This window comes from Prosopis cineraria, unplaced genomic scaffold (genome assembly GCF_029017545.1).
Source record: "Prosopis cineraria cultivar Desert tree isolate PC_DT_omini unplaced genomic scaffold, ASM2901754v1 PC7, whole genome shotgun sequence".
In the NCBI taxonomy this organism is placed as follows: Eukaryota; Viridiplantae; Streptophyta; class Magnoliopsida; order Fabales; family Fabaceae; genus Prosopis; species Prosopis cineraria.
Window position 1 is genome coordinate 36,206,386 of NW_026555338.1, and position 71,082 is coordinate 36,277,467.

A 71,082-nucleotide genomic window follows, 5' to 3' on the forward strand; every position below is an offset into this window, starting at 1 on the left:
AAGAGTATTACCTGTAGTCCTATAAATTATTTTTAATATATTTTATTAAAATCAAGAAAAATTTTAAGCCTCATTAACTTTATTTTAAAATTTAATAAGTTTTTACTTTTATTTTTAATAAATATTCTTAAATCTTATTATTAGTATTTTTATTTAAAGTATTTAACAAGGACAAAAATATAAAGATAAATATTGAGAATTGATAAGTGTTCTATAAAATTAAATTTTTTATCTCTCTTTATCTCATGAATAGGATCAACAAAATATATTGAAGGATTAGTTATTGGTATGCACTTTAATTTTTGATAAGTATTAAAAAAAAAGCTCTGCACTTTAATTTAAATTTATTTTGCATTTTAATCTTGTGTGAAAGTAAACACATTCAAGTCTTCAGATATAAAAAAAAAAAAATACACTCAAGTCTCATGAATCATGATTATATATTGCCAGGCCTAAACCATTCCAGTATCTTTAAGTATATCCTTTATTGTTGAGCTAGATTAGAAAGAAATGAGGGTTAAAAAAAATAGGGGAATGAGTCAAATTAGTGGGATAACTGGCCAAGTATTTTTTTTATCATATTTATCAAGGATATTTTTATAATAAACACATTAACTACTCTTAACATTTTACAAAACTTCTCGTAAAAATATACATGGAACTTTTAAAAAGATGCTATTCTAATAGTAAATGAAAGGAAATGAGATACCATCTCTATCTCTAGTTCTATATGTGAAGGATAATTTTAACCACTTTACAAAAATTTAAAAACTTTAGTTAAATTAGATGATGGGGTTAAATTTGTTTGTCAATAATTTTTTTTAATTCTATCTTATTGGGTATTTTTTTCAACATAACCAATATATCTCAGTTTTCTTAAAATAATTAAAATGTTTTGAAAATTTATTAAAATATTCAAAAACTAAGGTGTAATCAATTTTGCTTGAAAATATCACATCACATATACACCTCTAGTCTTGTTTATTGGTCATCTTCTAAAAATATAATATGATTCACTTTATAAGTCATTAGTTGATGGGATTAATTTGTTTAAAATTAAAATTTTTAAATTATTCTTAAAAAGTAAGAGAGGGAAAGACAACAAAAAAATAATATTATACTGTTTGTTTGCTTTTTGTTTTTTATTTGAAGGTTATATTTAAAATTTAACTTACTTTTATTTTTTATATTTTTATTGAATTGGTATTGATAATGTTAATAGAAATGATTTATGTCTCTTCTCCATGACTCACTATAGTCTGCAACCCCATCAACAGGACACTTGTTGATGTTGACCTGTCAAGGAAAAAATTAAACATTTTATGTGTGTGTGTTTTTTTTAAAATACCAATACTTTAATATTTATAAGTAAAATATTATATAAAATTATAAAATTTATAAGTAATTTTATTTAAAAAGTATTTTAATATTTACAAGTCTATTTCTTAGATTTATAACTCAATTTAACAAATTTACATGTGGCATTTGTAAATTTTACATGTCTATTTACAAGTCTTTTTTTTTTTTTGCACAAGTTTGCCTACACAAATAAAATACTCTTACTCTTTCTCTCTCTTCATCTAGGAATAGCGATTTGAAAAGATGAAAAAAATGTCTCTCTACCTTCAACCTCAACCCTCCACCCAAAACTTTTGCCATCAAAGGAGATGGAGTACATTAAATCTTAGGTGGGCTAGATTTGACATTAATGATATAACTGCGTGTAAAGGACTTATAAAAAACAACAAGAATAACTAGATTAAAGAATTTTTGGAAAACATTAGTTATCAACTCGGCATAGTAATTGAGCTTATAAAAATTTTGAAAAAACTAAACATTTATTTAAATGTTAAGAATTCCAGAATTAATGTCTACTTTGATTTTATGAAGATTTTATCCCTTACTAAATGTAACTTCACCCATAGGCACCCTCTTTCAACAATCATTAAAAACATCATAAATATTATTATGATAAACTGAAAAATTACTTTTGATTATATTTATAAAAAAACTAACCATTGCACAGATTTTATAACTTATAAAACTTCAAGCGAACATTTTAATATTACTTTATTTAACTGTAGGAGGCTCATGCTTTTAACATGACTTGATCTCGGTCTTTTTATATTATTTTTATCGTGGTCTTGTATTAAAAAAAACAAATAAATAAATAAAGATGAAGAAGATGACCCAGTAGCTCAGGCTCGAGTTGCCATGACACGGGCGAACTGGAGCCAAGTGACAGTGCTTGCAAAGTAGACGGATGTAGAGCATAGATCCGCATAGGTGAAGTTGATTTGGAACAGCGATCTGCAATTTTGGTGCGGCGGCTTCAACGAAGTAACGGCGAAGAAGCAACTTCATGAGCGGAGTTTGGATCTAGTGAGGGATGGTGGCTTCGGGAATTTTGTGATGTTCCAGATCCGAGTTTGTGTTCAAGTTGCCATGCTCTTTTTTTTTTTTTTTTGGTTTTATTGATTTTGATTGTTGCTGATAAAAGTTTGGACTTTGAAAATTTGTTGCTATGATTTTTGAAAGTTTGATAGATATTAATCAACTAGGGACTTTTTAGGTCACATGAGAATTGTTAGAGGAATGCAAAGATCATTTTGCGAGGAGCTGAACGCACTGGACTGGAAGAAATCATTCGGCTGAGGGATTGGTTTCACTGTGCCCAAGGTTTGTAAATGCATATAATAGAGAAGATTGGTTCAAAGTGAAAGCTTATTAAAAGCAGCATCAAATTTATTTATGCATTTATTTATTTTGGGAAAGGATTGGTTCTCCATGGAAGATTATGTGATGTGACACTACTAATCGGATTATGCATTCAAAGTGGAAAATTGTTGGCGGAAAGCACTGAGCTAGAAGAAATTGATGGTGTTTATGCAGATAAGGCTTGAAGCTAGGCACGGCCTCATGCAGATAATTAATTGGGCTGGATTATATTTTTTTTTCATTTTTTTGTTTTAAAAAATGCCAAGTGGCAAGAAGCGAAGGTAACGATTAAATAAAGGGTCACACTAATGATAAAGCAAAATTGTTCCCTTTTTTAAAATTTTGAGGCAAAATTACTTTAAACAAAAAAAAAAGGATGCTAGATACTATTTACAAAAAAGTTTCAGAGCATTGTTATCTTTTAATTTTAAAAATTTTATATTATATTTTTATAATATTATTTTGTCGTATTTTTTATTTATGATATCATATTAGCAAATTAGCATATTTTATATTATATTTTTATAATATCACAGTAACATATTTTTTATTTATGCTGTTTCCAAATGACCTTTTAATTTTTCCATGAATAATAAGTTCATAAATAAAATAAGATGTTTATATTTTTAGTATGACCAAAAGCACGGTAAAATTTAACAAGTTTTTGTTAAAAATAATTTATTATACATTTAGCGCATGAGCAATAAATCTTGCAAGTGGTTTTTTTATTTAAATGCAACAAATTTTTAGAAAGGCCTTTTTTAATGACTCATGAATAACTAAAGCCACATGATTTTTGGCAAAGCTATGTGAAAAGTATGCCCATGTTTTAGATGAGGGAGAGACTATGTATTGTAATATTTTTTATAAAATTCATTAGATTATAAGCTCTTTAAATCAATACAAACTGTATTTATATTTTTTTTGTCTTGATTTTGTGTTTGCAAAAATACGTTGGCACAGTGAATAAGTGTTTAATCTCACTTTCTACTTTATTTCTCATGAGTTTCATTGATCTATTTCTAATTAGTTTCATATAAAGCGCTACATTTTATGCAATTATTAATTGTACACTAGGTAACCGATCCCCTTTCATACAAATCTCATCGCCTTTCTTGTCCTTTGTGCAGTATTGGAGTAGTTGAACTTGACTTAGATAGATTCAGGAACTAATTATTATGTTAATGGCAATCTACTTAAACATCTTGTTTAATTATTATTATTTGGAATATTAATACAATATGCGTGTCAATTTTATTTTTAGGGAGATGACTAATTGTGACTTTGCTTTGCCTTGTAAAGGCACTGTGGCTATGTTGGGGTTGGATAATAAACAAGGCAATGATGGAGCAATGAGATAAGGGAAGGTATGTTTAATGATAATCAACAACTTAACTAGTCTTGCTTTTTTTTTTTTTTGAACTCACAAAATGGTTTAATATAATAAGTTTTCTGTTTTTTTTATAAGAATAACTAAGACGGTTTAAATTATATTTCATTAGAATTAAAAAAAAGAGAGACCCAATAATGAAATTTATTATTTTGTAAGTTTTACATGTATGGCTTTTATTTCTTTTTTCCTTCAATTACTTCATCCTATGTTACATTAAGGCCTTCTAGATTTCATGTTTTAATGCATATACTCTTATTCTATAAAAGATCCGATGAGACACAAGCAACAAATACCAGAATCTATTCTATTATTTTTATTCAACTATTGTAAATATATTTTATTTAATCTAAGACGTGAAGTTTGCTAAAATAAAAAAATTAAAACAATTATAATATGTAATGACCTATTAAAATTAGATTATATATTGAATTTAACGTGAGAGTCGCGTTCTATAAAGCCATAACCAAACATAATTAAACATATATTTGCGCCCACATAATGACCGGAGACAAACAAGGAAGAAGAGGGGGAAAAAAAGAAGAAGGGTCTGTTTGGATTTCAGTTGGGTATAATAGATTATGAAAATAATTGATTAAGTGGTAGATTTTAATCATAATTAATTATGTTATAACGTAATCTGTTTGGATATTGTTTTTTTAAAATTGATTTTAACAGAATTGAATATATTTAGATAATTTAATCAAAATTAATTTTTAAATATATAATTTAATTTTTAAATATTAAATATTAATTTTTTAAATATATAAAGTTTAAATTTTATTAAGAAAAAAAAAGAAAAAGAAGAGAGTTTTAATTTTATTTTTATTAAATTATGTGCTTTCTTTGTAATTTTTTCCTGGGCCTGTTTTTGTAATTTTTCCCAACGTTTTTGACAAACTTTTGGCAAAGCGGACGAAGGGAGCTTCGGGAAAAATGCGCGTTTTGGCCTAGAATTGATTTTTAATCATTTTCGACTGTTTGGATAGATTGACAAAAAAAAATCGATTTTGGGTCCAAAACGCCCGTTTTTTCCTTATCCAAACAGGCACGAAAATTTCTCCTAATTTTTTATGCATGCATGTGGCATCTTTTAGTCCATAAGTAAATTTAAAAAGATAGTATTTTAATATTTACAAATCTATCCCTTAGATTTACAACACAATTTTATAAATATACAAATAAATTTACATAATCTTTCCATTAACTTTATGTTCAAGGAATTGGAAACCGTGCAATTGATGGCAAAACTTCTGCCAATTGCATGGTTCAATCGTTGACAAATTATCATTTAATTGCAAGGCAGCTTAAATTTGCCAAATCGCCGTCATCAGGCTCATTGTGCAGCACTGCAGCTGCAAGCCTGCAACCAAAATCATCACGAACTGACCTCGCCCGTAAACGACAACGCCGTTTTATTGTAAGCCATAAAAATGCCTTTTATTCTTGCTCCTTTTGTAACTAGCTCTGTCAAGTTTATCAACTGAACGTCTTCACCGTCAACGAAATGGAACCTATAGAGTGACGTTGGTAGTTTTTTTACCGACTAATCCGTTACTGACCCACCTTCGGTCCTTCATCATTCTTTGTCTCTCTCTCACCACGAAGGTGAAAAGATTCTGCAGATTTGTTCTATAAAAGTAGTCTTTATAATAAGGAATGGAATTTCACGGTGTTATCTTCATGCTCACTGCTGTTAACCTTCCTTTTTCATGCCAATGGATCCCTTGATCCGCAAGCTGCGCCGCCGCCTTCTTGAATGGCTTCGCCGATCTCGCTCTGGTAACCGAATCTTCCTTCAATTTCTTCCTTTATTTCCATCTTTAATTTCCGCCCTCTCTTAACTTTATCAACTTGTACGAACTCAGGCACTATCACCTTGTGCTAGTTCGATCATATTTTTGGCTGATCTGAAGATGGTATGCTTTAATTGCTCTAAAAGTTTTGTTTTGCAGGGTGAAATGGAGTCTGGAAGTTGCAGTATTTAGTAATTCTGAAAATATCTATATTAATTTACTCCAATGGTTTGGCCAAAAGTAAAAAATGAAAATTTACTCCGATGGTTGATTAAAACAGGGGGCTTTCTGGTTTTATTAGATATTAGAGGTATAGAAGTTCAGACTTTCTAGGCGTTAGCATTGAACTTGTTTAAGCCCTGAATTCAGATCAGATATACTTTATGAGGCGACTTTCGTACAAGGATGTTAAAAGAGCAACGGATGGTTTTCACAGAATCATCTATAGCAATTCTCAAGTTGCTGCATACATGGCCAAATTTGAGGACGGTAGCGTTTCTTTGGTGAAAGAAATAAAGGATTTTGATCAAGCAGATGACATTTTCTACAGCGAAGTGCAATTCTTGGGCCGCTTGCATCATCGACACCTTTTGTCACTCAAAGGATTTTCCATGAGACATAAGAGGTTTGTGCCTGTAAGACTATCTTCCGCTTCACATAATCACCTGTTTAGTTATATACATGGCATTGTTTTTATTCCACTTTCGCCATGCTCATGATCAGAACAGAAGTGGTAATTGTCAGTAACTAAAGTTTTCTTCCAAGTATGCCGAGGCTTATGTTTAATATTTTCTAGTGAGGTGGACCAAATTGTTCTTAGCAGCATATTTCTTAAACCGAGTCTCCAATCCTTCCCTCTTGAAGCATACTTTCACGTTCAATCGCTGTTCATAATGGATTATGCATCCACGAATTATGAATTGCTAGCCAGTTGAGCCACAACCATAGCCGTGGCATTTGAGGTTGCCATTAGGATTCTTACCTGACACGAGTCTTGCCACTACTTAGTGGCAAGTGAGGTGCTTATAGATACTTGCAGTCACATGTTGACGAATGAATGGGAATCCTTTCGTTGCTTTCTGTGTTCTAAACACCATCTTAATCATGTACGGACCACCGTTAATGTAAAATATAAATAAGTCTGACGATTTTTAACATGGGTATATCAGCAGGTTGCTTATTTTTGACAGCATAGAGAATGGAAGCTTGAAGGAACATCTAAATGGTAACGTCAGAAAAGTGGAAATTTGGGGAGCATCATAATGATGTTTGCACTATTTTGATATTGTTTTGTTGATTGAATGATGGCAGATCCCCTGAAAACACCCTTAAACTGGAGGACAAGGTTGCAGATAGCTCTTGATGTTGTGGCTGCCCTGGTAAGCTCTACAATCGCGATCAATCACTCCATATTATACAAGCATGTCCATAAGTTCCAAGCTTTTTAGCTTGCCATATTACTGCACTGCATACATGACACCTTTATTCTTCCTCAGATTTTAAGGCGACTTAATTGGAGAACCAAGAATTTTATTGTCTTCCGAGGTTTCCAAAAATAAACATGATATGCTCACCAAACACGTAGATGCAAGCCAAATAGACCATAGCTTCTTAATTTTAACATTGGTAATTATTTTTTAGTTGAATTCTAAGAATTTGTTGTGATACTCTTCGAAATGGAGAGAGTTTAAGATCATTGACAGATTATTGAACTAATTCTTTGGATGGAGATTCAACATGTCAGTTACATTCGTTCATTAGTTTTAACTAGGATAATAATAATAATATTAAAGACCTGGAAGGTAAAAGCTACAATTATCTTCCAGCAATTATCTCATTTTGACACGTGCCACTGCTACTTATATGACTATTGTGATGCAGGAATACTTGTTTCTCTTCATTGAACAACCATTATGCCATGTCTCCATCAGCTCTGGCAATATCATGTTAGACGATAATTTTACAGCTAAAGTAAGGAAAACTTTTTTATCTTGCGGCAAACTCTCTCCTTTTCGCGGATACTAATTCGGTCTTGCAGACATGCCAAAAGGGCAAATTAAAAAATATACTCAAACTAAGAAATGTTGTTCACCATCAAATGACATTTCCTTCGGTGTTCACAGCTATCTGATTTCGGCCTTCTTACTTGTGTTGGAAATCCCGTTATGATGCCGAATTCAAGAGGTAAATTCTCTGTAGAATACTCTAGCTGACATGCTCACATACCATTAGCGGTCTCATTACCGACCTAATTCATTTCAGATGACAGCGCGAGGCAGAAAAGTGGTAGCATAATATTCCAATTGGGAGTTTTCATCCTGGAGCTTGTCACTGGCCAGTCATCAGAGATGGAAGGTTCCGATCTAATAGAATGGATCCAGGAATCACGTTTCTACAGTACCATTCATAAGATGGTAGACCCTGATCTTGGCGACAACTACAATTCTGGGGAGTTAAAAACCCTTCTAGCTGTTGCGAAGTTATGTATCAAATCAAGGGACAAGCCTGTATTTACAATCCCCCAATTATTACGATATCTTCAACAGAAGGTGGATATCCCACGTGACTAAGGTTGGACTTCCCTCTGTTTGAAAACCTTAATGGTTCTTGGGAGTTTGGGAGAATATTTCGAACTCCCCTCCCGGTTGTGAATAACAATATAAATTCGCCTTTTCTTGCCTCTTGGAGAATCGATTTCGTTGCCTTGTGGGGGTACAGATACTCATTTGGAGTTAAATGGAGAATATGGACAGAAACTCGCGAGATGTAAATAGATACGAAGGGGGAAGTGTCCAGTGACAGTGATGGGAAGTGAAAGTAAACAGTGGAAAGAAGGGAACCTTTTTTTACCCCCTTTCCTTTTCTAAGTGCGTTTCATATGCAACAGTAGCTATCTAAACGAAAACGAAGTAGTCACGAGTGCCCAGAGGAAACGATCCTGCTTCCTGGTTGAGTTGGCTGGGCCTGGTCGACCAAGATATCATTCATCTAATACCCCTCCCCCTTTTCTTGCCCCAGGGTACTCGTCAATTTCAAAGCAAATATAAAGAAGCTTACATTACATGATGTCAAGTGTTGGCTACAAGTTATAACACTGGCAGCATCGCTCTTCATGGTAGGCCCTTAAAGAGTCTGAGGTCCCAAGTTCAAATGCTAGTCTGATGCCTAAGAAGATAAATTTTTTTTTTTTTTTAAAAAGGTGTTGGTTATCAATTAGCTATTTCTTTTTGACACATACAAATATATCCCGTAAGTAATTAATCAAAGGCAAGTCAAATTTCTTTCATTGCATTACATAAGCTTTTCTTGAGGAAAACCTTGCAGTAACACTTTCACAGGTAGAGAGATCTTCAAACATGAACCGCCGATATTCAACCAAAAGTAGCCAAGGGGCTTCTTGCTAGAAGAGTGCTTCAGATGCATGCAGACACCAGAGTTTATGATCAGTCGGTCTCCCCAAATGGTTTGCAGATGCTTAAAATAATCATGGGTAGATGTTTCAATAGATCTAGACAAATCATGGAAAATATATACTTTGCAGTTGGCGAGGCAGAAGCCAGGAGGCAAAGGAATCGCATCCGAAGACAATTAACAATAATGTGAACCTAAGTATCGATTTTCTCTCTGCCTGGATCCGACAATTGCCAACTGCTCTAGCGGCTACAAGATTCAATTTCGCAGCGCTTGTCTTGCATGTTCAAGAACAACAGGGGCCATGACAGACAGATTCATCTTCGACATGCTCCAGCAATTGTGAGATATTGAACAACGGCTCTAGTCGCTACATCAATCCGCAAATATCTTCTAATGGGTTATAGCAAATCTTGTATTGGGATGTAAATGCTCAACAGAAGACAGATTTTTAATAAAAGATATCCTGAATCCTTATGATCCCATATGCCAGGTCGTACTGATTCCCTTGGCTCACAGAAAAAGGCAAAGATGCATTATAGATCAGCATTTTGTTCTTTCTTCACCAGTTTTAATTGATGCTGCCAAGAAAAGGATTTGAAAACATAAAACAAGCACGACATTAACAATGCTATGCTAGGATATTCTTTTGACCCAAAAGGGGGGGGACAATGCTGGGGCATACAACAGTAATTACAACCAACATCCACACGAAACCCTCTATAATGTTGTAAATTGACATGCGAAAATAGAATATAAACTAATGCTCTGGCTTTAGTGAATGGAAATGTTAGCGGAAGCTGGTAAAGACATGCAATTCACCCATGGTACAACCATCAGCAAAGGCCCATAACTTTTGGAGGCCTAAGAGAGAAAGATGATATCTAGGCTATCCAAGAAAAAGGGTATATTAAGAATGTTAAAATGGAAATATTGCCCAAGGGTGGAAAAAACTTCCAGGTACTTACTCTTCAATTTCCTTAGACAATTCGCTTCGCATTATGACCAAAAGTTATTGGCATCATTCATATCTTTGACTCTACTCCCGCAAATTCATCACTGCTGGGCACATTGCACTCTCTGAGCACCACCATGCATATCCTCACCCTCATCATATGCCTCCTGCTGTGCTTGTTGCTTCCTCCCCATCTCCTCCTCCAAATTGACATCATGGAGTGTAGTCTCCTCACATTCGTCCAGCTCCATGTCCGTCAATCGTGTTGAAGGCCTAAGTGGCAGAACGGCCTCCAAAACTTTTACTTGATCATTCGTCCAGCTGTGCTTGTTGCTTGGACCTATTTCAGATTATAAGAGAGAAAGGGAAGAGGAGTAGAAAAAAAAAACCAAAGAAAACGAGTTTTAAATGTCTTCAAAACTCCAATCTCTTGCTCCAAGCTCTTTTAATGCCCAAACCCTAATACAATCAAACTCAAAACGTATCTTAAAGTGAGAAAAATGTGTTATGGGTTGAGCTCTTAGCATATATCCATCCCACCCAAGCATTTTTAAATAAATAAAATGAAATATTTTATTGACAGCAATAAAAGTTGCGATTTTAAGATAACTTTGCATTATTTTCACTATTAATGAAACTTAACCTTTTATGCATTTGATTTACCATCCAAAAGCCTTTCGAAAACATCAACAAAGGTCCATAAATGTAACTAATCAAATCTTAAACTAAAATAACATAATTTAGCCCAAAATATCAAACTAATGTGAATATGCAAAACCAAAATAAAATACACATTTTGGACAGTTAAAATATACATAATTAAACCAAATATATTAAAATCTAAGAAAAATATGATAAAATGATATAAAATTTTAGATGCTAACACTGCTAAAGTGAGTAAATTAGGTTTCAGCCCATCAAGAACCACTTTGAGATTTCTGAGAAGCCCTTTGCCACAGGCGCCCCTTACATTCTTGTAAATTAGATTAATCATTAAAATAATTTAATAATTGAAAAAAACTAGAAGCCCATTAAAGGAAATTCAATTTTAGGAACTATAGAATCAAGGGATTTATTGCATAATGTTGGGCTTGGTTGAATAGAATCTAGGGGCTCGGCCCATGGCTTTCAGTTGGATTCAAATTTTATTTGAGCTCCTCCTCAGGATTAGCTAGAGTAAGGGAAGCTTCCATGTCCTTCTGTATCAGGCTGAGAGGAGACTTTTTATGGGAATGGGCATTATTAATGCGTCCATCTTTCACTACTATCCACGCACGCATAAGAACCTTTTTACTTTTGTTTTGCTTAATCATATCCCTTATCCTTTCTCTGTGCGTTTAGTAAAACCACCTTTTTGTTATACCTTCTCAATCTACTCTTCTAGTTAGCTCGCCATTTGTAGAATGATCTCATTGTGCGCAGCAATAACACCCCATTTTATGTTTTCTTTAATTTGCTAATGTTCGGTGGCCCCCCAATTACATTTTCATGCATGGCTATAAAATGTACAACTCCTTAATCCTTGAGTACAAGCATCTGCTCCTCTTCTACAAGCACACCAAAACAGGAGCCGAAAGGATCCCGACAAGAAGACTCGACCATTTTTCTTTTCTTTTTCGTTGCTTTCATGGTTTCTACAATAGACCATTACTTATGAATAACAGAGGCCAATTGGGTATTCTCTTTTCCTTGACTTTCACCATTGATGGAATGCTCTGTCTCGTCCCTTGAGGAATGTGTGATTTTTTTATAGGCAACATCTTATCTGTGCCCGTAAATACAAAGTTAGTGCAAAGCATATGTAATCCTTTGTATTCTAAATGGTAACCTTTCCGTCCAAAAAAACCTAACTCATTTATTCAGATCCCCTTGAGGAATGTGTGATTTTTTTAATAGGCAAACATCTTATCTGTGCCCGTAAATACAAAGTTAGTGCAAAGCATATGTAATCCTTTGTATTCTAAATGTAACCTTTCCCGTCCAAAAAAAACCTAACTCATTTATTCAGATCAACTAGGAGTCTAGGATGCATATTCTTCTTGCAAAGTAGCCTGTGAGTTGACATGCCATGTGTAGATCAACTTTGATTGTTGAGCCAATTCTATTACCGATAAGAGTAAGAGCCTCATTGTCATAATACTCAAGGAAAACTCTTGGCACCTGGACCCAACATCTTACCTTATCAGTAGTTGCATGTTAGGGATTGATTCTTAGTTCCCAAGGCATAACCATCAAATAGTAGTCATAAATCATTAAAGTTTCACCCGTGAGTGCTTGAAATTAGTCTTCCTTTTTCGATAAATTGAACCACAAAATAACCAAACCAATGTTAATCAATCTAATGACTCCTTTTTTAGCCTCCATTACTTGTAGACGAGTGTCAAACGCCTTGAAAACAATGCTTCTATCTAAAAGCTTGATTATCAAGGCTTTCTTCTTCCAAGACTGTAAAGCCTTTTCTTAAATTTTGATAAAAACACAAAGGTAGGAAAGATCTTGTTTGTATCCCTAATAATTTGATTATTTGGCTCCTTAGGGCTCTGAAGGTGCGATGTTGTCATTCATCTCCTCATCAGAGTTATTGCCTTCCTCTTCTTCTAATTCTTCATTCAAGGTATCTTTATCCCTATTAATACCTTTAAGTTTTTCTATAAAGGTACATTTCCCAGTTGGAATGATAAGTTCCTTAGAGCCCAAACTTTGGCTAGTGGCCTTAAAGGAGATTCTCTTCATTGTCATAACCTTCTCTATTTTTTTTTATTCTTTCTTTGAGCTTCTAGCAAGTTGATCTTCTTCTTCTGTCATTTGTGCATAGGTTTGGAAGAACAAAGAGTTTCTTGGAAGGTGCCATCCGTTATGGTTTTTAACTGGCTAGCTCAAAGTTAGGTGTTAAGTAGGACGTTGGTAATGGGAAGGTTGGTTGAATTATGAGCCCCATGCATGCAAGGGTTTGGTGATTTAGGTCCTTTCAAGTCATTGGTTTTTTGCAACTTCACTAAAGAAGAGCTCTCTCATGTGGTAGAGATAGGGTGGACTCAGGGGCCATAATTTTTTATTTTTTAAAATAAAATATAAGAGTCATATATTCTCAGTCCCTAAAAATATCATTATAAATAGCTATTTTTGTTGCTTGTAAAGAAGTAGTTGATGTACATTCATTTTTTTTTAAACTTAATATAATTTTTAATGTTGTGTATTCTTCTTATAAACATAATGAATTACAAGATATTTTTACATTTCAAATTGCCAATTTGGTTGAAAATGAAGAGATTAGATAGGAAGAGGCTAAGTTAACACCATTACAATGAGACACGAGACGATGTTTTCATTTTAATTCTAGCTTAATTTATAGTGCAACTCTTTTAGATTTTGAAAATATGTTGTGGATTGTGTAAATGTATCAAAAGGAAAGTCTGATATTGCTCGCATGAGAAGAGCTTTTGATGCATATATGTTAAGAAATGAAAGTGGGCTAGTAAATAGGCTTGAAAAAAAAGTGGGCTCGCATGCACAAGACAAAACTAATATTCAATGATTGTTTTTATTGTCGTAACCTCCACAGCTCCTCAACATTCAAAAAACATGAACATAATGTGCCTTTATGAGTTATTATTTCCTTAAAATTGGTACTTAATTGCTATTTTAAAGTCATCCATGTGGCTACACTTATATATAGTCTGAGGTGTCAAATAGTACGAGACTCTTGAATTTTCAAGTCAAATCTCTCCTCTGACTCTGTGTTGTATTGCACTTACTAAGTATTATTCTGCTAGTCTCAATTATTTTGTGCCCTTATTAAGTTTTGCAAAACAAATCTGTTTAATCTTGGAGAGTCATTGTGTGATCGATATATAGTAGAATAGCTCTGAATACTAGTATTATTTGCATGACTCAAATTTAAAATATACCCATTAGTCGCAACAAAATATAGCTATCACGTGACCTACTTATTTCAATAAGGTCATGTTATACATACTTGTAAAATATGGATATCATTTGATTTTTTTTCATTTTACATTAATGAGAGAAATTATGAAAATTACTAATAAATTTTGTCAATATTGTAATAAAAATCTTAAAATACCTTGAACGTTATGTATTTGATATCTTTTACAAAATTACTTATCAAAAGTTAAAAGATTAAGATTGAAAGGTTTTTTAAAAAAAGTTATTTCTTTTTGTAATAGCCAATTATTGAAAATTTTTTATATGAATGTTTTTTATTATGTAATCTTAGCTCCCCTTGATAAAAATTTCTGGCTGTGCTCCAGCTCTCACTCAGTTTCAAACTTGGTTGAATTTGATGGAACATGGAATTGGGATATCTTCAAAAGAGATCTCTTCTTTTTGTAGGTATAAGACAATCTGAGATGGGTGATGATAGCGCGGATGGATGCTAAGGAACCTCACTCGAGATAGATTTAGGACGCACAGAACGTCCCATGGGTTAACAATGCTTGTTGGAAGCTATGGGAAGCAAGGGATAAAACTATCTTTTCACAAGAAACCATAAAAGCTAACCAAATTTGACGAGAGATCAAAGTTCTCAGTGCGTTTAGCGACAAGTCCCTGAGAAAGCAGTGGAGCAAGCTAGAGGATGTTGTGTGTGCATGAGGAGGAAAGAGTTATTGTCTATAAGAAACCGGATTGACTAATTGGGTTTCTCTAAACGGTGATGGGGTGATGAAAGGTGAAATTGGTAGATGTCAATAAAGTCTCTTTAGCGATGGTAAATGTTCTTTTAAGTCAACATATAGAATGACTATGCCATCTAATTGGGAATATAGCAATCCAAAATGGGACTCGGCTTTGGTAATGGCTCGAGGCTCAGTGTGAGATAGCGTTTTTGTGGCTGGCTCAAGATTCCACTTGTTCTTTTTGTGTGGGAGCTACTGAAGATCTTAATCATGTCTCAAGGAAATGTCCATTCCACGGGCCCATGACACTGTAAAATCGAGGCAGATCACCTACAACTAACAAACTTTCTTCTTTGATCCTTTTAACAATTAGATGGAAACCAACCTAACTCCTACCAAGCGGAGTTCTACTTGGAAGTTGGAATATCACCTCTGGTCTCGTGTGCTGGAAATTATGGAACTCCAAAAATAGAAGACTGTTTTGTAATAAATCTAGTCTTATCAACGAGGTCAAGGCTCTAGCCAGTCACACAGTTAAAGTCAATGACATGCGCCACCTAATTTCTAGAAGTAGCACTTGGTCTCTTAATGACCGAATCATTCTTTTTTAGAATCTGGTTTCTATTTTGTGTACACTGAATTCCTTGATGTACGGTCTTCGTTTTGAAGGAAATTCGTTTTTCACTCAAAAACAAGGTGAAACTAATAGAGCCTGAGTTGTTAACTTTTATGAGATGTGGAGGGGACTTGCTCACTGGTTTTCTGCGGAAATATCAGTGCCTGTACAGCAAGGAAAGATTTGGAAAATTGTTGATGGGCTTTGAGTTGGCATGGGACCTAGGGTACAGGCAAGTGAAGCTTGATGTGGATTGCCTTCTAGCAGTGAGTTTGATAAATCATGACTATTCTCATCAAAATGCAAATGCTGATTACTGAGAAAGATCCACAAACTTCTACAGAGACTAGATATAGTTGAGATCACATACGTTTTTAGAGAGAATCATCATGACAGAGTCTTTTTTTAAGCAAATTGTGCTTGGACGAAGAACCATCCTTGAAGTTCCTCTAGTTGAGTTTCAACAGATCCTCACTGAAGATGCTTTAGACAAACTGACAAAGGCATAGAACGAGATTTGCTCAATTAGATTTTTCTTTTCTTCTAAAAAAACTCCAATTAAAAAGGATAAATCATATTATTATATTTTTTTTGTTTTTATATAATTGATGACTTTGAGGATTGTATTGATGTTCAGATTAAAAAAAAAAGGATTGTATTGATGTTAAAATCATTTAATGTCAACAATAATTAAATAATGTCTATTTTTTGGGTACATAACCAAAATCTTTATTTATATGATAAATTTTCATTCATACGATTAATTAATACTCCTTATTCAAACTGCTAAAAACATGATTTATAAAAAATATTAAAGTCAGGTTAAAATATAAGAGTTAAAAGAGTCTCTGCATTTTAGTTTTAGAGTGATTTTTTTAAATTTTTGGCAAAGTTTTAGAGTTCTTTAAAAAGCATGCATTCCCATTAGTTTTTGTGTATGAAATTTCTATTATCACTTTCTCATGAATCAAAAAAATAGTTAAATTATTAATATTACTTGAAAAAAAATAATTATATCATTATTAATATAACATTTTCAAAAAAAAATTTATCATATATAATAGTTTATTTTATTTTAAAAATGTAAAAATATAAAAATTGAAACTTAAAGTCAAGCTATTCATTAAACAATCTGACACTTTTCTGTTTGTTAATGTTACTTTTATTAATTTGTTGTGGTTGTATTCAAAATTTTTATTAAATTAATTTTAATTATAATATAATATTAAATTAATATAAAAAATTATGTTAATATTAATTATGTAAAGCAAGTTAATTCAACAAATTTTTTTTTTTTTTTAAACATGTTTTGAAATAATTTATAAATTTTTGTTTTAAAACATGTTTTATAGGTATCAGTTTTAAAAAATTAATTTTACACTGGCCCAACAGTATCACCTCAAGTGGAATTTTTTTTTTTTTTTAAGGGTGGGGAAAAAAACCTAGACCTCACGGCCCTACCCCCTTGCACCGATGAGATTTGGGTGATGGTGTCCCATCATCATCTCCTTCTCCCTCCTTGCCTATTTCACAGAACGAGAAGCTGCCTCCAACTTTCAATTCCCTCCTGCGCTCCCCCAGGGCCGTCCCGAGAAGCAGATCCAGTCTTTCGATTTTCTTTCGCTGAATTTTCTACAATTCCAGACCCCTTCTGGTCACATACATTCCCCACTTTTTCCCGCCTTTCCTCTCACACTTGCAGACCATTCATCCCAAGACCCACAATCCGTCCCCCGCGAATTTCGCATCCTTTCCTTCCACTTCCCCCATCGATTCCTTTCCCTAGCATTGCTTCTAGCTGGTTCAAATGTACTCTAACCCATTTGTTCTCACTTGCGCTCTTCTCCTTTCTCTGCCATCGTCTACTTACTCGCCCCTCGTGTCCTTCCCCCTCGCCGCACTTCCGTCCCCATTTCCCTCGACGACGAACTTGATGATCTCTCTCTCTTCAATCGCGCAGCTTCACAATCTTCCTCCAGCGCCAACAAATCCCTCCAAAGTTTTCCGTCTTTCTTCCTCAAAAATCCAAAGCTCAAGCTTGCCTTTCTCTTCCTCACAAATTCTGACCTAAAGTTTTCCATTTCTTCCTCAAAAAATCCAAAGCTCAAGCTTGCCTTCTCTTCCTCCACAATTCTGACCTACATTTGGCCCCTCTTTGGGATCGCTCTTCGACGGCGCCCCACCAATCTTTACAACATCTACGTCCATGCAGATCCCGCTGTGAACGTCACGCGCCCCACCAGTGGTGTTTTCCGGGGCGATCCGTTCCAGCGAAGCGAAACCTATCGTGCGTCACCCATCTCATCTCTGCAACGCGCCGACTTCTGGCAACTGCCCTCATCGACGACCCCGCAAATGCCTACTTTGTTGTCCTCTCCCAATACTGTATACCTCTTCACTCTTTCAGATACGTGTACCGCTCCCTTTTGTGTCCTCTACATTCGATCTGACCTCCCCTGAATCTGATCCTCCCCTGAATCTGATTCCGCCCTTGTCTCGTCTGGGTGTTCGGAAGAGGTACAGGAGTTTCATAGAAATAATCTCCAGTGAGCCCCGTCTTTGGAAGCGATACATTGCCAGAGGTCGATTTGCGATGATGCCGGAGGTGTCCTTCGAACAATTTCGTGTGGGATCTCAGTTTTTTGCGCTCACCCGACGACACGCGTTGGTGGTGATCAAAGATCGTACCCTATGGAGGAAATTCAAATTGTCCTGTTACAACGACTGCTACCCTGAGGAAACATTATTTTCCTACCTTGTTATCGATGGCGGATGCCGATGGATGCACCAAATACACGCTTACGCGAGTTAATTGGACTGGTACAGTGAATGGCCACCCTTACACGTACCGGCCTTCCGAAGTGTCTAAGGAGCTCATTCATCGATTAAGGGAATCAAACAGTCAGATTCTTTTTTTATTTGCCCGAAATTTGCCCCTGATAGCTTGCAGCCATTGATGCGTCTAGCTAAATCAGTCATTTTCAAGGACTGAAATATGCTTTTGGTAAGTGATGTATTATCTTCTGTTGTTTCATTAATTTGGTTGGCGATATTTTCGGTGTTTGGGCATTACAGAGTGGGGGGCTCAATGAGTTGGAAACTTTTTCTGTTTGAAAAGTCTATCAATCTTGCCTTGCTGTTGAAAAGTCTATCAATCTTGCCCTTCTTTTAATATCCATTGTATATTAGAATCGGGTGGTGGAAGTTTTGTGCTCTTCTATCCTCCACTTACTGTCTATTATTCTTTGGTAGCTCCATTTTTGTTCGTATTGTCAAAAGTCGTCTTGTTCGGAGGCTGGAATTAAAAGCAGTTGAGGGTTGAGAGGCTGTTGAAAATTGGAGTGATCAGGTTGCTGGTTTTAGAATATCAAGTGTGACATATTTTACTGGGAATGGGATTCTCTCTTTGTGTGAAAACTGTATGCTGAACTGCTTTTTGGCATGAGTGCTATGCAAAACTTTCTGATGGGGTTAAGAGACATTGTAGAATATGAATGTCAAAATAGCATGCATCCATTATTCTGGTTATTTTCTTTATCGAAATCAGAGCTGATGCTCAATAGTTCTAAAAACCAACAACCAAGTTCAATGCATGCGAATATAACTAGAAGCATTCACATGGCATTATCTGTCGGTTTTTTCCTGGCTGTTTTTCTATTTCTTCTGCTCCGTGTACAAAACTATTCGCACATCAAGCACTCGCCAACCATATTAGGATGTTTAGAGGACCGTGAAATTTCTATATCATATACCGTGATTCAACTAAATTTATGATTTCTAATTTCGCAGGTGTTAAGATCGGTGAAGAAAATTTCGCAGGTGTTAAGATCGGTGAAGAAACTTACGTATGGCGAATTAGTTTTGCGTGCTGTTGCTTGCAGTAGCTTGATATGGCGTATATAGTTTGAAGAGGCATGAATAGCCCACAACCTATATATAGCCCACAATAGTCCAACCGAGAAAGTGAGACACGGAATGAGGAATCGAAGGAGGAAAAAAAAAAGAACGGATATTACTCCTTGTGTTCAAAGGAAAAGCGGTACTTTAGACTAGTGTAGGATAGTTGATATAAGGAAAAATAGTAGTGAGCAAGAGCAGCCAGAGAAGACGATGCAAGTCATGAATGAGATGTTTTATAGAGTGGTGCTGCTCTCACTTTTTTTCTTTTTTGGGGTAAAGTGCTCTCGCACCCTTTTATTCCAAACTTACGCGCCAGCATTGTTTATATCCAAAATTAATTAACACTTGCGTTCTATAGTCATTGCGTGAGTTCGATCATTGGTGCTGTAACCGAGTTTATGAAAGGAATGGTAAGAAATCAATGCGGGAGAGTAAATGTGTGTTTGGATTTCATGCGAGTATAATTGATTATGAAAAAATTGACCAATATAATTGATTTTGAATATAATTAATTATGTTATGAGGTATTGATTTATAAAATTAATTAATGAGATTGATTTTAATTAAAATTAAAATTAATTGAAAAGTAAAATTAAAAATAAGTAAATTATAATTTTGTGAAAATATATTCAAATATCTTTGTTGCATATTAAAATTAACTATAAATTTAAAACTATATTTTCAAAAGATATCCAAACGCATATTATATATGTCAAAATAAATTATTAACTTAAAATTATTATTTTCTAAAAATTATCTAAACACTTCCATATATATCAAAATTAATAATGAACTTGAAATTATAGTTGTTCATTAGTTATTATTACTTCTTTTTTAATTTATATTTCAATTATATTTTTTTAAAAAAATTGTCCAAAAATCATATAAATTATTTTACTAATCATATTTTTAAATTTATAATTGATTTTTATATATACAGAGGTGTTTGAATATTTAAAAAAAACATAGTTTTAGATTCAAAATTATTTTTGGCATGCATGATGAGAGTTTTAATATATTTTTTTTAAATATGATTTTAAGTTTATAATTGATTTTAAGATGCAATAGGATGGTTGATCATATTCTCACGAAATCATAATTTTAGCGTCTAAAATTCACCATATACATCATTCAAACAGGCACTAATATTTTGTGTTGTATATATTGTGGAGTACCTTGGAAAGAGCTCAACATGCAACAATGCTTTATTGTTATCAATTTTTTTGGGTTACAAATCTTGTGACAATAAAGGCAAGTGGGTCAAACAATGCTTTTATTAGGAGGGAGGGGAGAAAAAATAGAACCGGAAAAGGAGACTTATTTATTTAGTTTTATACATTAATATATTTTAATTATTTTTTGTCTTATTTATAAGACAAAAAGAGAATAATTTTTTTCATATTTATAAGTCATCTCATTAAATTTTTATTATAAATTTTTTTATTTGACCTCTATTAAATGTTATGAAGAGAAAATGCATTATTAAATATGTATATTTAATAGAATTTAAAGTTATGAAATTATTAAATTTTTAGATAGAATTAATAAATTTTAATATTTTTCTTTACTACGATAAAACATATGAGAAGTGTCTTATAAATAAGATCAGAAAATATATAAATTTTAATGTATTAATAATATTAATAGTAATAATTTATTATACAATAAATAATTCATAAAAATATATCCATTTGACTTAATTAAAAAAATATTTTAAATATATAAAATTAACTACATAAGTCTTTCTTCTAAAAAATAAAAAGTTAAAGATTTGCCGACATCTGGACATCTTTCCTCTCTTGTAACTTGCATCGGATTGCTTCTATAGCTCTACAGTCTGTCATCTTTTTATATATATATATATATATATTATAATAATTTTTAAATTTTGTATATAATAAATAAAATAAAAGATTATAAGGCTTTATAATAAGGTGGACATAGGACCTATAGTGAAAAAATGAAATGGTAAATATAAAACTAATACTAAAAATTATTCTTTCCGATTTATAATATAAAATATTTTTTAAAAGTTTTATTTAATTTAAAATATAGGATGTTGAATAGTTTTTATAATTATATAGATAAGTATAGTTTAAAATTTGTAAATAATTTTATTTACTTATTTCATTTGCATTTCATCTATATTAAAAGATTTTATCTTTTACTCATTTTAAAAATTAAACTCATTAAAATCTTCTTTCCTCTTTATTTTTTTATATTACAATTGAAACTTAATTTTTTCATGCATTGCATGGATATAAAACCTAGTTTGGCAAAATGATTTGTCCATGCTCCTGTCCTTTTAATTTCATTCCCGGGATCTGGCCGAAGGAGAGAGGAAGAGAGGTGAGTGAAGAGGATTCAGATTCCCCCTCCATTCCTCCTACACTTTATCTTTGTTTTTGTTCTTTTTGGAATTTTCTATTTCACAATAAAGCAATGATCTTGCGGTTTTGGAGGACTGGCTAATTAAAGGACTTGGGGTTCAATCTGCAACGTAAGGATGAACCGTGTAGAAAACGAATCAGCCTGAGGAACTCTTGCGTCCACGGTCGCTATTGAATTATTAGTATTTAAAAATAAAGAAAGGAAACAATAAAAAGCGAGAGTAGATTCCTTTCTTTTCCCATGGGAGAGAGAAAATTGAGTCCCAGACAAGTTAGATCAATGGACTATGCACCAAGCTATGCCGAACCCTTTCATCATCGCGTGTTTCAGATTGGATTACTTAATGGCACTCACATTTTCTATGAACACATTTTTTTAAACCTGAGGATACTTGAAACTGATTTTATAATAAAGGAAAAAATTTCAGCATTTTAACGTGATCGGAAATGTAAGAAGAAATAGTAGCTTTCTGATTGTTATTAACATTTTGTAAATATTTGGTGACTAAATATTTCATTCATTTAAAAATAGAAATATTTTTAATAAAGTCTCACCTTCAATAAAATAATTAGTTATTTTAAATTATTATCATCTTTTCATATTTAATAAATTTATTTTAAAATAAAAATAAATTAATTTATTTATTAAAATATTTTAAAAAATTATAAGTTATACCTTTAAGTATTAAATTAAAATATTTTATATTTTTAAAACGGAGGGTGCAAGTTTTCGCATTTCATCAAGCAAAAAGATGAGGTTGATATTGCAATAAAAGAAAAATAAATTCTGACCTCACATTGGGCAGCCGATGCTGGGGGCCAGTGCTTTGACTTGGAAAGTGCAATGAGCGGACGTTTCGGTCACGACAAAAATTGAAGGTGTCGGTGGGGTTCTTTCTCTTTCTCGATTTTTTTTAAATTACAAATTTTATTTCCTTGATGGCGTTGTTAGTCGAAAGGATAAAAATCCATGTTGGCGTTTTTGCCGGTAGAAGTGAAAATCGATTCGGTCGAATGAGGCTTTAATTATGATAAATTAAAAGCTTGAATTTAATTTTAAATTTATATAAAGATGAGGCTTTAATTATGATAAATTAAAAGCTTGAATTTAATTTTAAATTTATATAAAGTTTTTTTACTGTTTAAATTTAAACATATTTAAAATATGGCTTGTTTTAAAAGTTTATTTAAAAATTTATTCAAAATAAAAACTTTTAAATAAGCTCATATTTTAATTTTAAATGTTTTAAATATACAGTCTAAATTTATCAATTATAATAAATATAATAATAAAAAAAATTTATTAACTATAATATAAATAATAAAATAATAATATAAAAGTAATATATATGTTTAATCTGATTGGAATATAACTACAATAAAAAAAATAGATTAATTAAAAAGTAAATTGTGAAAATAACGTGTGTGTGATATGTTGCATAATATTTATTTAAATAAATTGATATGTTAAACTTGTATGTTAGATTTTAAAAGATTAAACCTAACTTATTTAATTAAATAAATTTAAATTAATAAATAAATTAAGTTTCACTTAAAGTAGGTTGCACTTTAGAGCGTAAATTCTGGATAGAGACTTGACTCATTTTCGCCTGTTTATCAGTAGCCTTGCAGGCGTCGACGTGTCGTTCCCGGATTCAGGCCAATGACAATCCACCATCTCTGATTGTTGTTTTTGGTAATTTTTTTTTCCGTTGATAAAGGATTGGTAAATAGCTATTGTTTGCAATGAATGTATATTTATATATCTAATTGTCTATCTATATGCAGGACCAGATCTAGAGGCCAGCATATTGGGGAATGAAATATTAGATGAACGTGGAGGAGGCAGGAGCTATTACTAATTTTAATCAGTTTTATAAATAAACAAGCGAATTCTTAAAAGAATTTCGACGGCTTGCCTCCTTTACATCGTATACTATTCATGTATACTACAAAAGTAGATTTCCACCAAGAAATATAAATTTTATAAAAATTCTACTATACACACACACCACAAAAACGTATAGTGGTGGCCAATATATGTAGGAAAAATGGTAATTAAAAATATCATAAAATTATTAATTATAATTAAAGAACTTAAATTATCAAAATTCAAATAATAAACCATCGTCTTTATTTAAATTAAAAATATATGAATTTATAAAATTGCTTTTGAGTAAACATAAAAAACAGTTTATTGAGTCTTATTTAAAAAATTAAGAAAAAACACTACAGGAATTATTATTTTGTGTTGAGATAATTGTTAATTTTAATTGATAAAATCATGATCTGTACTTAAAAATTGGTTGTTTTGTGATATAAAACTGAAATTTACTTATAAACTTTTGGAAGGCAGTTATAATTATACGATAGTCGCTTGTAGTACTTGTCAATATATAAATAAACTGCTTGAAAAATTAAGAAAAGCTATTATTAAAATTATTATCATGAGTTAAAACTATTGTTAATTTTAGTTAAAAAAATCAAAATCCTAAGTGTTAGGTTATGACTACTGAAATTACTATTACGAGTTGTAACTATTGTTAATCTCATTTTCAAGTAAAGATCCTAATTTTTTTAATTGAGATTATAATAATTCCAATTTATAATAGTAATTTCAATGATGTCTATTAATTTTTAAGTGAGAGTCAATCAGTTATTTTTTTACATTTGCTAAAAAATAATTTTAAAAACTCACATTTATTTTTAATTTCAAGTAGACATCGCAGTCTATTATTAAAATTTTAATAATTTAAAATACTTAATTATATTTAATGATCCTATGAAATTCTTAATTGTCATTTTTTCATATATAATAGTGTATAATATCTGCCTTGAACAATTGTTCAGTGCCACGTTGCTCACCTGGGGACATGGGTCACGGAACTGTGAGGTGTAACATCTCAAAGCTCGAAACAACCATGGCAGGAAGCATTTAATCCTCATGGAGTCTGCCAACTCTTTCAACCCAGAAAAAATATCTAGCAACTCATGTCTCATCAGGTGAGGGAATGTACGATGGCATCATACACCCTTTCAAAAGATGAATTGCAAGCCTCGCCCTAGTCCGATATACTCCTTTATGGGTGTGGTTGTTTGAGCTTCTGCAGGGCTCGCCTTTATTTTTATTTTATTTTATTTTCCTTTTCCTTTTCCTTTTCTTTTTCATGTCCTGATATCTTTGCTAATTGCTAGTATTGGATTGGGTTGTTGGCGTCAGCTAACCCGAACATGCTGGAATTCAACGACTCATAACACGGCAATGAATACATTATACTTGCATGAATGTTTGATCATTATTTATCCAATCACACGGGCTCCATGTATTAAAATAGTTTCCATTACTTGAAAAACAATCAAGGTCCGCGCACAAGAGCCAAAAACTTGGTCTCCTATGGCCTCTTGGTCGTTGTTTGCTGAATGAAACTTTCCAACAAAGCACGTTGTCATGTTCTTTATAATTTCATGTTGAGATCCACGGGCGACAAAATAAACGTAGGAGTTGATTGGCCGGGAAAAAAGGAAAAGAAAAAAGAGTATACCAGTATGATTTTATTGTACGCGAGGGTTCAATTCCACGCAAACAGAAACAAACGAAGGGATCGATCGAGGCAATAATCATGCGTGTAATTTATTGGGAATCATCCTTAATTTATGAGGCAGGTCTTGTCCAACTTCGACGAGAAAGCTGAGGAACGCAACTTCTCTTAACACCACATCTCTTTGTAGTTTTATATTTTCTCACCGAACGATTCGGGGACGTCAAAGATCTCCATCATGACTCATTTAAAACATTTTCAAGGCTATGTCATTAATCAACGGTTAGGTTTCTGCCTTGTTTTTTATTGGTGGGGATGGCTCTTAAAGAAATAAAGATGAAGAAGAAAGTTATGCACAACTTTTTTGTGACGAGCACAAGCTCAAAGGGAGAATCCATCTCAAAAGACTAGCCTGTTGGGTGAGAGAGCCTCTCACATTTATAAACCCCACAATACTTGTGAGGCTCCTCGATGTGGGACTCGTGACAATGCCACCCCGTCAAGAGACGACGTCCCCGGTGGCTTCACTCCACGGCACTTCACTCGGCCTTCGGCCGGTTAGAACCCTCCGTAGGTAGTCCTTTTTGTGACACCGAACTCTCAATGAAAGCACCAATGTGACGAGCACAAGCCTAAAGGGAGAACCCATCCCAAAAGACTAGCCTGTTGGATGAGAGAACCCCTCACACTTATAAACCCCACAATACTTGTGAGGCTCCCCGATGTGAGACTCGTGACATTCTTCAAGATATAAACAACACTTTTTTAAGATTTAATTTTCTCCCACCTATTCCAATTTTGGGGTGCAAGTTGGGTTGATGACGAATTTCCTTCAAGATATAATGAAAACCTTTAAACATGATTTATACTTCCAAAACTCAAGCCAAATAAAAACTATTATTATCTTGGTTTGAGTTTTGATAGTGCAAATCATATTTAAAGGTCTTCATTGCATTCTGAAAAAGATTTAACATCAACCCAACTTGCACTCAAAGATTGGAATAAGTGAGGGTGAATTAAGCTTAAAGAAAAGTATTACTTACATCTTGAAAACATCATACACAACTTTCTCCTTCATCTTTTTTTTTTTTTTTTTTTTTTGGTTCTTCCAGAAAGCCATTCCCACCAACATTTTCTTCAACAAAACAGAGGCCACATTGTAAGGGAACATTACATGAATGGTCAGCGGGACATGTTTATCCTACCCCTTTTTTTGAAATGCCACTTCACTTTCATTCCAAATAACCATCCAACAATTCATGCACACAAATAGACGAAATAGATAAATCGGCTACTTTCCATGATGGGTTCCAAAACATCTGCAATGACAAAACATACGCATCTGTTACAAAAACCAAGAATAAGGGATCTTGCTATTACGAGCTCTAAGAAAATCTACTTCGTTATCACTTCATACAAAATTAAGATAATCATAGTGCAATATGTGCTTGAAATTATGTTTTTATATCACAATCAAATGGAGTCTTGAAGACTCTTTCCCCCCTTTGGTATAGACTATAAAGTCCAGAAGAATTTAGATATACATGTTAATTCTTAACTCATCCACCTCCCGGGGGGTTTGCTGCAGAACTATTGGCAAGCTCAAATAGAAGGTTGCTTCCGTTCGTGTGTATCAACTTTCTCATATCTCCTTGGATTGAACATGATTTACAGTAAAACATCAATCTTTCTGGATTCATTAACAAGAGGGAGACCACACAGAAAAATTTCAGCTACATGTACAAAACAAGGAGAAAAAATTGGGTCATCCATCATGTACTGTATCCGGAAAAAGAATGTACTAACAGCTCCTCTCTCCACAAACATAATTTATTGTCGGGTTAAAAAATTATAGAGAATGAAATTTTTAAAGCTGATGTGATGATTAACTCCGGATGAAACAGCACAAGCCTCTGTACCATCAGCATTCAATCTGCCATAAGACTTCTGCGGTTAATCGGGGATGAGAAAACACAGCAGATGGCCAGCGACTGCAACTTCCTGGGTTTGAGGATCTCATGAACCAAAATTGCTGAGACTAAAATAGAGAGCTCTTTGTTGAAATGCATTGATGGCATAATCCACTTGAAAGTGACCGCACTGTGATTTAAACCGAAGTCCACATCCTAACCCAATACCAGATCCTGGTTTACCCTGTCTTAAGGATGGATTTCCTGAATTTCCAAGATTAGCGCCATGAGATCACTGTCAAATAAATAGGGATATAGGAGAAAGGCCGCAAAAGTAATTTACTATATGCAGAAATAGACAGACCAAAAGTTATCAAAATTAATTAATCCATGCCAAATAATTATGTATCAATGGAAAATCAGTAAAGTAAAACTATGTTTGCGGGGTGGGGGAGGCGATGTTAGATAAAGTCTAGCATAAAAAGGATCTGCTTTTATGTGACCTACTCGTTGTTCTGCATGAGAATGGAATTTGTGTTAACTCATGATCGGGCTCCTGAATAAAATAAATAACATGGAATGTCATTTCTCATGAATATGACATGGCCCTAGCTTTCTTATTACGGTGACCCTTATATATAAATACAAATTGTCACTCAGCAACAAGGCTTTCGACTACCGCTTGAGTGAGATGGGTTCATAATCATTCAATTTACAATTTTGTTGTGCCCCACCCCAAGCCTACTTTTCATTCCATCAAATCCATACAATGGATCTTTTTTTTATGTATTAGACAAAAGTACAGATGACCCTAAATATGTGGAAGGCCTCGAATGCTAGTCTTTGACCACAGAAAATACCAATATAAAATTATGCTCAAGTGGAAGTCGTTGTAATTATTCCAAATCCAATCCAGACCAGATTTCAGATTCTGAAATTATGTATGAAATGCTTGTCCATGAAATATGACCCACGGCAATCAGCTGCACTATTCTGGGCTCTTCAATTATAAATACAGTGTAATCAAGCTTTGCCGTTTTGCCCATGGGTCAATGTTTATTACAACAGAAACAGATAAACTTTTTGAGCCATTCCATTTTGTCTACATAAATGGCCTGAACAGGAAGTGCTCAATTTCCATTTGACAAGCACCAGAGAAGCACAATATAAATGAACTCTTATTCAATAGGAGGAAAATTTGCAAGTCACTCTCAAGTACCCAGAGAAGAAAAATATTACTCACCAGGTACAAGATGACCAGATCCCAAATCAGTTCCACAATCAAAGAAAACAGCAGCTTCCAACATTTTGTTCTATGGCAAGCGAGCACTCAAGTAGTTTAGTATATGGTCATTTAACAAAAAACGTGATAGATTCAAAATGTGTGTAACATGCTTGTATTTAAGCCTCTGTGTGTGAGTGCTTTTGTGACAGAAAAAGAAAATACATGACTAATTTTTAGTCAAGCAGATATGTCACGTATCCCTTCTATTTTTGTGTAAAGATGTGACCAATGTCTACATATATTTTAGCGCCTGCTCAACAACAGAAATCAGGAGGATTAGTAATTTAAAATACAGAGATTTCTATACTTATATGCCACGGAAGCATGCAGTAGAAGGGCTGGATATGATGCATTGGGCAGAATTACGATTGCAAAAGCTGACAGGCAAAATATAGATTCCTTTTTTACTTTCTCAAATGGAGAGGAATGGGAACCTACAAGAATGGAGAATAATGGAAACCCCTAAGAGCAGTAGGGCTTTGACACAAATAAAGCCACAAAACTGGAGCAAAAATAAGGGACCGTAGGGCTGGATAGGGACAGTAGTCAATTTAACCAGTTGCACAAGTTGCAAGCAAAATGGACCAAACACAGCCAGATATAATACTCCATCAACCTCTGCCCAAATGATAATATACTATAAATAGGGATTAAGATACTTTGACATTTAAAATTGTAAAAGCATTTTTTTTTCATAAGACAGGCAATATGGGATCACGCTCCCACATAAAAGGGGAAAAAGGAAATTCAAACTTTCTAGCATCTTACTAAGCACAGTAGCACTTCTAACAGAATACAACTTAAGCAAGTTCTTTGCCCGAAAGTGAAACAGTTTAGCAGCATAAGAATGCAATGGGCCCAGGGCTGATGGACCTAAAAGTGCTGAAAGCAGATGAGAGGAGGAACAAAAAATATGAATAAAGCCATCGCTTACCAAAGGGATTTTCAGTTCACTATTAGCAACCAGACATGATCGCCCTGATCCAATAGCTCCTTCACCATACCCACGCACACTCCCAAGCCCTCCAACGGAAAAGGCTTGGTAAGGAGCCATGTCCCCAACAATTGAACCGCCTGTAAGGCTGCCAGAGGGAAAGGTAAGGATGATTGTGGAAAAAAGGAAGAATACAAAAAGAGGAGAACTATATATCAGGTAAAAATCAAGATTCACGATTCACATGCTTGAGTCTAAACATTAATGCAATATAAGTTTTTTTTTTGGTTGGGGACCGAAATTATAAGTTTATTGCAGTTCCACTTTGATAGTCTCCAATTACTTCAGAAAACAACTTGTGCCTATCATAAATTTTCTTCACAGCTTTTAGCCTTGCGAAGATAATTTCTTTAGCTTCTAATTCCTTCTCAATGTTAATATATATATAGCAATAATTTCACATTTTCATGATGAATCTATGTATCATACAACACTCATCACATTTTTTTTTTTTTAAGGTTGACATCACAAATGATATTGCATTGATTCTTTGATAACATTTAGCATTTCTTCTTTAACACCTCTTAGTTACATTAAATAAAAAGACAGCAACTATTTACTCCACAACTGCTAGAGAATGCTAACCTTGTCAAGAGAAATGTTGGTCCAAGTTTGATTCCTTTGGAAGCAGCAAACTTAAACCGATTGAAGATTAGCCACTTTGAAAAAACTGGAATACCTTGTTCTATTTGAAGATTGAACTGAGAAAGAGACAGGCTTTCAATCAGTGGCAGACAAAGACAACTGGATCCCTACATTAAACATAAAAAAGTAGAAAAATAACACTTTACTTGGAGAAAGCTACAATCATCTGCCTTCGCAAATCGAGACTCCTGCTTTAACACTACCATACTGTCATGTGGATTACCACTGCAACAAGTAATTTGTATCATTCGGTCAAATCAGTTCAACAGTAAGAGTACAAGAATACTGGAAGCCGTTATTACCTGCAAGTCAAAGGAAACCCTTCATAATCTCTACTTGTGGAGCGACCATCATCATTCACTGGACGCACGTGCTGCACAGTTTAGAATAATTAGTTTCCACTCTATCCATCAGCAAACCAAGAACTGTAATCTTGTGGATGATTATAAAGCACGAAAACAAATACAAATTGGGCAAGAATGTTTGATAGATTCATGAAATGTCCAACTTAACCTCAAATTTGATGCTGGTTGTGTTTCTCCATTTTGAACTTGGTGGTTCATTCAGATCCAAACCCAAAGAGAATCGAGATAAATTTATGCCTCCACTGACTGAACGGGAGAAGTTCTCTATAGGTATACCATGGACTCCAATCTCGGGTGAAAGAGAATGCTGAGAGAGAATAAGGAGCAAGAATTATAAATTCAGGAATATGCTATTATGTTGAACCATAAATTATATATCTCAAAGATAAAACAGCTTAATTAGTTTATCTCAATCTCCTTCACTGGGCACAAAGAGAGTTCCACAGGAAAGTAATAAATATTGCTCAGTATGCCATTGCATTGTCCCTATACCATACAAAATAACGATTAATAAAGAAGAAGCAGAATGAACACCTGTATAACAAAAGACTGCTGAGCTAGCCACTCGGGTCTTGGCCTTCTGTAAGCAACCAGGATATTTGAATCATATAGACCCTTATCCCACGAAACATCAAGCTTCTCACTTCCTCCAAATAAGTTAGGATGTTTGATGCAAAGACTAAAAGAAAAAGTTGGAATAAATCATTATGCTGTTCTGGGATATGCCCCAACAAAGAACTCAATTAACAATACATCATTGTAATACAATCTCTGAAAATCTTAAATCCGCATTCCACTATTATAACACGATAAACATGCAAGAAACAAACTAAGATTTTTACCTCCCAATTATCAGGGAAAGTGGACTGCCCGAGCTCCTGTGAGAAATAAATGCGAAAAAATTTGCTTATGAAAATTCAAAACAAGATTGATAAACAGGAAAGTGCTCCAATAATAAATTCAACTGATACCTGAGTGTAGGAAACATCAAAGAAGCACACAGCTTGTGAGTGAAATCAACATTAACGTCAATCTTAGCTGTTAAACACTCGAACAGGTAGAAGGCGTTGTGAGTGGAAATGGGAAATACGCTGGTGCCCAGAAAAATGATTGTGTAATTCAGTGCGTACAATGAAAAGCTTGAGCATTACTAACCTTTACCAGCATGGATGCTCTTCTGAGCGCCCATCCTGTTAAACGTGCGTCAACCATTAAACTAACAGATATTAGGAGGAAAGGGCAAATCTTGAGCCAGTACAAGACGGGTGGCCTCTAATAGAGAAACAATTATTCTAGAATGCGGGTAGACAGCACGTCGTTTTGTAATTTGCGAACGGCGGGCGAACTGTCTGTGCTTTTTAACGTCTCCCCGAAGCCGAAGTTGTTCCTAGCTTTCAAGTTCTGTTATCCCTTTCTCTCCTTCGAAGGTCTCACTTGCACGTGAGAGGTTTCACGTGGAGGGTTCTCTCCCTCATGCCATCCACACGCCAGAGTTGAGGCTTCGGAGTGATGCTAGTTTGTTTTGCCGCTCTGCCACGATCCACGAATGATCGTATTTTTTGTTTTTGTTGAGTATTTTGCGTATCGGTATTGCAAGGAAGATATTTATAAGAAAATCAATTTTAAAATATCTTTTCATTTTCTCAATGGAGCAGTTTATTCGTCGTCATTAGTATTAGTATTAGCATTGGTATTAGTACTAGATAACCAAAAAAAAAAAAAAAAGAACAGCGAGGAAGATGTGCACAATTGAAGCATTCATGGTAGAGTGCACCAGAATAGCTGATTGGTGAATCAGTCCGCTTCTGGCCCTTGAAGCTTATTCATTCATAACATGATAAGATGAATGTAGAGACTGTGCCTTAAGGGAGAGTCACACTGGGAAAAATTAGGGAGAGAGCCACGCAGAAAAAACACTTTGATCTTTAATACAAGAAATAATGATTTTTTTTCAATTTTATCAATATAAATTATTTTTAACTAATATCATGATTTCTCATGGAGTAGTTAAAAATGTTGTGTATTAAAGATAAGAGTCAATGTATATGCACCAATGTCGTATCACATCTGTCAATTTATGCATGCAAGCTCTTTACTTATATATGTGCGCATTGGTGAGAATACACTGTTCATGTCCATTTAAAAATAGTGTGCGCCCCAACTGTTAGTTCCAGGACCGAGTCATGGGATCCATTTATTGAACTTGTCTTACCAGCTTGATGAAGTATATTGTCAAACGTAAGTGTCAAGTTCAAAGAACAAAATTAAGAGAGCAATCTTTATCCTTGGCCAGGCCATGTCATCCACTGCTTTGTCCGGTGCCTCTTCAAGGGCTGATGGTGCTGACTTCTTCTCACCTGCCCAGTAGAACCACTCTATCATTGGTTAGCTTTTATTTATTTATTATTTCCCCCGCGAATACAACAAAATGTCTCTTGTATGCAGAATCGAGTGTGTGCAAATGATAGGGATGTTTATGGCAGTACCGACAATCGTTGAAAATGCCCCGAGGGTTATAAGATACCTTTAAGAATCAACCTCCATACTATCATTTCTTTAACAACATCAGAAACAAGGTTTTTTTCGTAGGGTGCTAAAAAGGAAGCACTTCTTTGTATTGTGACGCAAAGGAAATAGCATAATTGACTAGCACTATTTACTTGTCGCCATCCTCTCTCAGGGGCTGAAAAGGAAGATCTGAGCAAATTTTTTTCAATCAAATTAAGTCATCTTTGTCATTTCCTGTTGATTCATCCATCCTAAAAGCATGTTAAAGCTCTCAACCAACGCGTCTGCTTGGATGGGCTAGAATAAGTTGCCATGGTCATACCCGCTTGTGTGTGAGTGTGTGGTTGGGGGCGGGGGGTTGTCATGCATTGCACGCAAGGCTTCAAATTTGACTCCTGAATGTGAATGAATTGCAAACAAATTGTTGACTCAATTTTTGAGGAAGGGGTCAGAGCATCCCAACCCTTAAGGTATGTGCCAAACATATAAAGGAGTAAGTTCTCAAAAGTATGAATTAAATTAGACAATTAAGCTAGTTCTTAAGATTTTTTATCACAGTTTTCTTAAAAAGTTAAATATATGCTAGAACAGTCAAAAGTATGATGTGTTGAGCGTAAAGTTTGATAGCATTACTTGATAAAATAAATACAGCTGGGCCCTCTGTAAAGACGAAGGGGGAAATATAGATGCAAGGCTAGTCTAGGAAGCCAAGTTTGCATAGAAAAAGTAATTTGCATTGGTTGAGATTAGGTGACGTAAAGTCAAGATTGGTGTTTTTTACTGGCAAGTCTTGTATGAGTTTGGTAGATTGTTACAATATCTTCAATCACGTGTTCATTGCCTATGTATGAGAAAATGGCAATGGTACACTCTTTTTAAATTCAAGTTTGGCACTGTAAAGAGCAAATAACCACTCATGCCTCTTTGTGTAGTGTGTTAAGTGTAAGTGTATCAAAAATCTCGGGCGGCAAAAAGAATAGGTGTAACTTTGTCAATAGCTTCATAAATGTGTTGTTCCACTTATGTGCATGGAGCAGAATCATTGTTGGGCTATATTCGTTTTTTGGCTGAATTGGGCCTTAGTGAATTATCCTTCTTAGCACACTTTGCTAGTTTTGGTTGTAACCATTGTATGGAAATTCGGACTAGATCAACCGATTCAGCTCGTGAACTGGAGACTCAATCTCTTTTTTAGTATGGGTTTCCACCTAAATCGGTCAGCCACTAACTTAGTGTGACTCGACTAACCTACGGTCAATTCGGGACAACCTACTTAACCTGACCGAATTGTTGGGTCAGTTGTGTCACTTTTTTTATTTTTATTTTTAAAATTTTAAAAAAATAAAAAGTAAAAATTTCAACTTGAGAATTTAAAAAGCAAGGCAGTGGAAGCAAGCAATTAAACCAGATTTCACTGTTTATACTTTGAATTTTAAGTAGAAGGCTTTAATTATAAGTTCGAACTTAAAAAATTAAGTATTCTTCTAAATTAATTGTGTCTTAACTGTTTTAATCTTCCATTATTTGCCGTTATTCATTTATTTGATGGTTGCTTAGCATTTATGAATTATGATTGTCATTGTTGATGATTTTGTACCTGTTTGTTTTGCATCCAAAATCAATTTTTGAGTGTTTAATCGTTTTTTAAAACAAAATTAGCCAAACAGCATATAATTGGCATGATCGATTAAACATGCCAAAATTGATTCTTTTTTAAAGCTATTCATACTAACTTTTGGTTCTCATTTTGCCATATTAATTTGTCAATAATTTTTCAATAATTCATAATCATGTTAAATAAAATTAAAAAATTTAATAATATTATATATAAATTTATTAATAATTTAATTTTGTATGATAATTAATTATTGAGCCAAAATCAAGTTTTGAAATAAGTTCTAGGAGGTTGCTTATAGATTCAATTTTATTATTAAATAATATATTTTGCTTCTTAAATACAGTTTAACAAATTTATTAATATTAAATACAACTTTATCAATAATTTATTTTTGAAAAGTAATGTCTTTTATAATAATTTGTACAGTTGAAATCAATTTTAGTATCCAAACAGGTTACGTTATAACATAATCAATTGTGATTAAAATCTACCACTTGATCAATTATTTTTGTAATCTATTATATCCAACTGAAATCCAAACATGCACTTTAGTGTTAGTGATTATTAGTTTTAGATTTTTTAGTAATTGAAGAGTTGTAAATTGTACGAGTAATTGTAAGAATGAATATTTAGGAAGTTGTATTTTATTATTGCTAGATTTTTGGGTGGTTATATTAGAGATTAATATTAAATTTTGTTGAATGTTTTCATGATTAATGTCTTTTTTATTTAAATTATATTATTTTAATCATAATCGGTTTTTTTTTCTGAGTTGACTCCTGATTCAACCCTGATTAAATAACTAACCCGTAACCTGTTGACTTGACTGGTTCAATAATCGATTTGATTTTCAATACTTTGATTGAAACACGAACATTTTATTTTAAAAATTAGTTTGTCGTAGATATAATTTCGATGATTTTGAAAATAAACTTGATCTCACGTTGGACACCCACGGTCACGTTTAATTTGTTTTCTTTTTATAAAAATGAAAGGGAAACGCAAAACAAAATACAAAACTTAAGCAACTAATTTGTTTTCGAACCAAGCAATTGAAAGTTAATTATCAAAATGACGGTAAAAATTGGAAAGACATCAATTTTTTTCCCTAGCATGTGTCAAAGGTAGTTTGACATTTCTAGTTCTCACAAGCATTTCAATAGTTTTCAAATAAATACCAAACATGTATTTCTTAAAATGAAAAGAAAGAAAGGAATGTATTAAAACTTTTTGGGTTGCTGGAAAATTCAGTGCAAGAAATATTACACGTCCGTCATTAAACGATGCGCAGCCTACAGCAAAACATGTTCGTATAAATTTTCTTGTTATCAGATGAACTGCCACAATTCTTGAACTGTACAGTATTTATATTTTTAGACAGGTCCATTATATTTTGGAAAAAATCAACCAAGGATCATTAAAAAAAAATTTATATAAATCAAGTATAAATTATTGTTGAAATCAGAATGAATGCTGGTTAGTCTTTTATCAATAAATCTTCATTCGAATTTTAATAATAACTAATTTTAAATTAACAACAATATATACTGATTTATTTTCCATTCAAATTTTAATAACAATCGGTCTTTGAATGATACAAATTTTATCTGGCAGTCCATACTTGCTATTTTCCCTTATGTTTTTGCTATTTTTATATGTCAGCATCTTATACTTGATACCAAATAAAGGACAGTTAATAATCCAGATTTGAGCGTAATCAGATAAAAAATAAAGAACAGCTCGCCAGCCGTGTACATTAGTCAGTGGCCACGCCGCATCAAAAAACAAAATCTCAAAATCTAATCACCATATCCTAACAGTTCAGTTTGTTTGAAAATGTTTAATTAATTCCTGGTTTATTATTTTTCACCGCTTTTCAGTTTGAACGAATGAGCCGCTTGATGGTATATACTACACGATTTTTATTTATAAGAAAAATTATTATTTTTTACTTATTTTTTATATAAATAAAATTACATATTTCAATAAGCATTAACTACGTATTTTTTAAATCATCTCTCATAATTTATATTAATAAAAAATAATTAATACATACTTATATTAATTAATAAATAATATTTTCATTAAATTTTTTTATTTTCAAATATAATTATTATAATTAATTAATTTTTTTTAAATTATGTGGTATAATCTTATTTCCTTACATATATATACATACATACATACATATATACATACATATATATATATATATATAGAGCAGCGAAAGGAGTATCATGGTTCACGGATGATTTACGAAGCTTAAGGGTGTGTTTGGATTAGAAAATTTATAATTGAAGTTAGAATTCAACTGAGGTTAGCAAACTGAGGTTAGAAAAAAAGTTTGTGAATGTAATGTGATTTATGTTTGGATATCTTTTTTTTCAAAAGTCAGTTGGATAAACTAAAATTTGTTTGGATTTTATTTAAAAGTCAGTTGAAATGTATAATGACAAAAATAGACATGAATTTTTTTTTTGTATATATAAAACATATTGATAAATAAAAGTTATTAATTATTAAAAAAGTAAAAATAATATAAAAAACATTTACAAATAAAAAATCTTAATTTTTAAAATGGTAGAACTAGATGATAAAATTTAAAATATTTAATTATGAAAAGTTAAAATAACTTCATAAGCACAGCAAAACTTGATAGATACCCTTAAATTAAATTAGATTCACATAATCCCAGCAAGGAAATAACTTACAAATATCGGTGCTTGGAAAAGAGGATGAATAGTGACAGTTGGGTATGCCAAACTATTCCAAAAGGCTTGACAGTTTGTAAGCAAATTTGAAGATATTACTTATAATTACGCGAGGAAGGAGAAAAGGAAGAGTTCATGTTTGTAATCATAGCTCGTGTTTACATTAAATAAACATACTAGAGATAAAAGAAGGCTGAATCTGGTCTCTTTTATTCATACCTCTAGGGAAGAAAGGTCAAAGAGCGAGAAATAGGGCCACACTTACTTGCCGAGGAGACACCAACAGAGCAGATCCAGCAACCTTGACTGCGGAAGAAACTGAACGAGAATCACAGACAGCAGTGGCTGCAAGCTAATAGGCGGCGAGTTATCAACGGAGTTGAGGAACTTCTTTGAAGATTGGCAAGCTAAGGAGGAGAGCTTTGAAGGATGAATGAACGAACTCATGAAGACAAGGAGAGAGAAGGCAAGACTGACAAATTTTTAATGGCCCCAACGTCTTCTCCACCCAACGCGCGGTGAAACTTGAAAAGCTCCTCAGATCAGCTTCGTTCAAAACGCCCATCCAGACCCTAACGCTCGTTTTCATTTTTTTTTATCCAAACAAAATTTTACAGAGTTTTAACATCCTAACTTAAGTTTGGACCACCCCAACCTAAGTTGAAGTGTTATCCAAACACACACTAAAACTTTGAAGTTGCCATTATGGCTACAAGGTGGCTGAAGGGAAACCTCCTTAGAATCAGGAACCAGTGAAGACCGCTAATAGTTTATCAAAAATTCATTACTGGTTATCCCGGTTATCCGATCTCCGTCCTCCACCGTAACATGCTGTTGGCGCCGCCGCGCAACTTCACCCATGCATATAATTACCGGTTGATTCCGGTCATTTACTGCACATGTCTTTTTTAGAGGGAGAATATTCATATTCTTATTTTCTTAAAAAAATACGGAAAGGCAGAGAAAAGATTAGTGAGAGAAAGATACGACACCTTCAACTCGGAGAGAGGAGTCAGCCAGCTATTGCTGGGCAGAGAAAGTGATTGGATTTAATTTTATCTTAATTTATTTCTTTCGCTTTTGGTTCGTGAGTGCGAGTTTGTTTGGGGGGCCTAGAGGCTGTCTCCGTCCCGTATCGTTTCTGCACCGCTTCTTTTCTGAGCTTCACGGAGGGGGTAGAGACGAAAACCTAGGGGAATTTCCATCGACTGGATACTGTTTTGGAAAATTTACGTGTCTCTTGTTGAATTAAAGTTCTCGAGGATCTGAGGTAGGGTTTTCGATCGTGGCTATTAAGTTTCTGAGCCTCAAGCGTTTGGATTCGAAGAGGCAATTGCAATGTTGATTGGAAATGCGATTATGCGCCGATTTTAGCTCCGATCTTAAAAAAGTTGCCTAAATTTTTTAGTGAAGCAATGGATGTCGATTCCTCGATGCCCCCGGAAAGCGATCACGATCGTGCCGTGCAAAATCATACTGCTAGTCAGGCTCCTGCAGCTATGGATAGAGGAGAGCCAGGTGAGCAGCCGTCGTCCGGAGGCGGCTCTCAGGCAGAGTCGCCAGTGCAGCAGCAACAACAGCAGCAGCAGGCGGCTGAGCAGGTGCAGCAGAGTCCGGTGGTTGGACCTAGGCTGGCGCCAACTTACACTGTCGTGAATGCAATTTTGGAAAAGGAAGAGGATGGGCCAGGGCCGAGGTGCGGCCACACTTTGACAGCGGTGGCAGCTGTTGGAGAGGAGGGTACATCTGGATACATTGGTCCGAGGCTGATTTTGTTTGGTGGTGCCACTGCACTTGAAGGGAATTCTGCTGCTGCTGGGACCCCTTCATCCGCCGGGAATGCTGGCATACGTATGTGTTCCTGAACTAATTATATTTTTACATTATGCTCTGCACATTTAACATAACTCAGAGATTATGGATATTCAGACAATTAAACTGCGTAACTATTGTCGTTAAGTGTTAGAATCTGAAATATTTAGTTGCGCCGATGGGCTTTTGTTTAGTTCTAGTTATTATTGCTGTTTGAGTGAGAATCCAATTGCACTGTTGTTGTATATGCTTAAATGCAAGCTTACATGCAACGAATTGATGATTCTCTGGACTATTCAATTTTCTTGACATCTTTTGGTCTTTGGTCCCTGTGATCTAGGGCGCTTCCTAATAAGGGTATTATGTTGTTTACAAACTTTACTTTGTTGAGTTTAAAAGCATCAGAACAGCTTATTTAAATTGATGGCAGGGAGAGGATTTGGATAGTTTCGTTTTAGAAAAATAGAATAATTCAGGTATACATGCTTGGATATGAATTTGTCATTTATAGAACTTTCACTCATTTTTTTTTTTAATTTAGACAAGCAGGCACTAACGGTTGGTCTGAGATTAGAATTGGGGTTGAACCTATGATCTGGAACTTTTATGCCACAAGGCCATTGGCATAAAACTTAACACTCTTGTACGACTATGTTTCCTATATATTTTGGTCAATACAGTTCGAACTTGTAAAGTATAGGTGAAAACCCATCCAGTTCATCCTCCTGAGGCAAACATTTGGTGGGGATGCTGTTTGAGTCGGTGATTCATCAATCTAGGTGGAAATGTAGACAGCAGAAATGGGGTGACTTGAGGTTCTTTTTAAATGGGAAAGCCTTTTATCCTTTCCATATTTCCTGTAAATCTTTGATTGCAAAATATGATAAATCTTACCAATTATTGTTTCAGACTTTCAGTGGTATAGGAACTTCATGGACCCATTTTATACCCTAGAATGTTCATTATTTCAGTGTATGTTGTTAGCAACGTTCATTACAAATAATGTTGCAAATGATGACATTTATTGAAAATGCCAATGGAGTCCAGTTTCAATATAATTTCCACGCACTGTTTCATAATTTAGGTGATCATTTTTTGTATGTTATTTGAAGCTCTAAATGACTTTACTCTCTTTAAGCTTAAGTGATCCAAGTTGGATGCTGTCCTGATTTGTTGTAGCTGTTAAATATGGATGTTTGAATCTAAATAATGAAAACTTGATTTGGTTCAAACATTCTTGAATTTATGGGGATTTGTTGTCATCTACTTGTCAACCTGTAAAGGAAAAGTGCAAGATGAAGAATTATTTCTTTAATTTTGCATACTATTTTTTTGGTTTGACAAGAATTAGTATTGATTGGATTGGATTGAATTGAAAGGTGCTCTATGAGGAAGCGAAATTGCTGTATTATAGGTTTAATAATTTTAAGTGATAAATGCTACATGCTCTAAATCGCACAATTTATTTGCAGGTTTAGCTGGTGCCACAGCTGATGTTCACTGTTATGATGTCTTGACTAATAAATGGTCTAGGTAAGCTTAGAATTGAAGGTTTTCTTTTCATCCTGCGTAAGACCTAAGTAATGCTTCTATGCCTTTCTACACTTCACTTTCATGCTAATAAGTGATTTATAAGACAGGATAACTCCCTATGGAGAACCTCCAACCCCCAGGGCTGCACATGTGGCAACTGCTGTAGGAACGATGGTAGTTATTCAGGTACTGTGCAGAGGGTAGATCTTTTACCTATCTGTGCGTCAGACTATTAGTAGATTTAGTTCCTCTCTCTCTCTCTCTATATATATATATATAAATATAAATTCTTACTGGAACATTGCATTGCAAAACAGGGTGGCATTGGTCCTGCTGGTTTGTCGGCAGAGGACCTTCATGTTCTTGATCTCACTCAGCAACGGCCACGATGGCATAGGTTGGATTTGTAATCCATGTGAATTTTTCTTAACATTTCTGACCATATTTATCTAATATGGCACCTTCTGAATTTTATCTAGAGTTGTTGTCCAAGGCCCAGGACCAGGGCCACGTTATGGACATGTGATGGCTTTAGTGGGGCAGAGGTATCTAATGGCAATTGGAGGAAACGATGGTAACAACTTAAAACTTAAGTGTTAACTCATTAGCATTGTGCACCACGAATGTCTACCTTCTCTTTTTCAATGAAAAAGAAGTGTTGAACTAGGATACTACTTTATTTCCAGGAAAAAGACCTTTGGCTGATGTATGGGCCTTGGACACAGCTGCCAAGCCTTATGAATGGCATAAATTGGAGCCAGAAGGAGAAGGCCCACCACCATGCATGTACTCTTCTTTCTTTATCAATTCTGCATTTTAATGAACTAAATTATTGACATTGCTGTGCGCATAATTGTTTTAAAAGGCTTTGGATATAGGACAGTTTCTGTCTATTTTGTGGCCATCGACTTCTTTAACCAGGTTTTGCGGTTTCTTACTTTTATGCACAGCATGAAAATCTAGGAATCGTTGGAAGTGTAAACCCCCCCCCCCAAAAAAAAAAAAAGCCTTTTTGGCAAAATCTGTGCATTCAAGTTATCTGTAATTTTTGTTGCCTTGTCATGGCAACCATTTCATTCATTGGTTTGTTGCTTCGAAATAAAATTTACTTGGTTAGGAATGACACAAGCTTATATGTCCTTAACCTTTTCTTTTCATTTCTTTTCTTTTTTCTTTTCTTTTTTTTGGGTTACTTTTAGGGGGGGTTTAATCCTCCAATATAGAGCTCCAGAAGGGCTTGTGATTTGAAGCTTCACTTAAGTCTTGAAATATTTAACAGGAATGTAGCCAATTTTACATGCTATGTTATTTGTTAAAGTTTAGAGGGGCAGCATTATTTTTAAATGCTATAGTCCACTTGTCCATAAATGATAAAGCACAACAGCGTCATATAATCTGTATAGCCGATCCTATGTAGTGAGATAAGGCTTGTTGTTGTATAGTTCACTCCCCCCCCCCCCAAAAAAAAAAAATCATGACATCATATGGTTAATGTCATGACCAGCAATAATGTTTTGTTTTCTGGAAGGGGCAGCTTAGCGTGACCTAATGTTATTTACCATGTTCACAAAAGCTTGTGGCTTGTTGTGAGCATATAAAGCACTTTACCTTAAAAGATGTCAACACTTAATTACTGAAACTATCTCTTGTAATGATTTCAATTGGCTATAATATAGTGCTTGAAATTTATTTGAGATGATGTGGGGATGAATTTCATGTTTCCATTTATTTTTTGAGTAGGTATGCAACTGCCAGTGCACGCTCTGATGGGCTTCTTCTGCTCTGTGGAGGAAGGGATGCCAATAGTGTAGTGAGTTGTTTGTTTTGAATTTTACGTTTACTTATTCTCTTGATTTAGATTTTGTGGGAAGTCTTGCTTTTATTTTATGTTTACTTGCTCTTCAAAATCTGCTTGCTGCTGATCCTTTGAGCTATAGTTTTGATGGAGGATAGCTTTTGTTTTTTTATTTTTTATATTTCTGTTTGGTTACTAGACTTTATTTCTGGACAGTGTTTATGTTCATGCTCTTCTTTGCACATATTGATATTTGAAATTTTAGTAGATAACATTCACTTTTCACTGTAGTATTTTCTCTGTGATTGGGAATTGAAGTCCAGTTTTACTTCAGTTAATTACTCAGACAGGTTAAATTCCTACAATTGCATTGATAGTGTCATTTTATGTCTGAGTGGCATAAATCTACAGTTTGGTATTCCTAGCAATATCTGCAATTTGTTTTCCTGGCCCATTTATCATGTTAACTAATACTAATTGTAGAGTGGTGTTTATTCAAAATTCCTCTTCAGAACTTGTGAATTGTTTCCTTGTAAGCTTTTTAAAAAAATTTCTATTCTTCTGCCCCTTATGCTGGGTTTGTTTCTTGCAGCCATTGGCTAGTGCATATGGACTTGCAAAGCATAGGGATGGTCGATGGGAATGGGCAATTGCCCCTGGTGTTTCACCATCTCCAAGATATCAGCATGCAGCAGTGGGATTCAGTTTTTTTTTTGTTCTGTTAACTTAGTTGATTATATATTCCTGGGATCATAATTGCCTGATTTGATGATCCTAGGTATTCGTTAATGCAAGGCTCCATGTTTCTGGAGGAGCTCTTGGTGGAGGGCGCATGGTAGAAGACTCATCAAGTGTTGCAGGTACTGGAATAATGATGTTCTAGAATTTACCTGTTTGTTGAGAGCCTCTGCTATATTTTTTTAATATATGTTATTTTTAACTTTTTTGTGTGGCCGTGTTTGATCCCAAAGGTTTGTATTATGAAATAATAGTTATTAGTTTTTATGCCTTTGCTTCTATCTGAGGCTCTTACTGGTTGCATCTTGATAGGAGAGTGACTTCTAGAACTATTTGTTTTAATCAAAATAAAATGAAAGTTCCAAGAGTTTTTCTCTGGTTCCTAGTTGTTGCCATAGTCTGGGGTCTTTTACCCCTATTCTTGGGCTATGTAGAGCCAATATCCAGCCATGATCCTGTCAAAGCTTTATTTTTTCAGAAAAAAACTTATAACATCACTTTCATTTGTAGTGTTGGATACTGCTGCTGGTGTTTGGTGTGATACCAAATCTGTTGTTACCAGTCCAAGAACTGGTAGATACAGTGCTGATGCAGCTGGTGGAGATGCCTCAGTTGAATTGACACGGCGATGTAGGCATGCAGCTGCTGCCATCGGTGACCTTATTTTTATTTATGGTGGTTTACGTGGAGGTAAGATATGAATTGAACTCCTTAGAGATTTGACTTCTTGAATCGTATCTCTCTTGATGTCACATGATAATTTGATTTGATCAATATAGTTCACTACGTCAGACTCCACTTAGACAAAATTTCAGGTGTTATCTAATGTTATTGGAAGAATGGGGAGAAGGAAACTGATCATGGTAGTCATGGCTTTCATACTGTTGAACATGTGAATGTTTAGCATGACGTTAAGAAACTTGAGTTGGGAAGAGAACTTAGACAGCTAAGAGAAACATGGTGTTGGTGATATGCGTAGGTCTTCAACTGGCTCAGACAATGACATTGGAACAAACAAGTTTGAGGGGGAAAAAAGAAAAGAAAAGAAAAGAATTCCAATGAAAGAAAGTCAGTAAAAGCAGCAATCTTAAATCAAAATGTTCTGTTATTCGTGTAATATAAAGTAGTAAATATTTTTCTCTGATTTATTTTTCCTTTTAATTTGAAGTATCTTTTAGATTAATTCTTTATACTTTTTATTTTGTGCCTTGACTTGAAAATAGCTTAGATGTTTCTATTCATCTCTCATGGTGGGATGGTCTGTTACATGGAGATTTTGGGATTTAATTTGTCTTAACTTTTCTGGAAATGTTCTCCTGGGAATAAAACCTTGAGGTTTCTCATTTTGAAGCTGGATTGACCATTATATGTTGGGTCTGTACTACAGGAGTATTGCTTGATGACCTACTTGTTGCTGAAGATCTTGCTGCTGCTGAAACAACAAATGCTGCTTCGCATGCTGCTGCTGCAGCGGCTGCATCTAATGTACAAGCAGGACGATTACCTGGGCCATATGGATTTGTTGATGATAGGAACAGGCAAACAATGTCTGAAGCAACTGCTGATGGTTCAGTTGTTCTAGGAAATCCTGTGGCTCCCCCTATAAATGGTGACATGTATACTGATATCAGCACTGAGAATGCCATGCTCCAGGGACCCCGGTAAGATAGTGATCATTCACATTGGATGAAGTAATTAATTATTGTTACTTTGGCTTCATCATTCTCTGGATGATATTTGAACAGGAGAACTAGTAAAGGTGTTGAGTATCTGGTTGAAGCATCAGCAGCAGAAGCTGAAGCTATAAGTGCCACATTAGCTGCTGCTAAAGCACGACAAGAGAATGGAGAAGTTGAATTACCTGACAGAGACCGTGGGGCTGAGGCTACACCTAGTGGGAAACCAATATCTTCCCTGATTAGGCCTGATTCAGCAGGACCAAATAATATTGTTCCTGGTGGAGTTCGGCTGCATCATAGAGCTGTGAGTCTATCGTTGTGATTGCAAAAAGTACTATGTCAAGGTTATCTTGATATCATTGATTGTGGCTTCTGATTTTTCTTGAATTTTCTTCAAGGTTGTCATAGCTGCAGAGACTGGTGGAGCATTAGGCGGTATGGTTAGACAGCTTTCAATTGATCAGTTTGAAAATGAAGGCAGGCGAGTCAGTTATGGAACTCCAGAAAGTGCAACTGCAGCTAGAAAATTATTAGACCGGCAGATGTCCATCAATAGTGTCCCAAAGAAGGTGAGTTTTGTGTGTCTAATTAGTTATCAAACAGGCATGGATTAAAAATGATAAATATAGTTGATAAAAATATATATATATATATATATATTATTTTAAAAATTTTACTATATAAAATTATTCAGTAAGATTTTGAGTTTCCAATATCTGATAGATCATGTCATTTTTAGATGAAAAGAGTTTACTAATTAGAATATGCTGTGTTATGGCCCCCTCCAAAATTTTTCTTCTTTGTGAAATGTGCTGTGTCTTTTGTCTCATTTTCTAGAATATCCCCATTTCAAACTGTCTTGTTATTTCAGTCTTGTTTCTTATGGAGTCATTTTACCTTCTTATCAGGTCATAGCTCACCTGTTAAAACCTCGTGGCTGGAAACCACCTGTTCGCCGACAGTTTTTCTTAGACTGCAATGAAATTGCAGATCTTTGTGATAGTGCAGAGCGGATATTTTCAAGTGAACCAACTGTTTTACAACTTAAGGCACCAATTAAAATATTTGGTGATTTACATGGGCAGTTTGGGGATCTTATGCGTCTCTTTGATGAATATGGTGCACCATCAACTGCTGGTGACATAGCGTAAGTTTCTCAATTGTTATGCGGTGTAGAATGTTATGATGATATGAGGCACTATGCTGATGGATCTCATCCTACATGGGGGTTCTCATACTTTATTAAGTAGTAGAGTGTGTGTGGTTGGCTTTATGTTTGTAATACTCTCTCTCTCTCTCTCTCTCTCTCTCTCTGTCTGGAGTTCATGATGCTCTTTTTGGACTATCATAAAACTGATGATTTAGATATTTAATTATGTTTCTAATGTTGTATTAATGACCATCAGATATATCGATTATCTATTCCTAGGAGATTATGTTGACCGGGGCCAACACAGCCTGGAAACTATAACTCTTCTGCTTGCTCTGAAGGTGTGCTGGATATTTGGGTTTTCGTTGTGTTTTTTATTTAGTTTGATGGCCTTAGATTTATGGATGCTTATGTGAATATTGCAGGTTGAATATCCCAACAGTGTGCATTTAATACGTGGAAATCATGAAGCTGCAGATATTAATGCCCTTTTTGGTTTCAGAATTGAGTGCATTGAAAGGATGGTAAGTAATATGATGCACTGGACACTGACTTTTTCCTTTAAAAAAAAAAGGTTCATCAACCAACCTTGTAAATCACTGGTCAGGGTGAGAGAGATGGAATTTGGGCATGGCATCGCATTAATCGTTTGTTTAATTGGCTTCCCCTTGCGGCCCTAATCGAGAAAAAGATTATTTGCATGCATGGTGGTATTGGTCGTTCAATAAATCATGTGGAACAGATTGAGAATCTTCAGCGTCCAATTACAATGGAAGCCGGGTCAATTGTGCTGATGGATCTATTATGGTTCGTCCATTTGTATAATGTAACATGCTTATGAAAGTATCATTTATGTTTATTTGGAAACTGACAACTTGAAATGTTTGTCACCAGGTCTGATCCTACAGAAAATGATAGTGTAGAAGGACTGCGGCCAAATGCTAGGGGTCCAGGGTTAGTTACTTTTGGGGTGAGTGTTCACGACCTTCTTGCATCTAATGATCATTCAAAAAATGAGCTAATGGTTAATTAGTTTTTTGATTCCCTGGATGAAAAATCACCAATTTGCATCGTTGAAGTTTCTAGATGATTAATATTATAATACTGTTTAAGATACTGACGCTATTTTGTTATTCATGAAATTCATTTTGATGTGTTTCTGCTGCTTGCTTTTTAAGTGTTTATTTAAACTCTTAGAATTAACAGTCTGGCATTTTGATCTGACATGCTTGCAAGTGTGATTCTCATATCTTGAAAGATAACAAAAATGATTGATTCCATATATTAGGTAGCACTAGAGCTTCAAAACACTGTAATGCATGCACTGCTCTAAATATTTTCCTTTTGGTACCTTTTTGATACGTGCCTCCTGTGACTGTACCGACAAAATAATTGCCTCTTGTGAAGGGGTAAAATGAATTGAATTGTAACTAAATTACTGTCTCGTGTTTTGCATAAAGTCTAAGTTGAACTGTAGTACTCATAGCTTATATATGGAGCAGTTTTTTTTTTTTTTAGATTTTATATTACATATAGATATATAGATGATGGTCATATTGGCCTAGCTTGATGGTTCCTGTACTTTTTCAAGGTTAAAACCTGTCTTGCCTTAGATTAACATGCTCTGTATGCTGCTATGCTCATCTTGATGACGTTTACTATTGTAGCCTGATCGTGTCATGGAATTCTGCAACAATAACGATCTTCAGCTGATTGTTCGTGCTCATGAATGTGTGATGGATGGCTTTGAGCGTTTTGCTCAGGGACATTTGATCACTCTATTCTCAGCTACAAATTACTGTGGTAATTTCCTGGCTTTTACATGCAGAGAGCTTATCTCCTCATAACATTTACCCTTCTGAAGTGTGAATCTTGTTCAAAAATAGGTACTGCAAATAATGCTGGGGCGATATTAGTATTGGGCAGAGATCTTGTTGTGGTTCCTAAGTTGATTCATCCATTGCCACCTGCACTCTCTTCCCCGGAAGCATCACCAGAACGTCATATTGAAGATACATGGATGCAGGTACTGCAACTTTATTCTTAAATGCTTTGCACTTTCTTGGTGCTGTATTGCTCCTATCAAATACAAGCGATAAGCTTTCAAGTGTATCTTGTGCTGATGCCGTAGCGCTCTTGTCACTATGTTTTAAGCTTTCTACTTCCAATTTTGTTAATATGCCTAGGAGTTGAATGCTAATAGACCGCCGACTCCAACTAGAGGTCGTCCTCAAGTTGCTAACGATCGAGGTTCCCTTGCCTGGATATAAAGACAGAAAATGTCTCTGCTCCCTAATATTTTGCCTAAATGGCTTGTGCTATCGACTGGTTTCCCCGTGTTCTGTAAATAGCATGATGCTGCCGTTCGTGGGGTATATTCGAACTTGTGATCTCAATCCCAGCACAAGGCTTGAAGGCTTTCTTAATTTCGGTTTTCATAACTCTATCAGCAGGCCTTGCGAACTTAAGTTTGAGGTGCAGATAGGTTGCTACTGCTGGTTTACTTTAGAAGGCTTGGAAGTTTCACTCTGGTTTCACCCCCGTGCTGTAAATTGAGCCACAGGCACGATGGTCATGGCTATGTCTATTATAGGTTATAAGTGTTGCCTCTTGTCATTAATTTTCACAAGGTTTTTCACTTACCATCCTCAGCCAATTATCCCAAAAAAAAAAAAAAAGGAAGTTGAGAGGACAAGAGGGTATTTTTCTTTTTTCCTTGCCTTCTTTAAGGTGATGGTGAAATATATAAATCAGAAACCTTTCTTCCGGTCCCTGTATTATAGAGATTTTGTTTTGTGTAATTCCCATCCTAGTTCTGTACCATTATTTTTTGTGTGAATTAGCTTATTCTGACTAAAAATTTTGATTATAGTTGTATTTCGCCCTCCACATTTGAGTTTGGGCATTGAATTTGCATCTGTATTTTGCCTTCCGCCACAAGGAAAACCTTGTAGTGTGCGTGAGTTGTTGTTCCCAGGGTAGGCGTGGCGGGGTCACGTGCGTTGTTGCCTTTCATTAAAGGATTATGTATGGGAGATCAACTCTTGTTTTGGCTCGAACTTATGTGATTTTAGTCAGCCAATGTCGTGGCTTGTTGCTGTCCATGATTGTGGTTGAGGATTTGTGATCGAATAGCAGCTAAAGTAAAATTAAGTTTGACTTTTCTGAAATTAGGTATTTGTCTTTAATTAAATCAAAACATATAGATGTTTGATATATTATTTATTTTATAATAAATTTTTATTATTGATATTATGATCGTATTAAAATTTACTTCTTTTTATTTGATTGAATAAAAATATATTAAATATATATTTTATTTATTAAAAAAATGTAAGATATTTTTTAAGTATTTAAAAATGCAATTAATAAGGTTTTTCAAAAACATCATTAACTAGGAATGTAATTAATAAATTTTTTTTATTAACACATCTTGGTAAACAACGACTGCGTATAAACACAGCACATTTACAGAAAGCAAGCTGGTTGAAATTTATAGCCCATTCAAAATTTGATCCCCACACTGCCAGGACGTGATTTACCCGGCAAGAGGGACTTAGCATCGAGGTTTCTCTTTCCTTTTACTATTTTTAGAAACAAAAAACAAAAAATCGACTATCGCCTCCAATCAAACAGCGATATTTTCCATGCACCAAAGTCCCGATGTCTCTCTAGCATCGACATTAACAATATATATTGATGTTGCCAGCTAGGTGTAGCTATTTTCACTCGGATAAGGAGGTCAACGCTCAAGATGCCTCTCATCGCCACAACAAACATTTATGCAAGTTTGATTTTGATACAAGGGATTGCCTACATGGACGACTTCTCCTGAACTTCTAAATACCAGCAATTCGGATTGCCTATGAAATTCTTGAACACAGTTGACGAGCCTAACCGCGCTTCACAGGCCTCTGAACGTAGGATTTGTTGGGATCTTCAGTCTTAAGTTTTGGAGGGCGAATCTCTCCTTTCTTACCCTGCCAGATGAAATCAAAGGGGTAATTCAAAGTCCCCAATTCATTGTTTACCCCCAACTAGCAGTGCTAACGTAATGAGTTTGCTAGTGTTAAGAAGAATTAAAAGTCAGCAATCTCTAACCTTCTTTCCGGCCTTCATAAAATCTCTCCAACTGGATACCTGATAATGAAATGGTTGTCAGCTTTTGTTTACTTCAGTATGAGGGTTTTATTTTTTAAAAAAGAAAAGAATCACTGCTTGCCAACAAAATTTTGTTGGAAGTTGTTGAGCATAAGGGGCAAAACATACATGATGGAAAATGGAAGGCTCCTACTAAGAGTAGAACACCAAGGCTATTACATTGATTTTAATGTTATCTTTAAATTCTTAGGATTTATAAATTTAGTTTGAATTAGGACTTAAAAGATTTATCCTACTATCCTATCTTACCTAGGATTACTTTATACTTTATTATTTATCTTTATTATTTATCTTTATATTACTCCCTTTGGTTCCATTATAGGACACTTGAAGGATCTTTTGATCCTTAACATGAGGCACCTTATATGATATTAATTACATTTTCTCAATATTACCCATATTTAAACTCATTAAATATGAGAGAGAATGTAATACAAATTTAAAAAATTTTCATTTAAGTAAAAATAAAATTGAAAGTTTAATCTATTTTTAAATAAAGTTAATGACTTAACCACCTTTCCTCAGTTCTAATAAGGTAGTTAGAAGTGTCTTACAATAAGTACCGAAAGAAGTATCATTTAAAAATTTATTAGATTTACATTATTTTAAAAAATTGTATCTAAGGCTCTACAGATAGAGCTAAACTCTCCTTAAATGTTAGGCCTCATCGATAAATTGAATAGAGTTGAGAATTTTGTGTTGGCACTCAGGTTCTTTTTTTCTCCCTCCTTTCTCTGCTCTCTTCCCTCCCCTTCTCTTTGTTTCAAACCAATTAATCTACATGCTAAGCACCACCGAAGACTAAGTCAGTCAAACTGGCACCATATCAAAGGGGTCACCTTATTTCCTGGTCGGTGCCATGGCATTTCAAAAGCCAAGATACCAGCCGGCCACCCTAGGTCAATATATTCATTACACTGCCTACATTAGGTCATATTAAAGATAATTCATCCGTTATTCAGAAAAGGAATCAAACGCATTGGTATCTCTAAATTACCTACAGTGAAATAAAATTATTTTTTTAATTTATTATTCCCACCATAAAATCTGAATTACTAAACTATTTTCGTCCAGAATTCCAGATCATTTTCTGCATGATGCCAGTCAGCCACGTATGAAATAAATAGAAAACTAAAGCTAACCCTCTGTTCCCTGGTTCCTTCCCACTGCTCCTCATGTTCACGCTTTCTTTTCCACATCTCCTTCTGTTCCTCTTCTTCCCGTTTTAGTCTGCCTTCCTCCTCTGATATCTACATAAAAATGAACCAATGATCGCATAACATGAATTAGCTCAAATGTATTAATTTTTTCCGTTCAGATTTGAAAGTAACCAATTTTCAATGATCTCAAATTTGAATCATGCCCTCCCTGAGCCACATGGAAAAGAAAAAAAGGAGAAAAGGACCCCATACCCTCATTTGCATTTTTCTTCTCCTCCATTCTTGTTCTGTTAATAGCTCACGGACCTTGAGTTTAAGCTCCTGCTGGAATTCCTCTGATTGTTCATATTGATGATCATATTTTCCCTGTGATGCACAAGAGACACACATGGATGAACTTTTGAGGAACATTAAGGCATACAGCAGCAGCAACAAAAGCATGACAATTTATCTTTTCGTGTAAATAAAAGTGTGACAATTGCAGATTTTACCTTTTCTCATATATGCCCATTTTGGATTTTATCTTTTCATGTAAATATAAGGGTGACAATTTCAGATTTTATTGATACTTAAATAAAAGCATGACAAGCTAACTATACAAGGTTAAGGTCTAGCAATATCACCAATAAGTGTACATTCATACTCCAATTTCAAAGACAAACAAGGGCACAGTCAGACAGATGATAACACAAGAGCATATGAAATTCTAGGTTGTCAACTCCTAATTGATGAAGATCACCACCAGGAATATGAATCATTCTAGTAGTTTTGGCACATACCTCTTCTACCAAAGACTTAATTTTTGAAGCAGTATCTTTCTTCAATTGCTTCTTCCTCTTCGCTCTAAGCTCCTCTGTAGCACAAATCAATAGAAAAAACAAGAATTTTTGTTATATGCCTCTACCCTAGGGAAGTTTGACACCATGCCACGAATTTGGAAACTCTAATTCTCAGCACAGATATATTTTATATTTTACCTTGGGTTCGTATGTATGCCACAGCAATCATAACAATGAACTAAAAAATAACACGTCCATGCATCATTGATAAGTGAAAATAAAAAGAAAAAGAATTTGCCCTATCATGAGTTCTCTAAAGATGATAGAATTAGGGGAGAAATTATGTATAGGTCCCGTGAAGCATACTTATTTACAAATAAGTCCCGCAAAATTTAGAAATCATAGCCAGGTCCTTTGGAACCTGAGTGTAATTTGAATTTGAGATACAAAGACAATATTATCCCTATTAAAAATACTAGAGTTACAGTTGTAAAATATTGAAGCATGAGTTGTAAATTATTGATGTAGTAATTGTAAACAACTAGTGTTAAACTTTGTTGGCAACACATGATCAATTTAACTATTAGATATACAAAGTTATTATTGTAAAATGTTGAAGTGATAGTTGTAAATTATTTGATTGATATAATATACTTTTAATCGGGGCATTATTGTCTTTGTAGCCCAATTTTAAATTATACTCCGGTACCAAAACGCTTGGCTGTAATTTTTGAATGTCGTGAAATTTAGATAAAACATAACTCCGAATCCCTGTACTTTGTTTGAGTTTTGCTATAGGTCCCTACATGTTTATTTTTTGATATTCTAGGTCCCTATAACACCGCTCATGAAAGGACCTAGAACAACAAAAAATAAAAATATAGGGACCTAAAACATTGAAAAAAAGTACAAGAACCTATAGCAAAACTCAAGTAAAGTACAAGAACTCAAAGTTATGTTTTTCTCTAAACTTATTTGTAAATATGTCTGTTTCATGAGACCTATACGTAATTTTCCCTAAAATTATTTCCCAAAATATAGTACGATAACTTTTTTGAGCAAACTGAACCTCTGTGAAATGAAGTTTCAGCTTTAACAAGGTAAGAATAATATGCCGAATTAAAAAAAAAAAAAAGCATGCACATACCTTTTGCTGAATTAACTTGGCTGAGAAGGTAATCTCTTTCATTTTGATCAAGTAACAATTGCTGGGCTTTTGCTAATGCTGCACACAAGTAAATAACATAACATATATTTAGAAAGTAAACAAAAACTTTCAAGCCGTCAAGCTGCAGAGCTTTATATCAGTGTTAATAATCCCTTTTCAGTAAAATAGAAAAGAAAAAAATGTTAAATTACATGACGATATAAACTTTCAACCAAGAAGGAGATAACATGCTCGAAACAGAATCAACGTAAACATGGAGAGGCTCAATTAAGTACCAGCTTGCTGAGTGCCTGAGTAAAAGATTTTACTTATTGACTTGTAGCAAGCTACAAAGCAAGGGATACATGCCTAACAAATTTAAAAAACTATTGATTCCTGAATGATCTATGCACAATGAAATTGATAAATTCTTTAATTGTCCTTAGCTTCTATTATATGATTGAAATACAAATGGGAAGCAACAATATCCAGGAAATAGTCAAGCAAATGGCCCACTGGGAGTGCTGTGGATTTCTATTTATTTTGGTTTGTAATAGGTATCTAAGTGGAATTGGGAACTTTACTCTAAAAGCTAGTTGTTGAGGTAGGAGAACCAACGCACTCACTTAAATACCTCATTGAACATCTCATACTACTCAATGTAAGATTTAATATCCCATATTACTAAGTCTCCATCAATGGACCCTCATAGAAAGCCGACGTCCCAATGGCTACACTCTATGACACTCAATGTCTTGTCAATTAGAATCTTCTATAAGTAGCCCTCTTCGGAACCTCCAACAACCTAGGACCTGTGAGTTATGGGCAATTGATGAGTACCTAAGTGGGATGGGGAACCCTACCTCAAAAGCTAGCTATTGAGATGAGGGAACTATCCCACTTAAATACCCTATTGAACATCCCACACTACTCAATGCGGAACTTGATATGCCATACTACCAAGTCTCCATTAGTTTGCTTCATTAACTATCATCAGAGGTCATTATGGTAATTTATGATTTTTAGTAGTTGTACTTTTGTCTTGAAACATTATTTTCCCTCCAACAAGGAGAAGCTCCAATTTTCAGCTTCTGCTGCTACTCAGAGGCAGGTCATTTTTTGACAAAAGCTTGGCCAAGTATATCATTTTCCCTCCAAAAGAGAACTTTCTTAAGAAATAAGCAACTTCCACCCTAAGAAAAGTTAGGAGGCAATAGAACTCTACAAAGGTCCTGGTAGTAAGAAAGTTAAAATAATAACAATAATTTGTGACATACAGAAAGAAAAGATCTCAACTATACATATTCTGATTACCAGGCAAAGCCGATGACCTCAATAGGTGCCAAAAAAGAGCTATTTGAATTTGAATGGACAACTAACATAAAAAACCTTCTTTTATTAATTTATTTTTGATAATCACAGTAGTTCCTCAAGAATGTCAAGACTATGATGTAGGACTTATGTTAGTAGCATCAAGGGTCAACCACCTCAGTGGAAAAGAAAAAGGAAAGATGGTGGAGGATGAGGGGGGGAAGGGGACATGTAAAGAAATTTTGCAAAACATTCTCAATAAGCAACCTATACACAGTCACTACAATGAAAATTAAGAATACGATATACCACTCAACATTAGTTCAACTTTTAAATCCCACCTTCCACCTATACTCCTTCTAGTCCTTCATAGTAGACACTTATAAATATTTACAAATTAAGAAAAGTAGTTAAAAGTAGTTTGTATCATTAAAATTGTAAAAAAATTATCACTATTTTCCAATATCATCTTCCAATTAAAATCAACCTATCTTAATTCCCGTTAATCTCCTTCTTACATCATCTCTCTCCACAATACAATTAATATGGGCATTTGTGGAAAATGAGAAATTTATGCCATTGACTTCTTACATTGTCTTATATTTAGGACCATTAAAACCTTATAGAATGTGTCTTATATTAAGGACCAGAGGGAGTATACCCTTAGGGGACAAATTTGACAGAGATTTAGGTCAAATAATATCAACTAATTCTCACAATCCCCCCATTCTCCATTCAGGGTGAAGCTTATTATATTTAATTTTCATTTATAAATGCATTTCCTTTATTCCCTATAGAGAGGAATTTAGCAAATACTCATATACAAGACCGCTACAATTCAAGGCTAAATAGTTCACAGTTCACGGAAGCAAGAAACTAACAACAGTGAGGTGGTAACTAACAATTTATTCCCATCAGAACAAATCTACGGCATGCATAAATATACCTCCAAAGGCTTCCTTTGCTTGTGGATGCTTGCATTTATCAGGGTGAACCATCAATGACAACTGCAAAGAATTAGCATAAATATGTTATGAGAGGATAATAGAACAGCTGAAAAGGCCATTAGATGGAGGACAGGTTACCTTGCGGTACTGCTTTTTGACATCATCATGTGATGAATCAAATGGAAGATTTAGATGCTCAAATGGGTTCAGCTTAAAACAAGAGAGAATCCTTTGAGCAGAAAAGGGGAAAATGATCAGCAGAAAATACGTAGAAGTTAATGATAGAATAAGTTACATATAAGGAGAGTAATTTTTTGGTACAAACAATGAAATTATAGATCGAAGAATACATATATTTGCAATCAAAGTCCACCCACTCAATGCAACAGCTTCCTGGTTTTGCTAACCTTCGAATTTTTCACTAGTTTTCTTTCAGTCCCATAGACACTAACCTACGCACCCATTTCTCCTTTCCCTTCATCCTTTCAGATTTCATGGTCAATGCTACTTCTTCCCTCAAGTCAACACCATTGAAGAAAAGATAAGCACGATCTCCAATTCCTACCGCTGTCTTGACTATTGGCTTAGATAAGTATTTCCGATTCCAGTTCAAATAACCAACGCGATACGTAAACCATGAGTTACCCGTTGGTTGTTGCTTGGATTTGCGCTTTCTATGAATGATATTAGTAGATATGAAGCTAGAAAGAACTCAAATAACCCATCGTTTGGAATATATGAAGTGTCGAAAAGATCTCAGGTGAGAAAGCTGAATTTAGGCTTACTAAAAAGCAGTAGACAAGCAAATAGGCTAACAACGTGAAATTTTCATTATAACAGAACCCTAACAGCCTCTGAAAAAGAGGTTAAATACAAAAAAGAAACTCACAAACACGACGGAGAGGGGAAGCAAATTAGAATTCGCAAACAGATAATTAAAAAAATAAATAAATAAAGAAGGAGCAACTACACTTAACACACTTATATGCAGCTATACTAATAGAGAGAGATAAAGAGACACCTAGCGACTTCGTTGTCCCGCTCAACTTCGCTAACTTCGGCGAAGAAGTTCTTGAGAAGTAAGTCCTCATCGGTGGCATGGTTTGTCTCTCCCATTTGTGTCCCCTTTTCCGCTTCTCAGGAATTCAGATTCTCAACAGCTTTGCATCACAAACCAAATTCGCCGATCGTAATCATCAGCGATAGAGAAACTCGTCAGGAAAAAACCACGTTCCCCTATCGTTTGAACCTCTTCTCAAGCGACAATATAGATCTGCTTTACTGGACCTACAAACGACGGTACACTCAAGGCTTCCCCCTGACTCCATCTCAGATCAGATGCGTAATAAACTTTTGGCCCAAGATGTGTCCACAACCAGCGGAGTCATTAACTCCACGGCAACCCAAAAAACAAAAAAACAATCTTTTCGGCATTAAGAGTTACCATTTGCAATTAAATTGAAGTGAATCAAAGAAGTGAGTCACAATTTCCTCATTGATATTTATAATTTATAAATAATACGATTTATTAAAAAAATTATATTGCATGTAAATTAATAAAAAAAATCAAAAGTTCCATGAAATTTTAATTTGAATTACTAAATACTCCTTCAGTTTTAATCGTATGATACTTTTAATCATTTCAAGCATTTAAAAAAAAGTTAATTTTTTTATATTATTAAAAAATGGGATATACTTTTATATTTATCCTTAATTTTAAATAATAATATAATCACATTGAATACTTTTATGTTAATCAAGAAAAAGCAAAATAAAAAAATTAATTATTATAATGTGTCACATATTTTCAATGAAAAATTATTTTATAAAAAGTGTCCTGCAAACAAGATAAGAGAGAATAATAATAACTATCCCAGACCGAAATAATAATAAATATCGAATAATTTGTCAAAAAAATCTTTTTCTATTTTCTTCAATTAACATATGTTGTCTCATACTATTACCCTCCATTTAGACGAGAAGAAAAATTAAAAGGACAGACTGTGGAGAAAACAAAGATCAAGAAAAACAAAATATTACCCTTCCTTATGCTTGGATGAGTAGGAGAAAATAGGAAGGAAATGAATTGAGCAAATAATATAATGACTATGATACTCTTATATCAAAATGTGTCATGTTTCATATAATTATTTTTATAGAAATAAAATAAAAGGAAAATTATATTAAAATTAACTTCATAAAAAATAAAATGAAATTGTTTATTAAAAAATATATTATCATATTATTATATTTTAAAACCTAAAAGTTTAATAAAAATATATTATTTTTTATTTAAAATATTAAAAGGAGATAATTTATTAAATTTAAATACAAATCATCTATACAGTATTGTGGGACATGCAGCTTCTGGCGAAAAAGAAAAAAAAAAAGAGTAGGAGAGAGAAAGGTTTTGCATAAGACTAGAGAGAGATTGACAAAGTACAAAAACGGAAAATAAAAGCAGAAGAGAGAAAGGCACACACACGAAATAATAAACTTATTCCTGAAATCTCTCCATATAGATAGAAATCTTGAAAAGAAAATGTGGTGATCCCACATTTTATTTTCTTCCCTGCTTTTCCTCCATCTCACTTGTCCTTTTTCATCAAATAGAAAAAAAATTATTTTCTTTTCAATTTTGTCTTCATATTTTCTTTCCACCCACATTTTCTCTTCAAACCAAAAAAAAAAAAAAAAAACACGCATTAGGTTTTTTCCCCCCCTCAAATGACCTTTGGCCTTTCTTTCGTTACACATCTCGATCAATAGCCACAATTTAGATTTCGCATTTTACTATGACAAAGTTGTGGAGTTCTTTATTTATAGTTTATAGATAATATGTTTTCTTGCAAAATTTATATTATGCTCCCTCTATTTTTAAATACAAGAAAAAATAATATATTCACATGGTTTAAGAATATTGATTGAAGATAATAATTAAATTTAAAATTTAAAAATTTAGATTAAATTATATCTATAATTGATGAAACAAATTTGTTTAGTAAAAATAAACATAAACTTTATGAACGATAATTTTAAAAAATATAATAAATACTTTTTAAAATTTATAATTTTGCTTATAAATGACAAGGATAAAATAACTTTTAATCTCTTACAATTAGGTTTTATATCAATTTAGTTCCTCACCTTTAATTTTTATTATTTTTATCCATTATGTTTGTTTTAGTTATGAAATGACTTTTTTAAGTTTTGTAAACAAAATAACCCTAAAAAAAAAAAAGGTTGATATGGAAACCGGATTGTTGATATGAAGTATACATGACAATTAAATAAAACACACCAGTCAAAATCTGTCAAGTTTTAATTACTTATAAAAAAATTCACGACAGTGATGACAATATAATAAAATAGTATATAAGTAATTAGGACTTACCAAAATTTGCTAATGTATTTTATTTAATTTATTTGTATATTCCACATCAGCACTAATTTCTAAATCAATTTTTTAGAGTGTTATCTTATTCTATAAAATTAAAAGAAATAGCTCGATAATTGAAGTAAATATTATGGATTAAAATGATAGAAATTATAATTAAGGGACCAAAGTAATAGAACCCCCAAACTTGAAGGACTAAAAGTTATTTTATCTAAAATAAAAGGAAATTTATACGTAATAGTTTCTCTTATATTTGAAAATGGATGAAGTATACTTTTCTGGTCTTATTTATAAGTAACTTCTAACATGTTTTATCGGTGCCAAAAAAAATCTTAAAACTCATTAACTTTGTCTTAAAATTTAATAAGTTCTTAACTTTATCCCTATTAAATATACACATTTCAATAACATATTATCTCTCTCCAATATTCAATGGATATTTATAATAAAAATTTAATGACGTGACTTATAAAAAGAATTAAATAAACACTACCACAAAAATGATTTTTTACAGTAGTTAAAAATGACTTTTTACAGCAGTTAAATAGGCGATGTTGTTACAGGGGCTAACTTTTTACATTGATTATACGATCGCTGTAAAAAATACATATTCTACATCAACTAATTATAATAGATGTAGAAAATGGATCAACGATTTAAAAATTAAAAACTGGAGCACTTTCTACAATGGTTATGTTCCAACTGCTGTAGAAAATTTGCTATTTTACACTAGTTTTTACATTAACCGATGTAGAATAGTAATTTTTACACCGGTTATGATAATAACCGCTGTAAAAAGTGTATTTTAATTTAAAAATAAACATTCGTATTTTTAAATTTACCCTACTCTGTACACAAAATTACCACAGCTAAATCAAACATCACAATTTATTTACAATTTTTAATATAAAATTAAATTAACAACTATCCAAAACTGAAAGTTATCTATAAACTATCTAAAAACTACTGAGTTATCCAAAATATTGTGTCAACAAATATTTTTAAAAGTTGTCTACAACTAACAAACTTCTTAAATTATATAAAATTTTCTATAAAACTCATAAATTCTCCCTAAAATAAGTTGTCCAACGTATGCGGATGTCTTCAATTTCAGCTTCAGCGAATGAATTTGAATTGTCAAACATCTAAAATATAATTTATAAAAGAGACTTATTATGTACTCTCAAATAACATAATAAAATAAAACTCTAAAAAATATATTTATCTCTTTTGTAAATTCAGTCATGCCCAATGTGATAATGTTGAGCATATGTCTCATCACATATAAGCCATACAAATTCATCTTCACTAGTTGTCTACGGTTCTATATAAGAATAAATCATAAGAAATCAATAAAAAATCTTAGTAATTGAACATATTCATAAAGTATAGCATTACTTTTGGCTTGATTCATGTAAGATCCTTGAGCTCCTGTCCGTGCTTTTGCAAGACCATGTTTTGATATGTTTTCATTGCTCTATGTTCAAGATCACCAAGTTAGTAACTAAAATATTTAGTATAAACTATATTAAATATTTTTGCACAAATATACTTACGAATCTATCATCTTCTTCATTTTCTTTTCAAGTTTCTAATGGAGGGAACATAAGAAGACAATAGTGTTTCCCTTCCTTGAAAGAACAAACAACTACCAATGGTCCTTATAAAATATAATGAGTTAAAGTAAATCTACATCAAAAAAACTATTAATTACAAATTGATCCTTACGAGTGCACGTATAAAACCATAAAAACATCTTTCTTGACTTCATATATTCTTTGCTGGAGATACTGGGCTCTTAACTCTGGAGTATTCCCTTTCTCTGTCATATGATATGAGCAAAGGAATATGAACTTATCACCTTTGCCCGATGTGATGCACAAATAATGAAAGTATCTACAACAATGCAATTGTGTTAGATCACTAAACTTGATAATTAAGTTAATTTCATTAAAGAAACACAAACTTACATCATAAATAGTTCAATGTGTGGTGTGATAAGTTGACTATTTGATAAAAGTCCAAGCAAATTTTTCCATTCAATTGTCATTATTATGTCCTTCTTACGTACAACCTCCAGATCCATTTCTAAATCTTTGGGTTTCAATGATGGATCAAACACCATTAAGATCATTCATTAGTGTGGAGTTAACGAGAGTTCTGGAAGTTTTGAGAGATTCGGTAAGAAAAGCTATTATACATAATAAAAAAGAAAGAAAGAGTTAGTAAGAAAACATTTTAGGAAAGCTGCCACATAATAAAATTGCATACTTCAAGTTGAATTATATTCACAAGTCTCTCAGACCACAGGATAAAATCGCCAACAACTCATGCTACAGTCTTCACCTCATCAGTAGGAAATGGAACCAACGTGTTTGGCACTTTTGGATCTTCAACCACCACTTTTACTTGACAATTTTGAATTTACTTATGGTGGATGGTTGACCCCAAGTTATAAACACTACCAAGAGCAACCAAGTGTCTATCAGGATCTTCTAGAAATATTGCGCATGGTTTACTAATGATGTCACGAGAAGGACCCTCTAACACACACTCAAGAACATTACTCCTTTTTGTGTTATGAAATTCAGGAGACATATAAACTGGTTCAGTAGGCGTCTCCTGTCGTGAGCTCATCATCTCCTCCTTTATTTGTTCCTTCATTTGTGAAAGCCAAGTTGTGAATGAAGCTTCAAACTCTTCTTTAGTTTGCTGTCTCACAGTGGATATCACTGTTTTAAGTTCTTTTCTAATCACTACACCTCCTGAGTTGGGGTGTAAAGATGCTTTAAAATAGTCTCTTATGCCTACACCATGTCCAACCCCCCTCACATGACCTAGATGCTCTAGTTTTCCTATTGCAACCGTCAAGATATCATTTTTGCCCTCTGGAATGAAACTTTCTTAGGCTTGTTGCTCCTTAAGAGCATCTTGTAACATAAACATAATAATCTTAATTAATATTATATATAATTATATAAAAATTTAAAGAGACAAGAAATAATAATATTACTTACAATCCTCTCATCAATCTCGCGTGCCCTCTCGCTTGTATAGCCTTTTTTGTCTCCTTTTTTGTATTGGTGTCCATATCTCCATTTCTCCTCTCAGGAGACGAGGGATGGTGGAGAAAGGAGTGGGGAAGGATCGGACTTAGTTTTTTCTTCCCTTTTCTTCTGTTTCTCCACCATCAATATATTATACGAGACAGCGTGTGGGGGCATTGATTCTGTCAAGCAATTTCCTGCCCTTTAGCTCGTTTTTCCTGTTAAAAAAATGAATTTTAAATTTTATAGTTGAAGTAAAACTAAACAAAACTTAAATCAATTAAAAATCAACAGACCAAAGCTTTTTCAAAAGTTCAAATCCTGATAAATTATTGTCAAGTATCTTCATTAAGGAACCAGTACGTGTCAAGACGATTAGGATGAGCCTGACCCTCTGGCACCTCAATATGGATATATCTCTTAACAAAATCAGTCTTGAAATTTCTCCAATGCGTTCCACAATAGGAAATCAACCTATGTCGGCAATCTTGATTAGAAGGAATATCGTACGTGAGCTGCAATTAAAACACAAGATGATAATAAGTAATTTAACAATGATATATAACTACATGCATAAATTAATTACGTAACTGAATACTTTCTCACATCTAGTCCTTCACACGTTCTGGCACATCAGGCTAGTCCTCAAATACAATAGGGTGCTTGGGACGAGATAGGAGGCCAAGAAAACTAACAAACTTGGCCTTGTGTTCTCCTATCGAATTCCATCTCTGATCAAATTGGATTGGTAACCTATGCCCAATACTCCTACTTAATATCAAATCTCTCAATCGTGTGCTACATCTACCTCTCCTCATAGACTGGCTCTCACTAGGGGTGCCCTTACTCGACTCATCACCAAGTGGCTGGCCAGTAGTGGGTTGGCTCTGAGTGTCATCACCACGTTCACTCTAATACTCCATATTCCTATTAATTCATATAAATTAAGTTAATTAGAAAAATAAACAAATATAAGATAATTAGAAAACATAATATAAATTTAATTGAACTTAGAAAGCATACTTTAATTTGAAAACTAAATTCATATAAGAATATTTTCCCATATCCCTTCATGATGATCACTTCTTATAATATGTTCGTCATCTATTTCATCTACTACATTCAAAATTGGTAGCCCTGATGAGAAAGTAGGGGTTTTAGAAATATTGAAGCTTGATTCTTGATTATCATCACTATCAATCACCATTTTTCCTTTCAATGCTATTGACCAATTTTTATTTTTTGGATTTGTCACATAAAAAACTTGTTTAGCTTGGTCTACCATAATAAATGGCTCATTTTCATAAGTTAGTTTTTTAAGATCAACCATTGTAAATCCTAACTTATTATCATGAACACTGTTGATGTCAAACCATTTGCATTTGAAAAGAAACTTTAAATTTTATATAATCAACCTCCCAAATCTCTTCCATAACCTCAAAATAAGTCCTTGTTGTTAGTTTAGGTTTCTTATCTTTTGAGGTAGAGAAGTAAACGACTTCAGCCACTATTATAACCTTATTATTTTGCACTGTACTCTTTTCATCTAATGGCTTTGTGTAAAAAAAATATCTATTAATATCATAAGCACTCCAACATATAACATCAAAGTTAAGACCTCCTACCAACCATTTAACTGTATCAGAAATGTTACTTTCATTCAAAACTTTTTGCTTGAACCAATCTACAAAAGTCTTATTATGCTCTTTCAATAACCTTTGTTCAGTCATTCTCGTTTGATAATTTTCTGCCTTTAGAAGTTCTTTATGAGAAAAAATGTAATCTTTAACTTTATCAATTTTATTGAAAATATGTAAATATACTTTTTATAATTCATCATGACTCATGTTCTTTAATGATACTTCACGTGTGCTTTGACCTAATTGCCTTTCTTATGATGAGATTTAGGAAGTCCAATTAATTCTATACTTGACAAGTAATTAGAACAAAAGTCCACGCAAACATATTTTTTAACCATCGATGCTTCGGGTCGATATGAATTCTTGATATACCTTTTTAGTATTTTCATGTATCTCTCAACTGGGTACATCCATCATAAATAAACAGGATCATACAATTTTACCTCCCTCACTAGATGCATTATTATGTGAACCATAATGTCAAAAAATGTAGGAAGAAAGTGCATCTTAAATTGGCATAAAATCATACAAGCTTCTTGTTCTAACTCTTTCAGTTTACAAGGATCAATAACTTTACTGCATAAAGCATAGAAAAAGAAACAAAGTCTAGTTATTGTAAGTCTTAAATATTCTTTCAATATGCCTCAAATAGCCAAACGTAATAGTTGTTGCATCAAGACATGGCAATTATGAAACTTTAAGCCTACTAGTTTCAACTCTTTCACAGACACAAGCTTCCCAAAAAATTACAACAAGAGTTCTCGAGCCTGCAGTACAATATCAGAACGTATTGGGCTCAAAGTGTAATTTTTTATTTTTTTAGAGCTTGCAATGCGATTCTTCCTTTCTCTTTTCCACATTAAAAGTTTTAAATCAAAACAGGGGAGAAGAGTATGATTCGCATTACTCAAAATGAGCGTCGTTTAATTAATGAGCACCTAACGCTCATCACTGTATTGAGCAAGGAAGTATCATTAAGTTCAAAGGAATTACACATAAAGCTAATACAACAACTTACTCCATTCGATAAAAAATACACAACATTTTTAAATAAATCTCATTTTTTAATAAAACAGTTAATCATCTTTAAATTGGTACATTCTTTTCATATTTACCTTTATTTATTACAGTGTTTTAGTTTAAAGTAATACAAATTTTTTTATTTATTATTGACACTTTTAAAAAAAATACATTAATTAATTATTGAAACATTAAAAATTTATTACATTTTTTAACATAAAACCCCTCAAAAAATATCTTATATTTTTTAACAGAGAGAGTATCAATTACCTCCTTTACTTTGAGAATGTAGAAACTAGTTAATTAATTTATAAATGTTAAAAATATTAGGTAAATCAGTTCTTTGTAAAAAATATATGCTGTTTTTTTAAATATCCCTCTTTTTATCATTTAAATGGTGATATTACCAATATAATTTATACATCTTAAAAGAATTTAATTATAAGGATCGTTTTTAAAAATAATAAATATAAGAGACAAAGGTGATTTTGGTTACTAATTTCTCAGGCAGCTCATACGCCTGACATGGGAGGTGGATTCATCCACAGTTCCACGGAGTAGAAAACATAACCGCAAGTTGTTTTATTTTATTTTATTTTATTTTCTTTCTTTTCTTTCTTTTTTTGGGTTTGGGAACATACAGCGAATCAGTAGGAAGCAAACAACATAAATTAGAATCTTATAATCCAGGGCAAGTGCTGGCCAAAAGAAAAATCCGGGGACAAGTTGTACAGTCTCGTTTCCTTCATGTCCTTGGAAATGATCAGAGCCTACTTCTCAATAAAAGGACAATCAGCATCCATCAATCCTTAAAATTAATCCAGAGGAAGGTTAGTAAATAATAGGAAGTGGGCGTGAACGTTGACGAGTCATTCTCACAAGCAAGTAAGCGCACTTGTTGATCCCTGGATAACCATGATAAGAAACCAGGATCCCATCCTCTGCAATAACTTCTCTGACCGGCAACATTTTCCCTAGTAATCATGTTGACCGCAACAGCGAAGCTAAATCCATTCTCCTACCACATTTTAAATCCTTCAAGAATGCTTGCCATTTCCGATAAAGTAGTATTTTAGCAGAACCAACGCTTTCTTCATGAAACTTTTCATGCAGTTCCCTTGAGAGTCAGCAAATTAGACCCCATAATTAGGCAATCACGCTTCTAAAATTCTTATGACCATCTTTTCTCTTCCTTGTCCTTTTTGAAAGTAAAGTTTGAAGCCATCCCCATAAAGCCACCAAGCTGAATAAAGTTTGACCCATCAGCACGAAGCCACCAAAATGATCCCATACGCCCACATGGTCAGGACCCCCATTCTCAAGATTATTTGAGAAACAAAACATGGCAAGTCTCTGGCTTCAAGAAAAGCTCTAATGGATGAAGTTGTCAAGTGCGTACTGATGCTCTCAACCTTGTCCATTGACAGCGTGCAAGCAAAATTGTAATTGTCATCTTCTTTCTCTCATCTCGCAGCACGATCCATCGTTAAAAGCTTAGAAATAGCTGGTTTGAATAATTTTAAGAAGACTGACACGACCCTGTTTCAAGAGACAAGTAAAACCAGAGAAAACAGACGGTAATGAAGGTTGTCACAAAAATGGATATGCCAAATGAAAAGGCAAGGAGGGAAGGAAGAAAAAGTAGCATTAACATTCGAAACATGCACTATCACAAGAAATAATTTAATTTGTAAGGATAGTCAGAATGTATGCAGACTGTTCATTAATTATCAGTGTAGGATTTTAATATTTTAACTTTTATATTCGTACGTAGTCAAATGTCAACCATGCACCTCCGCAAAACGGCGTTTAATTAGAATTCGGTTGAAGTTGATCATGTGGTCAGTGTGCTCCTTATCCTTTGTTTTTAGTTGTTTAACCACGTATCAACCTTAGTAGTTTGCAAGATCCACATGCAACTATGGTTGTTTTTTATTGTTTGGCCATTTGTCACTCTCTTCTTATGCTTGTTTTAGAAGCCGAGGGATGTATCATCGATGGCTTGTTAAAAGTGATGATTTTAGCTTAGAAATAATGCATGAGGTAGTTTCATCATTGAAAAAAGAATATATTAAGGAAATATCTGCGGCAGTATTTTATGTTTAAGAGAGGTACCGCATATCAGGAGTGGATCATGGTGTTCCCAAAAAAAAGAAGAAGACCAATATTGCGAGACTCGAGTCATTTCGATACGACCTGATAGGACCCTCCAAGTCAAAGATGAGATAATCAATAGCGGAAAATTACGTTAGAATTTGATACACACACAAATAGCTTATATATACTGCAGAGACGAATAAATATATAGAATATGACAGTGCTGATGAAGTCATGTCATTGAACAAGAAAATAAGTTTATAATTTACTATATTCTTCTCTCTCTCTTTCCTAATTCCTAACCACCTTATTGGACTAGAGCTCCCTGAAGAGTGGAACCGAGTGGAGAGAGAAGGAGTAAATAACTAACAACTTGAGTAAAATGGAGTTTAATTTGGAATAACAATGGGACAGGCAGGACCAGTCTAAGAGCGGAGACTCTAATACTCAGGAAGTGGCAACGCAATAGGGCTCCCAGAGAAGGAAAGACCTTCTAGACTCCTTGCAACACTTGAGATTATGAACCAAGTAATCCCCATTCTTCCCTCGGAGAACCACTAACTGTTGCGTCTCATTTGAGTTCTGATTCATGTCCCCAGACACAATGAACCTGCTGCTATTGTTGTTTTTCACGTTGGAGGAGGTGTTACAGTCTCGTTGAATAGTGAGTGGATTTGACTTTGGTGTGGGATTGGCTCGCCAGTAGTATTCATAGACGTTGATAGAAGTTGTGGATCCGATTGCTGAAGCTGGGGAAATCAAGCGAGCCACACCTGGCACATTCTCCAACTTCACCACTTCGTTCAGCTTCTCAGACCAATTTGGATTACTATCAACCAATTCAACTGGCTTATTCATCGTCCACGTTAACCTTGTGATCCCACTTGACAACATGGTTGGTTGATCTCCCATCGTTTCAATTTCTCCGACCTCTTCTTCCTCTTTTTCGTCATCTTCCTCAAAAACCCTGAGCTCATCCTCTGATTCCTCTTCCATTCGATCTTCCTCTGCTTCTTCCATCACTTCCACAGAATCTTCCTCCTTGCACTCTTGGTTAGCAAAGGTGAGGACGAGCCGACCATCTTGGCGTTGAGCAGAGAAGTTGTTCTGAGAAGGAACGGACACAGCTTTGAGGACTAACCTTCCGTCGTCGCGGTGGGGGCGCATGTGAAGTGAGGGACCATCTGAACGAGAAAGTGAGGGGAGTGGAGGAGGGAAAGAGCGTCGACAAAACTTCTTGCTATTAGCAGTATTGTTATATTTTGGCACTTCGAAGTTGTCTTCCTCTGCTTCCTCTGTTACTTTCTGCTCCTGCTCTTCTTCCTTGCCCTCTCCTGCATCTCCAGTCTCAGAAGGTGGGTCGGTGGAGAGAAGATCGAATCCTGTTTCGGATCCGAGACTCTCCGTGCAGATTTCGAGGCTCTTTTCAGACAAAGAGCTTTGTGATCTTTTCACAAGCGGGTGAACGTAAGGAGGCGGGAGTGACTTGGAGGAGTCCTCGTTGGCCTTCTGAGACAGGATTGAACTCCAAATGTCCAATTGTCCCGGCTGTTCTCGGTTTTTGTTTTTGTCTCGTTGGATTGAGGTCCAAATGTCGGATTGTCCTGGCTGTTCTTCAGATTCCAGCCTTTTGTTTTCTTGTTCGTATTTGTCGTCTCCTTCGGAAGAGGAGGAGGAGAATGAATCAGGAATGAATTCGGACCGTGAGAGATCTTCAGAAGAAGCTGTCATCCTTTTCATTGGAGTGAACCCATTTTGAGAGAGCCATTTCTTGGACGACATGTCATCTGATAGAGTTCGTCGCAGACGCAGAGAAGATGAAGTAACTTCGTTCCTTACGGTGGCAGAGCCCAAAATGGTGAGTATGCCCTGATTATGGACCAGCTTGGTCTCTTGGTCCATGGAAGAAAGAACTTGAGCTTGGATCTTTTGGATCATTGAAGCTGTCATCTCTAGTAACCCAAAGGCAAAGCTCAAATCACTTGGTCTCTGTGCAGAAGAAGTCGAAAGCATGTGAGGAAATATTCAAGTCACAAGAACATGCATGCACAATTTGTAGAGAATAAAAAAAAGAAGAGGGGGGGGGGGGGAGAGAGTTAACCTGAAGGAAGGCAATCGCATCCAACAGAGACAAGTGGGAGTGGAAGTTTGATAAGCGAGAAGGTAAGGATGAAGATGATAATGGAGAGGATGCTTGGGACGAATTGGATTGTCAAGTTGCTATGAGCAGTGGGTGTGGATTAATGGTTGTGGAGAGGATGGGGAGGAGGGTATTTGTAGGAGGCCAAAAAGCGCCGAGAACCAAGTTCATTGGGACCCGCCTCTGCTTCCCCTCTATTGGTTTACAGTTTTTTTTCTCCGACCAATCAAATGGAAATTTTTACATAACTAGAATCAACCAAGTTTAAAAATATCATTCCTTATGTAAAGTTCTTTTATCTAGTTTCTCAAATTATGGAATTCCAGTTGTCCTATTTTACATTTTTTTAAAAAAATATAAATTTTGGAGCCTGAATTCCCTGGCCAAATAATTTGTGCAATTTATTTGAAATTTTAACACTGAACATGCTTTAAAGTGAGATTTTTTTGTTAAAAAAAAAAAAGAAGGAACAGGGGTTGCCCATTGAGGGTGAGGCGGTGCGCTGGCTTCCATGAGCTTTCTTCTCATAATCGGTCTACCTTTACAAATTATATTGCTTGAATATTTATGTACTGTGCCATTCCATTGAGAAGTGAACTGCAAGTGCAACGCAAAGAAGATGATCATGAGCATCTGTTCAACATGCAAGACTGTCGTTGTTGAACTTGCTGTAATCTTCAATAAATACCACAAATGCAGGCATGAAGTTCTAAATCCTGAAGCTATTTGCGGATCAGTATATCCTAGTTTTGAAACAGGGTATAAGTTGATTGTCCACTAACTGATTACAAGGGCCGTGTGCGCTATCTAGTAATATGGCTTTTTGTCTAGTCGATGAACTTTGGTCTGATTAAATGAATGAACCCAAGCAATTAAATTAAGGACCTGAAAGGCATATACATCTGCATAACACTACATAGCTAGCAGTGATATCAAGGTTTAGTGACATAATTATAAAGTGCTTTTTGTTTAGTTGTTGACTCTAATAATTTACTTTGTGAAGTTGGGGTCCGATCAAATTAACCAAATGAACACAGTAGACGGAAATCTAAAAAGCACATACATAAACATAATAAGCAGCTAATGAAGTTGCGGTTCAGTGACATGTTTTTGACGATGAAGTGCTTTTTGAGGGGAAAGCAAGAAGATCAGTCTAAAGTGAGAGTGAGACGTGGTAAAAGGGGAAGGAAGGGGAGGTAATTGGCAGCATGAGCTCTTACTGAAAAGAGAAAAGCAAGCACATAAGCAAGATTACCAATAAGGTAAGGCAAAAAGTGATAATAATGGCTTAAGATGGAAGCAAAGGAATCAACTTTGAGGGCAGACCAATATATATGATTGGGCGGCTAAAAACCCACGATCTCGTTGCCAAAAGTTAGAGAATCCCACACTTGTATATATCTATATTTTTCAATTATTTAATCTCGACGAATAATGTATGTGGAAACAAATGACGCGCGTCACCTGTGGATTTTGGGGACCCCCTCCTTTGGATGCAACATCACTTCAAATTGATCTCTCCGACCATGATTTTTAATATATAGTAACCTCAATATGAATTAAGAATTGATTAGTGAAATGAATATATAAGCTTGGTTTTATATATATATATATATATATTATATAACCAAGCTCATGCGTGTAAATGATGAAAGAGTACGTGCATGTGGATGCATGAAAAGCCATGGGATACGACTCACTTGACATATACAGACACAGTAAAAGGTATGGATGTGGATGTGTTGAAAGCAGAGTATAGAGAACAACACGATACCAGACGGAATAGAATAGGCAAATGAAATGATCGTTAAAATCCAAGTATTAAAATACATAAATGGGTAGAGAGAGAGAGAGTGATTAGACAAGTGGTACGGTTTTGCCACAGACCCAGGAACGCAAGGGAAGCCAGATGCGCCTTGTCTGCGCATAAACTATTAATCAAATGACACTCTTCCTATGCCTAGCTACTAATATTGATTGTTTACAATCAGTCACGGATATAGATTTTTAGCTGAAAGTATCAACTTTTCACGCACTTCTTTTTGAGTTTCTCTTAACTCTTTGTTTTTCACAGTTCTATATCCTTCTGTAACACTTCCATCACTTATTTGTTTTCTTAATTAATGATTCTGTTTATTACT

General features: G+C 34.2%; 5 protein-coding genes, 1 long non-coding RNA gene and 1 pseudogene across 11 annotated transcripts; 4 read left to right on the forward strand and 3 right to left on the reverse strand.

Moving 5' to 3' along the window:
• Positions 1-5,467: 5,467 nt before the first annotated feature.
• On the forward strand, positions 5,468-8,584 carry LOC129316322 (probable receptor-like protein kinase At1g49730). 4 transcript variants are annotated; one of them, XM_054960679.1, is made up of 7 exons: positions 5,468-5,890; positions 6,274-6,529; positions 7,077-7,129; positions 7,216-7,283; positions 7,786-7,875; positions 8,028-8,088; positions 8,167-8,584. In XM_054960679.1, the coding sequence occupies exons 1-7, from the start codon at positions 5,821-5,823 to the stop codon at positions 8,472-8,474; spliced, it is 906 nt and encodes a 301-aa protein (XP_054816654.1). In that variant the 5' UTR covers positions 5,468-5,820; the 3' UTR covers positions 8,475-8,584. The 4 variants fall into 4 exon arrangements, with proteins under 4 accessions (XP_054816654.1, XP_054816653.1, XP_054816655.1 ...); XM_054960678.1 differs by having other exon boundaries at positions 5,469-5,890; positions 7,074-7,129; XM_054960680.1 differs by having other exon boundaries at positions 5,470-5,890; positions 6,064-6,529; positions 7,074-7,129.
• Positions 8,585-17,003: 8,419 nt separating this feature from the next.
• LOC129315964 (glycosyltransferase BC10-like) lies at positions 17,004-18,515 on the forward strand (annotated as a pseudogene).
• Positions 18,516-18,742: 227 nt separating this feature from the next.
• Positions 18,743-19,784, forward strand: LOC129315965 (uncharacterized). The gene is made up of 2 exons (XR_008594642.1): positions 18,743-19,312; positions 19,343-19,784. It is a non-coding gene; the product is annotated as an uncharacterized LOC129315965 (long non-coding RNA).
• Positions 19,785-26,697: 6,913 nt separating this feature from the next.
• On the reverse strand, positions 26,698-32,064 carry LOC129315952 (outer envelope protein 39, chloroplastic-like). 2 transcript variants are annotated; one of them, XM_054960137.1, is made up of 11 exons: positions 31,707-32,064; positions 31,523-31,589; positions 31,394-31,429; positions 31,086-31,230; positions 30,700-30,858; positions 30,489-30,559; positions 30,333-30,411; positions 30,127-30,242; positions 29,482-29,629; positions 28,506-28,575; positions 26,698-27,526 (listed from the first exon to the last, which is right to left on the reverse strand). In XM_054960137.1, exons 1-11 carry the CDS (start codon positions 31,738-31,740, stop codon positions 27,369-27,371), a joined length of 1,083 nt encoding a protein of 360 aa, XP_054816112.1. In that variant the 5' UTR covers positions 31,741-32,064; the 3' UTR covers positions 26,698-27,368. The 2 variants fall into 2 exon arrangements, with proteins under 2 accessions (XP_054816112.1, XP_054816113.1); XM_054960138.1 differs by lacking the exons at positions 26,698-27,526; positions 28,506-28,575 and adding an exon at positions 28,710-28,797.
• A 6,099-nt stretch (positions 32,065-38,163) lies between these two features.
• Positions 38,164-49,005, forward strand: LOC129315473 (serine/threonine-protein phosphatase BSL3-like). Of its 2 annotated transcripts, XM_054959163.1 has the most exons (22): positions 38,165-38,658; positions 38,797-39,239; positions 40,673-40,733; positions 40,841-40,919; positions 41,051-41,130; positions 41,213-41,307; positions 41,420-41,519; positions 42,474-42,543; positions 43,121-43,222; positions 43,307-43,388; positions 43,777-43,956; positions 44,654-44,927; positions 45,012-45,249; positions 45,344-45,514; positions 45,854-46,092; positions 46,352-46,436; positions 46,521-46,619; positions 46,703-46,902; positions 46,990-47,065; positions 47,763-47,898; positions 47,982-48,121; positions 48,282-49,005. In XM_054959163.1, the coding sequence occupies exons 2-22, from the start codon at positions 38,804-38,806 to the stop codon at positions 48,363-48,365; spliced, it is 3,027 nt and encodes a 1,008-aa protein (XP_054815138.1). In that variant the 5' UTR covers positions 38,165-38,658; positions 38,797-38,803; the 3' UTR covers positions 48,366-49,005. The 2 variants fall into 2 exon arrangements, with proteins under 2 accessions (XP_054815137.1, XP_054815138.1); XM_054959162.1 differs by having other exon boundaries at positions 38,164-39,239.
• A 713-nt stretch (positions 49,006-49,718) lies between these two features.
• LOC129316278 (J domain-containing protein spf31) lies at positions 49,719-56,922 on the reverse strand. Its single transcript, XM_054960611.1, has 9 exons — positions 56,622-56,922; positions 55,739-55,829; positions 55,600-55,660; positions 53,343-53,420; positions 52,196-52,269; positions 51,669-51,782; positions 51,399-51,506; positions 50,197-50,235; positions 49,719-50,075 (listed from the first exon to the last, which is right to left on the reverse strand). Exons 1-9 carry the CDS (start codon positions 56,714-56,716, stop codon positions 49,989-49,991), a joined length of 747 nt encoding a protein of 248 aa, XP_054816586.1. The 5' UTR covers positions 56,717-56,922; the 3' UTR covers positions 49,719-49,988.
• Positions 56,923-66,995: 10,073 nt separating this feature from the next.
• LOC129315906 (protein FAF-like, chloroplastic) lies at positions 66,996-69,039 on the reverse strand. The gene is made up of 2 exons (XM_054960058.1): positions 68,903-69,039; positions 66,996-68,790 (listed from the first exon to the last, which is right to left on the reverse strand). The coding sequence occupies exon 2, from the start codon at positions 68,749-68,751 to the stop codon at positions 67,249-67,251; it is 1,503 nt and encodes a 500-aa protein (XP_054816033.1). The 5' UTR covers positions 68,752-68,790; positions 68,903-69,039; the 3' UTR covers positions 66,996-67,248.
• Positions 69,040-71,082: the final 2,043 nt, after the last annotated feature.

Excerpts from the sequence above, each read along its gene's own strand:
- LOC129315952 (XM_054960137.1), bottom strand. The coding sequence starts at position 31,740 with ATGGGCGCTCAGAAGAGCATCCATGCTGGTAAAG. Across the intron at positions 30,560-30,699 it reads CAACCAGCATCAAATTTGAG|CACGTGCGTCCAGTGAATGA; the intron begins GTTAAGTTGGAC and ends TAAACTGTGCAG. Across the intron at positions 29,630-30,126 it reads CCAACATTTCTCTTGACAAG|CCTTACAGGCGGTTCAATTG; the intron begins GTTAGCATTCTC and ends TCCCTCTGGCAG.
- LOC129315906 (XM_054960058.1), bottom strand. The coding sequence starts at position 68,751 with ATGACAGCTTCAATGATCCAAAAGATCCAAGCTCAAGTTCTTTCTTCC.
- LOC129315473 (XM_054959162.1), top strand. The coding sequence starts at position 38,804 with ATGGATGTCGATTCCTCGATGCCCCCGGAAAGCGATCACGATCGTGCC. Across the intron at positions 45,250-45,343 it reads TTCGGCTGCATCATAGAGCT|GTTGTCATAGCTGCAGAGAC; the intron begins GTGAGTCTATCG and ends ATTTTCTTCAAG. Across the intron at positions 46,093-46,351 it reads TCAACTGCTGGTGACATAGC|ATATATCGATTATCTATTCC; the intron begins GTAAGTTTCTCA and ends AATGACCATCAG.
- LOC129316278 (XM_054960611.1), bottom strand. The coding sequence starts at position 56,716 with ATGGGAGAGACAAACCATGCCACCGATGAGGACTTACTTCTCAAGAAC. Across the intron at positions 55,830-56,621 it reads CGGGACAACGAAGTCGCTAG|GATTCTCTCTTGTTTTAAGC; the intron begins GTGTCTCTTTAT and ends TTCTGCTCAAAG. Across the intron at positions 51,507-51,668 it reads GAAGAAAAATGCAAATGAGG|ATATCAGAGGAGGAAGGCAG; the intron begins GTATGGGGTCCT and ends ATTTTTATGTAG.
- LOC129316322 (XM_054960678.1), top strand. The coding sequence starts at position 5,821 with ATGCCAATGGATCCCTTGATCCGCAAGCTGCGCCGCCGCCTTCTTGAA. Across the intron at positions 5,891-6,273 it reads GCTTCGCCGATCTCGCTCTG|ATCAGATATACTTTATGAGG; the intron begins GTAACCGAATCT and ends CCCTGAATTCAG. Across the intron at positions 7,284-7,785 it reads TTGATGTTGTGGCTGCCCTG|GAATACTTGTTTCTCTTCAT; the intron begins GTAAGCTCTACA and ends ATTGTGATGCAG.